The sequence below is a fragment of the Canis lupus genome, chromosome 19 (assembly GCF_003254725.2).
Source record: "Canis lupus dingo isolate Sandy chromosome 19, ASM325472v2, whole genome shotgun sequence".
Lineage (NCBI taxonomy): Eukaryota > Metazoa > Chordata > Mammalia > Carnivora > Canidae > Canis > Canis lupus.
Genome location: NC_064261.1, coordinates 42,767,325 through 42,839,413, shown reverse-complemented (window position 1 = coordinate 42,839,413; position 72,089 = coordinate 42,767,325).

The window sequence follows — 72,089 nt, the reverse complement described above, 5'->3', positions numbered from 1 at the left end:
GATGGACAGAAATAAGAAAAATTATATAAAATCCTAAAAAGTTAAGAAAAATCATCAACAGTCTTGTGTTAGAGGATACTTATTTTTATTTCTTTTCCTACTCTAATATTTTTTTTTCCTAATTTAGAGCATCAATATAGGGGAGAAGGTTCTCTATGACACAAAATTTCTCAAATCCTCTTATAGCCAAGGACCATAAATATAGCCATGATCTTATAACCTTGCCTCATTATATATCCATTTGCTCTTTTCCTTGAACGAGGTCTAAGAATTTATGTAAGACATTGAATTTGAAATGAGAGGATTCTGTTATTTTATATTGTATTCACAGAATCTTCATAATGTAACTAATTACCAGAACTTAATTTTAAAAGTTGCATGTACATGCATACACACACACACACCCAAAAGACCATCATTAGCAACTCAAATGAATAAGGTAAGATGATGATTGCATATCTCATCATGTAACATTTAAAAACAATTAAACTATAATCATTTTATGTATGTTTCAAAAGAGAAGTAACTATGAGATAGAACACTGTAGCAATATATAATGTATAAATAATTTAACAGGACCCAAAACACTCATTTTTGAGGAAAAAATGCTTCAAAAGCTTAAGACAAAAAATTAAATTATCTGAATTGTATATCGTTATTAAAAACTTAAACGTCAATAAACATGTCTGAAATGAAGAGTAATGTAATTTCTCCTTTTAAAAAGATAAGATTAGGGATGCCTGGGTGACTCAGTGGTTGAGCGTCTTTGGCTCAGGTTTTGATCCTAGGGTCTTGGGATCAAGTCCCACATCAGACTCACCACAGGGAGTCTCCTTCTCCCTCTGCCTAAATCTCTGCCTCTCTGTGCCTTTTATGAATAAATAAATAAACTCTTAAAAAAAGATAAGATTAAACAAAAATTTATTCATGTAAAAGCTAATAATTTAAGGGGAAAATCCTAGCTTACTGTAGCTTCAATTACAAGAAAGGCCCAAATGACTTTGCCTGTGGTTTCACTCTTTATTTTATATTATTATTTATTTAAGATTTATTTATTTATTTATTTATTTATTATTTATTTATTTATTTATTTGAAAGAGAGAGACAGCATGATTGGAGAGGAGGGACAGAAAGAGAAGCAGGCTCTCTGCTGAACAAGGAACCGGATCCGGGGCTCAATCCCATGAGTAAAGAGTAAAACAGATTGAGGTAGATCCTTAGCCTTAGCAAAGATCCATCCCAATAAATCAGACTTAACAACAAATTTAACATGTTATTTTCATTCTTTAGTTATTCCTTTTAAAATTAATGCTGCATGGAAATAAATTCCTAAAACACAATTGTAGTAAAGTCTTGGTTATTCAGACTGAATTTCCTACCTTATGATTTATTTGTTGGAAGCTATTAGTCCCATAATTTTCCCTAGTGCCTCAAATCATTTGAATCATTCCCTCTTTAGGTGGTAATGGCTTTGAAAATGAAAACTAATTTTGGTCTAAGTTCAATATAATTTGAAAATAATCTGAATCTAAAGAAGTCATGTTATATTCTGTAAATACCACGTATATACATGCACACACACACACACACACACACACACACATCCACACAAAAGCTCCACATATTATGGAAAGAGAAAGGAACACAAATAAATTCCCCTCCTGAAGCTTTCTTACAACACTACATCCTTGTGAACTATGTTGATTTAGACCAGAGTAGAAAAAGGATTTGGTAATGAATAATGCTAAGGTAGGAAGTGGATAATACTAAAGTAAGGATAATGCCAAAAAAAAAAAAAAAAAAAACAAGAGAGTTAAGAGAAAGAAAGATGATGGAGAAAAGTCAAGTATAAAATGTGGAGAGAAATTATGCTTCTCTCTTAATTCTCTACTCATGAAATTAAAGGATAGTATAACAACTTGAAATGGAAAACTGTGAGATTATCTTTCTTTTATAAATATACTACTCTCTTTCTTTTTTTAAAAAGATTTTATTTATTTATTCATGAGAGACACAGAGAGAGAGAGAGAGAGAGAGAGAGAGGCAGAGACACAGGCAGAGGGAAGAAGCAGATTCCATGCAGGGAGCCTGATGTGGGACTCGATCCCGGGACTCCAGATCACGCCCTGGGCCAAAGGCAGGCACCAAACCACTGAGCCACCCAGAGATCCCCTACTCTCTCTTAATCTACTCTCTTACCTACCAAAATCACAAATATTTGGAATTTACTTCCTCTTATGGCATAGGAAAGAATTTTTAAAACAAAACTACTATAGGTGACACCTCCCAAATGAATAGGCTGACTCCTTGGCCAAAAGGCAATTTCAGTCTTCAGGATACAGCTCAGGGTTAGAAAGGTCAAGATTATAACTATTGTCCATAAGTGGGGAAACAGGCAGTGGTGACTCATTCATTTATAAAATATTTGTATTTTGTCCCATATATTTTTCTGGATGCTGGAGTAAAATAAAAGTTAAAAATAAGTCCCAGGAAAGCTTGGGAAAGATGAACTTGAAAATTATAGGTAAACTCTTTGTTGCTTCAGCTCAGTGGTGACATCTGACACTGTCACTCACACGTCATTGACTAGAACTGATCACTGAGCCACATGAACCTGCAAGAGTCCTAAGAGAGCAAATGAATCACAGAACAATTATGTCACGCTGTCAGTGAACCCAAAATGTCATCTGTGTTCCAAGGACAGAATTCAGATCAACATTTTAAAAATGCACTGATTAAAATCAACCACAACCAACACAAACAAACAAATTAAAAACATAAGATTATATCCTAACACTTGATGATTTGTTATTTGTTTGGAGGAAGAGAAAGAAGATGACCTTTTCAGTTCTGTCACATTAAATGTTACTGATGTGCATTTCATTAGTAATATACATTCCTCAAGACTAGTCATTAAGGGTGTGAATAGAAATAACCCACAGAATCAAAGCAGCGGAGCATGAGAAGGATCATAAAAAACATATTTGCATTCTGAGGAGAGGAAGACACTTACAATACAATGGAAATCTGATTTGACAGGCAAGTATTCCTTAAATCACTGATAAATTGCTCATTAATCCAACAGTTTGTGTCACTACATAGGAATCTTTAGTGAATCATAGTTCTCTTAAAAGAATGCTGAAATGAAGTACATTATATCATAGAAATGTTCTAAGATCTCTCATTTTCTTATCTGTGGCCTCTTTGTGAGCAGAGATATGGACAATGCTGCAATGTCAAAGGGATTGGTCTAAGTGTATCATAATGATAATTCTGGAAAATATTCTCCATGAAACTTCCAGGGCAATCTACTGCAGATTCTTTTACATTATCAACAGTCTGATGTACACTTGTGGGATGAATAAGGCAACCTTAGGTTTATTTTTTTTTTTAATTTTTTTTTTCAAACTTAGGTTTAAATCACAGCTCTTTTGCCAAGTTACTTAACCTCCTTCAATCTTACTTTTCCCATATGTAAAATAGGGATAATTATACTTATCTTTTTTTAAATGTAATATGTTAAATTAGAAAATACGTTTAAAGTATGTAGCTAAGTACCTGACATACTACAGATCCATCATTTCTTATAAAGCAGTTTGAAAGCTCTGGAAAGCAAAATTTTTTTGTTTTTTTTTTATTTTGTTTTCTGGTGCTGACTTAGTGGCAAAACCTAACTTGGCCTGAACTCCTTTGGCAGCAAAACCTGACCTCAGTCAACGTAAGACTATTTATAGTCTCTTCATCCTACTTAATGTGAATGCTCATTTTTTATTGGAGAAATATATTTGATCTTAGGCTTCCATCTACATCCCACTGGCAGCATTATATAAAATACAATTTTTTCATGTGTTATCATTGTGAAATCCAGGGGATTCTGCTAAGGATTACAGGCCTTGATAAAGTAGCCCTAGCAATTGTAGAACTAGCAAGCAGACAACTAGGGTGTCATCCATCCTTGTTTCTGAGTCCCTATTTCACATACCCTGTGGATGCAGTGATCTAACAGGAGTGTACCGTAAGTTTGAGTAAGATCAGGAAGCCTATAACAATAGAGAAGAAAGGGACACATGGGTGGCACAGTGGTTGAGAGTCTGCTTTCGGCTCAGGCTGAGATCCTGGGGTCCTGGGATGGAGTCCCACATCGGGCTCCCTGTGTAGAGTATGCTTCTCCCTCTGCCTATGTCTCTGCCTCTCTCTGTGTGTCTCTCATGAATAAATAAACAAAATCTTAAAAAACAAAACAAAACGACAACAACAACAACAACAACAAAACAGAGAACAGAGAGGTCCCCCGGCCTGGAAGAAGAATATAATAGTGCATGCTTCATTTAATACTTTGGTAGCAAAAATAAATAAATAAATAAATAAATAAATAAATAAATAAATAATACTTTGGTAGCTTAATTCATTATTTTAAATATTTAGATATAATGGAAGGTGAGCACTTAGGTGTACTTTTGACCCAAACTCTACAAACCTTTTGAGAGTGATTCTGAACAGTGACTAAATGTATTATCTTGTACTGATTATGTTGTAAGTTACTGCTAAAACAGAGAACGTGAGTGTGGTACCAATGCTATCAAACACTCTACTGTTTGTTTCCCTTAATGCTGAACCCTGATGCCTATCAACTTTAGATTAGAGATGTATAATGCCTTTAGAGGGCATACAATAGATATTATTCTTCATATATAAATGTCTTTCAGCAGGTAATAACAAATAATGATAAGACTTTTTCTTCTTTTGGAGATGTTTCTGGGACCTGTTGCAGCCATTTGGACTATAAACATGAGAGTGAGGTCAAACATTCTGAGAATGGTAAAGTAAAACATGAAAAAAAAACAAGCTTAGATCTTTAATAAAGTCAATCACATCAAACTGTCTACCACACGATCTTATTTAAGTCATTGTTAATGGGTTACTAGCAATTGAACTCATCCTACTTGATTCAAATAGGAAGGCCGCTTTTGACTCAATACAAAGAACATATCAAAATAATGGACGTTTTCCTTTGAAAATGTTCAAGCAAGGACTGGTAGACCATATTTTATGATGTCCTGGCAGAGGTTCATGCATTCATGGACTCAAAAGAGTAGGGTTGCGTTGTTATTGTTTTGTTGTCATTGTTTTATTTAGGATTGTTTTTAAATGATGGCTATAACATCTATATCTGGGTAAGGGGAATCTATACTTGATTCTTCAAAGAGACATTTCAGAAATTATCACAGATGGGGTAGATAAAGAAATGTTTCATTTTTGAAAATGAGATTGTGCTTGGGACGCCTGGGTGGTTCAGCGGTTGAGTGTTGGCCTTCAGCTCAGGGCGTGATCCTGGAGTCCCAGGATCGAGTTCCACATTGGGCTCCTTGCATGGAGATTGCTTCTCCTGTCTCTGCCTCTCTCTCTGCCTCTGTGTCTCTCACGACTAAGTAAATAAAATCTTTTTTTAAAAAATAAAATAAATGAGATTGTGCTTTTTAAACCAAATTAAAATGACCAATTCTTTAAAGTCATCAGTCTCTATGAAGTCCATTCTAATCAAGTAGAATAGATGAGTGTTCTAATTCATTAATTTCAAAACCTCAGCACTTATCCCAAGTCTGGGTACATAGTAGATAGTCAATAAGTGTTTATTGAAGTGGTTTTTATGTCTATTGTAATCCTGCTTCAAGTACTCTGACAAGAAATTATGTTTGCTTCTTACTTTTAAATACCCAATTTCACTTACACTGATGCTCATAATATTAGCATAATATAATATGAATATGATCAAACTTTGATTATTGCTTTTAGCTTTTGTCAAAGGTCATACCAGAAACTGCCATATGAAATCGATTACTGCATTTACGGTAAAGATGTTGTCGAAGATATTGCTGATTGCATTTCTTTCATGTCCTCTATTTAATAACTTTTATGATAAATTACTTTTAGAATTTCAGGGTTAGGAAGATCTTTTCTCCTGGAGAACTGTTATCCCTTCTACTTTTTAATATTGCACATAATAGGTACTCTTTAAATATTTGTTTGTGAGTGAATAAAAGAACTATATAACTGATCACTGCTTTGTGAAGGGATATTTATGTCAATTCATAGATAATATTAAGACTATTAATCTTCATTGCCATTATATTTTTATTTGTGTTTCTCTTGATCTTGAATTTTTACTCATGTTTATATTTTGCCAAATATTTGTATGTGGGTTTTTTTTTTGTTTCAATTCACCTAATACATTTTATAGAAAGAAGTAGGGCAGAAAATTGAAATATATAAATAAGCATGAATAAAAGCAATTTTTTTTGTAATTTGTGATAATGGAGTTTCAGGCATTCTGACACACATAATTATGCATGATATAATTTATGTTGAATTTAAGGTTCAGTATATGGGTTTCTTTTATTACATATTTATCATCGTATTATTCCTTTTGCTAAGGAAATTAACTTATAATTCCTAGACTTCAGAAAAGAAAGTGATAAAAAATAATCTCAAAACAAGCAGAGAAAGTATACTTTTGTGATTAGTTCTTAAATAACAATAACTAATAAATTCTGAGTGCTTTTTATACCTTAATCACCACTTGTATGTTAATTCATTTATAAGGTAAAATATATTATTTTCATTTTCACATGAAAAGAGACCCACAAATGTTAAGTAGATCTCCTGAGATGGGAAAGCTAGAAAGTGTTAAATTGGAATTAAAAATCAGACAGTCTAAGACCAGAGTTTATGCTGCCTCAAATGAGATACTCTTATTCATTCAATATTACTTTTTTGATGGCCTACTATGTTCCATGTGTAAAAACAGGCACTAGCAACATACCACTGAACAATAATCCATGGCTGAAATTTTTAAAAATTATTACATTTTATAAATTCAAGATCATTTCTGGTCTATGGCTATGTCTATCCATGTGCAGGCTGAAAATGGAAAACAATAAAATAATGTCCATTAGATGTTCAATTGAGATTTTCAGGGTTTAGTTATGTATTTGATACAGAACAGGCATAGGCACTCACCATATACAAGTTTAAGAAATTAAGTCAACTTGTTTCACAAATAAAATTTTTCTTTTTTGGTATAATGATAAAAAGCAAGTTACATTTTTTTGTCAGCCTGCTTTGTTGGTATTACAAAAGTGCATTTCCTTTATTGTTTGTTTTTTCCCCCTCATTTAATGTATTTTTCTGCAATACTCTCCCCAGTTACATGATAAGCTATGAGAGGGCAAGGGCCCTTCATTTAAGACAAGCCCTATCCATGGCCCCAGTGGATGCTTGGATAATAAGTTTAAATGTGACTCAGCAGAGATTGAAAATGAAAAGCTTTTTTTTTTTTTTTTTTTTTCAGACTGATGGTAACCCGATGGTAACCCAATGGTAATACAAATTTAACGTTAATATAAAAAAACCAATTTCCCTTACAAAGAGACAGTCAGTGATTCAGAGCTACAGTGACAGTTTTAAAATATCAGTTACATGAGATAAAAACCTCAAAAGATAAACTTGCTTATTTTATTTTAAGGATTTTATTTATTTATTCATGAGACACACTTTCTACTTATTCTTTTTTTTTAAGATTTTATTTATTTATTCATGAAAAACACAGATTGAGAGGCAGAGACATAGACAGAGGGAGAAGCAGGCTCCCTGCAGGGAGCCCAGTGCAGGACTCAACGGATCCTGGGTGCCCAGGATCACGCCTTGAGCCGAAGGCAACTACTGAGCCACCCAGGGGTCCCTAAAGTTGCTTATTTTAAATGGAACTTAGGGGTGGGCTTGTTTCTTTTCCTGTCAGATATTCACATCATTTGAAAACTATTAATAAACAACCAGAGTACTAACAGTATGTTCAAAATGTTAAGCAAAACCAGCCAAAAGTAAAAAAAAAACAAAAAAACAAAAAAACCAGAAAACAAAACAGCCAAAAGTCCATTTTGTTCATTAAAGCACTACCTAGGGATTTTTTTTCCTATCAAATCTTGTGTAAGGAATATAACTTACTAAATTTTACATTCTTAGCTGGCAATAATTTAGGACCTCAATTTGAATAAGCTCAATGGCTGTCTTGATATACCAACCAACAGTCCTAATGATGTCTATAGGGTGGAAGATTGCATTCCCACCTCATCTGGTGTTATATTTAGTAAAGACATCATTGATTGAGCTGATTGAGAAAGAAACAGAAAGATGTATAGAAATTATATATGCTTTCCATGAGTTTTCTGTATAGAATAAACGCTTAATGATTTGGTTAAAAAAAAAAAAAACCTGTATTGTAATATTCTAACGACACTAGGACCTACTATTGCCCAACCATTAGTACATTCTTTCTACTGTGTCACATATAAGTACACACTTATACAGTTGGTTCCAAGCAGCTCAAGGATACTCTTAGAAATTTTGCCCTCAGAAGCTGCCAACTTCCTCTTCAAACAATAAACCCTGGGATACTCATCCATTTTGGAAAAAGTCCATAATTGGCAATCAAGTTGGAGAAATGTCATTCAATTCCCTCTTCCTGACATTCTTTAGTAGTAATTGCTCCTCCTGAATATTAAATAGAGATTTCTTCCATGTGAGAGCAATTATAGAACTTGTTAAAAACACGCAAGTGCCTTGTAAAAGCAATGCACACATTAAAGACAAGTTCCGAAAAGGACTTTGGAAAGGTCTTCTGAAAACATCAGGAGATGAGCAGGTAATGAAAATGCACAGGATCTTTGATGATTATGCTGTTTGCTACAGAATGGTATGAAATAGAAGGCAGAACAATGTCAGAGCGAACATTAGTTACTGAAGTCTGAAAACAACTTCACTGTAACTATGAGGAAGTTATGCTCTCAGGTCCCATAACACAACATGATCAGAGGGCCTTAGGGTATTGAGGGAATAAAAAAAATGAAGCAGAGTAATTAACAAGTCTCCTTACTAGATGAAAAATTTTGTATTACTGTTGCAAAAATTAAATTCACATCTACATATCCAAAGTATATTTTTGCAAGAGGCAGAATTGAATACTTTATTCATTTCTTTATTCAAATACTGCCTACCATGTGATCATTTTGTTTTATAGACTGAGAAGCAGTCAATGTTTAAAAAAAAAAAAAACTATAAATGTACTTTGAATTCAGATAGTTGTAGCCTCCTGCCTTAGCTCTGCTGCATGCTAACAGTTGATCTTGAGTGCACGTAGATGATTGGCCCCTTCATCTGTCTCTGTATCCATGCTCTGTACAGAGTCATATTTTCTTCCACTAGAGGTAGAATATATCATTCTGTCCCACTGCCACGAGGCTATGCCATGTGTCCTTTGGCCAATGAGATGTGAGTAGCTATAAGACAAGCCAAGATTTGACATGTGTTTGCATGGTTGGGCTTGCCCTCTTGTACTTCTTTCATCATCATGAGAACTTGCTTCTGTGAGCCCACTGGTCAAGAACAGACAATATGGGAAAAAAACTGGATTCAGTCTGTAACTAAGTCAAGCCCAAGACCAACTGACTCCCAGGTAATCCCCAGGTGATTAGCAGATAGATGCATAAGAGAAAATAAATCATTATTTTGAGGCATTTGAAATTTGAAGGTCATTATGTAGCAGTAGTAACTGATTGCCATGTAGCTCAATCATTCTTCTACTCACAGCCCACACCTGTAAGCTGATATTTTCAAGAAGTATGAAATATACAATTGCTATAAGGACTATCAATGTTTTAAACACCTAAGTGCAAACATTAAGAAATCACTTGCATTTCTATAATAACAATAAATACATGGAACTGAAACTAAAAATTAAGTACCATTTAGTGATACTTGGGTGCCTCAGTTGGTTTAGTGTCTGACTGTTGATTTCAACTTAGGTCATGATCTCAGGGTTGTAGGATTGAGCCTCCATCGGGCTCTGTGATGGTTGTAGAGCCTTGCTTAAGATTTCCTCTCTCTCTCCTACTCCCTCTGTTCTCCTCCCTTCCAAATTAAATATCTACCGAAAAATTAAACACTTAGATGTACAGTTATCAAACATGTGTAGGACTTATATGAAGAAATTATACAGTATTGATGACAGAAGTCAAAGATCTAAATAAATGGAGAGGTATATTGTATTCATGGATTGGAAGACTAAACATAGTAAAGATGTCAATTTTCCTTAAATACACATTTAACATAATTTTTACAAACCAGCAAGATTTTTTGTAGATATAGATGATTATTCCAAACTATAAATAAATAAATATGTATGTATATCTATATTTATATCTATATATTAGATATAGGTATATAAATTGAAAGAGAGAGAAAAGCTCAAAAATTTTGAAAAGGAAGACTAAAATAGTAGGAATCAGTCAATCTGATTTTGAGACACATTGTATAGCTACAACATTAAGACTAGGCAGGGATAAGGGCACCTGGGTGCTCAGCGGTTGAGCATCTGCCTTCAGTCTCTGGCGTGATCCTGGATTCCGGGGTTGAGTCCTGCATTGGGCTTCCTGTGGAGATCCTGCTTCTCCTTCTGCGTATGCCTCTGCCTGTCTCTCTCTCGGTCTCTCGTGAATACATTATTTTTTTTTTTAAAGACTGTGCAGGGATAGGTACACAGATGAATTGAACAAAACAGAGAATCCAGAAATAGACCAACACTGATGTGCCCAATACAAATATGACAAAAGTACAAAGACAATAGAAGAAAGAAAGACTTTTCAGCAAATGGTGCTAGAGCAATTAGATGTTTATCAACAATAATAAAAAAAGAAGAACCTTGACCTTGGTCTCAAACCTTATACAAAAATTAACTTAAAGTAGAGCATAGACTTAACTATAGGATGAAAAACTATAATTTTTTATAAGGCTATATTTTTAAAATAATTTTTATAAGGCTAGAAAAAGAATTCTTAGATCTGACACAAAAAGCATACTCCATATAAGTAAAAACTGATACGCTGGTTTTCATCAAAATTCAAATCTTTTACTCTGAAAAAATAAAACCTTATTAAGAGGCTATAAAAACAAGCTATATGGTATAAAAAAATTTGCGAACTGCATATCTGTTAAGATCAAAATGAGATATCTCTATATACCTATCATTAATGATTAAAATATCAAATAACAGTAGCTCCAAATGATAGGGAGGACACATAGGAACTAGATCACCCACACATTGCTGTTGGGAATGTAAAATGGAATGTTGCTCTGGAAAATAATTTGGAAGTTTCTTCAAAAAACTAAATGTGTACTTAACATAACTGAGCACACTTGGTCATTGATTCTGGAGAAATAATGATTTGTGTTCACACAAAAATCTGTATACGCATGTTTTTAACAACTTCATTCATAATAGATCAGAACTAGAAAGAACCCAGATGTCCTTCCACAGGTGAATGAGTAAACAATCCATGGTACATCTGTACCAAACTGTAGGAAGAACCACTGATAATATGCAATGACCTGGATGCATCTCCATTTATTTAGATCTCCCTGCTGAGTTAAAAAGGGCAATCCCCAAAGTCATATACCATATGATTCCATTTATGTAACATTCTGGAAGTAAAATCACATGAGTGGAGAACAGATTAGTGGTTGGGGAAGGGAACACTCAGGAAAGGAAGTTTGAATATAAGGGAAACAAAAAAAAATCTTTGTGGTGATGGTTGTGTGTCTTGAATAGATCAATGACTATATATATCCTTGTTGTGATTTTGTAAGATAGCTTTATAAGATGTTATCATTGAATATGCACTGAGTAAAAGGTGTATGGGATCTCTGCATTATTTATTATAACTGTTCCTAAGTCTACAGTTATCTTGGAATGAAAAGTCTAAACATTTATTTAAAACTTGAGAGTAAATGATATCTTTCAAGGTTTCTAAAAACCTTAGTAAATATATCATAACTATTTTTTTCTTCTTCAATTTTAAGTGATTTGTCCAGGTGCTGGAAAATATGAGATTTGTTTTGTTTTTGTTTTGGGGGGAGATGATGATGATGATGATGATGATTGCCAAAGAGAAATGCATCAGCTCATTAGGCCACTCTTAGCCTAGTGGACACACTGTGCAGAAATCAACGTGCACACCCAGCTGCAAATCCCATGTTCCAAGGCTCCAAATTGCTACCTGCATTCCCTGGGCTCACTCACTGTAGGAACATTGATTGCTTCTTTGGGCTCATTTCCAATCTGAAGGGTCACAGGTCTGCATTTGTTCCAGTGTTGCATCAAGGACTCTAATGCATTTAGAGTTTGCTAAAAAGAAAGCTGTCATTTAAAAAAATTAGTGACTTTTTCTACTCCTGATGCAATTGGAATAAAGAGATAGTAAGACACTGTCTGTGTGAGTTATATTAAAGGATAGAAATCTCTGCTTAGCATATAGTAAGTACTCAGCCGGGTTTCTTTCCCCTGAATGAATGGGATATCTTCAGGAAGTCCTTAAACAAGAACATATATTCCCAGAGGCCTGAAATGATTTATTATATCAGGTTCACCATCAAAATGAACTGATAGTATCCTTCCTAGCATTCTTAGATTAAAGTCAAATTAACAACTTCATTTTAGACTTGCACCTTTTCATTGCCCTTGAGAGAGTCCTGAGCTAGGAATCTTCATAATTGATCACAGAGTTACAAATAAACGCAAAATCTTTTCCCCTCCTTCCTTTTTTTGAAGTATACTTTTTCATCATTTTTTTCTTTAGAATATGAATTCCAGAGATTTTGCTTTATTATAATCTAATCTAGCTGGTCTCTGACCAACTACAAGGTACTCTAAAGCTCTACTATCCGAAGATAAAGCCCAAAGTTAGTTCCTGTTGAGTCCACATGATAGGTCAGATTTCTCTAATTTCTCTAGATGTGAGAATTTGAATAATTTGAATTTGAATACTTCTGTGGGCCTCACTTTCCTAAAGTGTAAAAATGGATCTTGGTGACTATGCCAGACATATTTTATTCACCATTTTTCTGTTTTCCCATATGACTCTTATTTCAGCTACCTGTTCTGTGTGAGCGCCAATTAATTTCATGCAGGTGCACCAGACAGTGCCTTTCCAAATGCCCATGATGCTAACTTCTCACTTTAATCTCAGAGCTTCCAATTTTTGTTGATCCTGTTCAGAGTCCATACAGGTGCAGTATAGAAAAGGCAGAGAGTTGATAACAAAAAACCTGGGGAAAATTCTAACCAATGGGAAATAAAATACAGTGGATAAATCTTTCCTTCCTTCTCCCCATGGGCAGATTGTGCTGAGATACAGTTCATATTGTTGCTTGAAAAACTATTAGAATAGACTAAAGAATTAACTGTATTTGGTGGTGTCAGGGCTTGATAATGCCACTCTTCCAAAGGCCTTAATTCATTTTTTCTTCTCATTTCCTGGGATTGTATGTCCTTAAAAAAAAAAGTGGTAGCATAAAATTTTAGCTCAGGTTCTGCTTTCTGAGGAATCCAGGTTAAAACAATTGGAAAGAGGAGAAGTGATTAAAAAAAAAAAAAAAGAAAACAAAATTCAGGATGTGGTTTTTGGAGAAGACTTCATCAATAGAATAGCAAAAATCTCCATCACTGGTGGCATCACAGTGACTAAGGCTTTCACCTGAGATTAATTAGAATGTGGTACATAGGGAAAGCGTGGTAAAAGGATGTCAGTGGATGCAGCATGTAAGATATATGGGAACAATGATAAGTTTGAGGATTTCTAGTAGGCTTTAAATTTTTTTTTAATTACCTTGAAAGAGTCAATTAAAAAAAAAATCTCTAGAAGTTATCTGGCAGCTAAAGGTAAACTGGAAGATAGAAAATCTTTGACAGCAACTCATAATATGCACTTATTCTTTGTAAAATCCTCACATGCCACACTTACTGACCTCAGACTAGCATTAAAGTCAGGTATCCACAGTAGTGGCATTGATGATACAGTGATGAGCATAACTGCCTTCCAAAGTCGGTATCAGCAAAGCCTACGTAGGTAGATACAATTTTTGTTAACAAAAGAAATCCCTCGCACAGTGAGGCTATTACACACACTGCCTATTTATATCACCCGGGTCCAAAAGCAGTTATAGGAGTGGTTCTAGTGGGTTAGGGAGTAGGGCTAGACTATACACATGCTATGAAATAATTTATTTACATAAGTCACTTACCCATTATTTCAAAGCTATGGCAAGCACATGTTGAGTGTTCTTCAATAGCTTCTCAAAGCACAGTTCTGAAGATGGTCAATAGTGATAAAAGACTTCCTGAAAATAATACTGAGAAAGTGATCAGTAGGCCATGTTATGTTGAATTTAAGATATTAGACTTGAGAACCCACCACCAGTCTATGTTTTCTTGTTGGCCCAGGATATTCTCATCACTAAATTAGAAAACTGTATCATCTTTGAAATCTCAATTTTGTCTGTCCTTTGTAGCACAACAATGAGAAATACTGCCTTGGAACTGGACTCCCTGGTAACAATGTGGGTGATAGATATGGGAACAGCGGAGATCTAGTGACTGTAACTGTTAGTGATAAGATAGATTACCATAATGGGCAGCAAAGCTAAGTGGTGATGAGGGTCCCTTGAGCCACAGGAATCTGTGGCAATAAATAGTAGAACATGGCATTTCTTTTTTTTTTTTAATTTTATTTTTTTTTAAATTTATTTATTTATGATAGTCACAGACAGAGAGAGAGAGAGAGAGGCAGAGACACAGGCAGAGGGAGAAGCAGGCTCCATGCACCTGGAGCCCGATGTGGGATTCGATCCTGTGTCTCCAGCTTCGCACTCTGGGCCAAAGGTAGGCGCCAAACCGCTGCGCCACCCAGGGATCCCAGAACATGGAATTTTTAAGAGTGAGAGAAATGGACTTGGGTGTTGTTAAGCTCAAGTGTTGTTAGACTTGTGTAATAATAATATTAAAAATGTTGGTAAGCAAAAACTGGTGTCAACTGCCAGAATAGAAACTGAAGTGTTCCATCCAGACTCCAATTTATCTGGATTCTAGATCCAAGTTTTCCTGATGCAGAATCTGTCGATGTAAGGTATCACAGGCTCTTCCGTCTAGGGGAAAGAATAAGTTGTTGCCCCTCACACCACCTACCATAATGAAATAGGACTTCTTGGTGTTTTTTGTTAATTTTTTTTTTTTTTTAATTTGGGAGGTAGCATATACCACTCTTAATAGTTTGGATCCATTTATCTATTTATGGGGTGACATGGGAGACTTCTAGATTGGAGTAGAGCTCAGAGAAAGTGAGAGCTCTATAGCAATATCAGGCCCTATTATAAGCTGTTCTACCACTCGGGCCAGGTACTGCAGCCAAGCTCATGTTTCTAGATGTGGTCTCTGTCAAGTCTTAGTAGAAGAGTCACGGTGAAGACCCCTTAAGGTTCTGGAGCAAGGCTAAGTATTGAGACAAGGAACTATGCTATATTTAAAGATGGGTCCTAATATACTATTAGGTCCCGGGTAAAGCTGATCCTCTCACCTTGGGACCTCAGGTGATAGGTCAATTGGGGCTGCCCACATTTGGCTGAGTAACATCAGTTTTATTGTGTCTTCATTGGGTTACTTTAACAAAATATCATAGATTGAGTGGCTTAAACAACAGACATTTATTTCTCACAGTTCTCGAGGCTAGGATGTCCCAAACCAAGGTGCTGGCAGATTCAGTTCCTAGTGAAAGAGTTCTCTTTTTGGCTTGAAGATGGACACTTTCTTTTTGCATGCCCGTGTGACCTTTCCTCAGTGCCAAAAGAGATCTCTTCCATCTCCTGTTCTTATAGTGACACTAATCTCTTCTGAGGGCACCACCCTCATGAGCTTTTCTAAACCTAACTACCTCCCAAAAGCCCCACCTCCAAATCCCATCACATTGGGTTTTAGGGTTTTAACATATGAATTTGGAGGAAGTACAAACATTCAGTCCACACTAATCAGGCCATAAAATGGAGGAAATGCAATATTTTGGATTGGGTGTATGCACTTGCAGAAATAGGAATAAATTACATGAAGTAATTCAGAATCCCATGTTGCCTACCCCCACTACATCAACGCCTCTCTTCAGTTTATTGTTATAAACTCTTTGGGGATTAACAAGAACTAGCTGTTGAAGGAGGAAATAACTTCCAATGGTCATTGATGTAGGAGCACCCCTCAATAGACTGCTAGTACATTTGAGTCCCTCTTATGGGGATAAGAAGTGTGGTGAAGAGAAATTCTCCCAGTGGATAAAGCTATGAGGAATGTACTTAGTCATCTGCTTTATATAAGGGCAAAGTGGTCTGAATTGCACATACACATGAACTCTTGGGAAGAAACAAATAATTTAACTGGTTACTCAGGGGCCTAGAGGTAATAAGATTCAGAGACTAGAGAACAGAAAGCCTAGAAAATAGGTATGAAGATGGATGAGTGGTGGTGAAACTAAAGCATGCAAATGTCTGTATCTCCTTAAGAGAATGCCTAGTGTAGAAGAATCTCTTAGCAATACGAAGATAAGGGATTTATCATGTGGAGGTTAAGAAGTCTTTCCTCTTGGCCATTTAGTGATAGTGCAATGGTGCCATGAATAGAGTGACCCCAGTTTGTATGATTGGAGACTATAAATTAGCCCAATAGCATGGTCTTCCATGACCAATGTAGTTCCTGCCATTGAGGAATATCCAAGCTTCCAACAGCATAGATCAACAGTGAGCTCCCTGTGTTGTAACTATTCCTGAAGGAGACTAGCCAGCCACTTTGTAATTAGGTTGAATGTACTAGACTCTCACCATTCTGGGGGGGAAAATACAGTTATTTTCCATATCCAAACTGGCATCTAGTCTGATTGCAATATTTTCCCTCTCCAGTACTGGCATAAGAACAAACTTCAGAGGACTTACAGAATTGTTGATCTATTCGCATGGCATCATTTGTAATACTGACTCAGACTCACAGACTCCTTTTGTAACAAAGGAGATGTGATAGAAGATATATGACTAAAGGATTCATTGGTGTTGCCATGTGGATCCCACCCCACAAAAATCCATACAAATCTGGTTTGTTCAAAGCATGGAATGACTTATTAAAGGCTCAGTTATGGTACTATTTCAGGGACAACAGCCTGGAGCATTGGGATGCTGGCCTAAGGATGCACTAAACATACTACTGATATAGGGTGCCGGATTAAATGGATCCAAAAACCAAGGGAGAAATAAAATTCAAATTCCCTACCATTACACCCAATGATCCAATTTTCTTTTTGGCTTTGGCAATTTAAAAGTTTATTTTCTATTTTAGGGGGCTATATCTTCACTATGCTGGCAAGGTTATTTAAGTTGAACTTTAAGCTGTAACTCCTTGGTCTGTTTGGGTTCGTCTTTTCCTATATAGCAACAAAGAAAAGAGTGAGAGAACTGACAGGGGTAATTGGCCTCAACTACCACGTGGAGCTAGGGCTGCTGGTACAAAATGTGACAGGGAGGATTAAGAGTAGAACCCAAGGAATTACCAGAAATTAGTTAGTTCTTCTCTCACTAAGGGGGATAAAAACAGTGCATGGGCAATTATAGCAAACATGGTCCAGTAAGAACAAAGTGACCCCGTGGAGTGGAAACTCTGGATCACCCCACTTGGACCAGCTACAGTGTTGACTGAGAGTAGGAAAACCTCGAATGGTTGTTGTGGAATATTGTAAATAGCATAATGCGTCTTGTGATAAGTTACAGCAAGGGTGTACTATAGCTTGTTTCACTAAGCTCTTCTTAAGTCTTTTTAGAGATTACATTGAAGAAAACTCTTGCTAATTGTACTTGAATCTCCACTTTCAGGAAGGAAGTGAGGCCATCTTTTCTCAAGTAAGTGGAAGTCTTATATTGAGGTATGGAAGACAGATAAAAAGGAAAATTTGAGCATATCCAATTGGTACAGAGTATGTTCAGACACATATCAGAGATCATTTCCTTACTCTTACCCTCACCCATCTCTGTTTTGTTGGTTACAGAGCTCTGTATGGACTCTAACTGACATCATATAAACCTACCTGTTAGGTTCTCACCTCTCCTCTGACCTTGCCCGTGACCTCCAAATATGGTAAGTCCAAGATTCCCCTATTCACCTTTCACACATGACAACAAGGGACCACAGGGGATCTAATCTTTTAGGATAAGCTGTAGAGTAATGGGTGGTGGATAGGATCCTGAGGATAGATGGTTCTGAGGTTCAGTTTTAACCATTTCTTTGAGAATAGCTTTGGAGAATTGATCAGTCAGCTGTGTCATGATTTCTTTTAACAGCTATCGCCTCATCCCTCTCTCACTCCTCCTGCCTTTCTCTCTCCCTGGGATTGCACTCCCTAGAAAGGGCTCACAAAGGTTCTACTTTCTAGGAGATAAAGGCCAACACAGTAGATCAGATCAGTGACCTTCAATTTCTTTTTTCCATGTGTCCTAAAAGAAACTGAAAATGAATTATCCTTTGCATATTTAAAAATTGATATTTAAAGATTTTCATCATGATAGTTGAAAAGATCTAATTTCTCCTATATTACCAAACAGATTTTATCACTACATAAAATAGTCTTATACTTTAGAGTCATTTATTGATTAACCTACTACATTTATTTTTTATTTTTTAAGATTTTAATGTAATCTTTATACCCAGCATGGGGCTCAAACCCACAACCCTGAGATCAAGAGTAGCATGCTCCATGGGCTGAGCCAGCCAGGCACTCCTAACCTATAACATTTAGATAGATAGATAGGTGTCTGTACATATGGATTTAGATACACACACAGACACACACACACATTGACATTTTGAATTATTTCATTTTTTTTGTTACCAAAGGGTCCAGTTGTTAATTTTTTTCTAATTTATCATTAAAGTTATTAGTTTATAAATTTAAAAAATTTAGTTTACAGCTAAACTATAAATTATGATAAAACATAAGAAATGACAATAAAATCTACTGGGATTGCATATTCTAATGAGAAAATTATAATCAAGCATTTTTATACATTTAATATAAGATAAATAAGTATAAATGTTGCTAAAATCTAAAGTCTAATTATCACAAGAGATAGCATTTTTAACAGGTGTTAAAAATGTTAAACATTGTAAATATAAATAAAATGAGTATTGCTCTAATTAATTAAATAAATTCTAACTACTTTAATGAATAAAACACAACAAATCTAAAAAAAATATATCAAAGCAGTTTTCTCCATGGGTTTGTGCTCAGTATATTTGAAATGTTGGTAGTCTTAGAAAATAGGACAGTGATATTTAAAGGATTCTGTGCTGCTGACTCATTCTACAATTCAAAGATACTTTTCTTTCCAATTGCTTTCCCTTTCTAAAGATACTTATTAAGAATAGTTGAAAAATAATTTCTTATAGTCATATATAAAAAAATTTAGTGCACATTATTTCCTACAAATTTATTTGCTTTGTCTTCACAAAGTTGTTCCTCAAAAGCAGTTCACCCATTAACAAACGTCAAGAAATGAAAAAGACAAAGGTTTTAAAGGAAATTATCTTTTCTATTCTAAATTAGTTTTCTATTTCTGCTGTAACAAATACCACAAAATTAGTGGCTTAAAACAATACCCATCTATTATTTCACAGTTTCTATAGGCCAGACATCCAGCAGGCTCTCCTGGGTCTCTGCTTGAAATCTCACAAGGCTGAAATCGAGATTTCAACTAGATTCTCTTCTGGACGCTATAAGGGAGAGTCCACTTCCTTGCTCATTTAAGTTTATTGTCAGAATTTATTTTTAGGCAGTTGTAGGACTGAGGGCTACTTTGTCAGCTGTCAGCTGGGGATGATTCTAGAAACCCCCTGCATTGACTGGCTGGTGAGGCTCCCTTCATCTAAGAACCAGTAATGGCTGGTTGAGTCTCTATCACTCTTTGAAACTACCTACCTATTTTTCAGTCACTGCATCTCTGATAGATTCTTCTGCCCTAAACAAGCAACTGCAAAAAAGGAACCTATGATCCAAAACATTTGGTGCTCTTCCATTTTTAGAGGCACTTGAGATTACATTGGATCCACCCAAATAATCCAGGGTAAACTTATCTCCAAATCCTTAACTATTAGTTTCACTTGAGAAGTTGTTTTTTGTCATGCAATATAACATACATGTGCTTAACAGCAGGAGACAAAAAAAATCAAGGAGGCTAAAATTCTGTCTACCACATGCACCACATCATTCTATCATCCAAATTCTAGTACCTCATGTCATTCTTAAAAAAAAAAAAATACATACTGTAAAATAGGAAAATAGAAGTCCTATGTGATTCTGAAAGGAGGATTCCCCTCTTTTTAGTGGCCTGGAGATTATATACACTAAACTAATCTTATTATGCATTATAGTAAGATTAACAATCAGTGTATAATATCTTTTTTTCTGGTAAAAGAAAAAATCAAATAATTTACCACATAAATGTGTTGGATGTATCTATTATTGAGGATTGCAAATTAAATTTCTTAAAACTGTGTTCTGAAAAATCTTTGAGTACCTTTCAATACTTTGATTCTCTCTACAACTCACCCCTCCCTTTCGAAAACCACTGAATGATGACATTTTTAGGAACCATTCCACTTCCAAGTATTCTAGAATTTTGCAATTCTGTCCCTGAATGAATGAAGCATTATTCTTTTTCAAGGCGGTTGTTCAAACCAGAGGGGAAATAATCTGTCAAGTCAAATATTTTGAAGTGGACAGATCTAAAGCCCTTGTTATATGGGAATCTCGTAGTTATAAATCATAACTGAAAAGGCTATCAGTTAAAAACTATCAGTTGAATTCTCTGGTTAGGTAATGAAATCACTAATATGACTAAAAGTTTTATCACTGAATAGACGGTTTAATTGAGCTGATTAGAGTTGAATTGGATTAAATTAATCCACTGGAGGGTTTTACATTTAATGTTATAACAGCATACTGTGATATTACATGTAGGCAAAGCCCATGTGAGCTTTTGAGATATACATTTTTCAGACACTCAAGTTAGCTAAAAGAATTAGTTCTGGAGGCACTGTTTGTTCCTGATTTCTCTAACCTAATCACATGGTCAAGGAAATTAAAGCTTCATAGTACAGGCATTATAAGGCTAGAAAAGTAATTATTTATTGAGCTTATTGTAAAACAAAGATGGAGCATTAACTACTTTCCCAAATCATGATAGCTAAATGATCTGTTCATTTATTATTAGAATAGATACAGCCAGCACTGGGTATTCTTCTTGGGCCTAACTGGGCTCTTTCTTCAGCTGCTTGTTCAACAGAGAAATCTATGACATCTAGACCTGTGCTGCCCAACAGGGAGGCACTAGACATGTGTGCTATTAAGCACTTGAATGATGATTATTCTGAACTAAGATGTGCTATAAGTTTAAAATGTACACTGGATTTCTAAAGCTTAGCTCAAATAAAATAATTGAAAATATTTCATTAAAAACTTTTTACATTGGTCATATAGCAAATCATAATTTTATCTATATTTGGTTAAATAAGATATATTACTGAAATTAACTTCATCAGTTTCTTTATAAATCTTGGTGTGGCCATAAGAACATTTACAATTACATATGTGGCTTATATTAGAGTTCTCTAGGATGATGCTAGTTTAGACCACAGCCGGTCTCAAAAATCTCTTAATTGTGCTACATATGTGCCTGGCAGTCTAGCTTTGTGAAAAATGCTTGGTCTTCATAAACTTATTTTTCCTTCACCTGTCATGTCTGAAGGAAGCAGAGCCACACTGGTCCATTCCCACAAAGCTAGTAGCTCAGAAGAGATTTCTGGTCTTCCATTACCTTCCTTTTTCCCAAGGCTCACTTAGAGAATCAGGGACTCAATTATTAGAGATAACAAAGCTTTCCTGGGGAGATAAATAAAGTTTAGCAATACTAGAAACAAAGACATTCTTGTGATCAGATCTTCCTGACCAGTATGAGGTATTTGATCTTGATTTTTAATCATAGTACTGCTCTTCATAAACAAGCTGACACTTGCTCTCATTTCTTCATTTCCCAAGGCAAGACAACGATAAGCTGAAGTGTTTTTTTCTGTATGAGGACAAGTTAGATGTGATTTTAAAAATAATAATAATTACTACAGAACTGTCTCTACTTTCATCACTAAGTAGAGCAAAATTCATCTTTGATTATCATCTGCAGCTTCAGAATAACTACTTCATAGACAGGAGTTCAGCCTGGAGCTTTGGGTCTAGCCAGGCACATGGACAGCAACAGCTATGTTGTATGCAACAGCGACCATTGGGCTCCTGAGATCTGTCAGGCAAAGAGAGGAAGAATTGCAGCCAAAATCATAGCCAGATTTGGTTCACTAACCTTTTTGGCAATCGGTCAAAATTAGTCTATAAAGAAGAAATGAGTGGTGACACAATATCAAATAAAAAGGACTCGAACCAAAATCAAAAAAGCGTCTGCACATAGTAAGATACTTTGAAGACTAGGATTTCTGTGTGGATACAGAAATGTTAACAGGTCAAAAATTTCCCAACTTGAGAGGAAACCCCAGAAAAATACATAATGGAACAAGGTAGCTTTGATGACACTGGAATCTGCTGAATGATATAACATTGGTCTTCATCCGTATGTCCAAGATCAAAGCAAGGCTAGAGTGAGAACCAGGCAAACAGGAGAATAGGCACATGCAAGGAAGGTGAGGTGAGGCAGGGTGATTATTTGTCAGGTAATAAGTGAGAAGATGAGTAGGTACGATAATGCAAGCAGAAGGGAAAACAGGAAGGCAACCCAATTGATCTCCAGAACAAAAAAGTAAACTATCAGCCAATTGAAGAAATCCAAAAAAGTTATATAGAAACTGACATGACAATTAAGGGCGGAATATTTAATTTAAATTCCCAAGAAATTTTCAAGTCACTAAAACTGAAGTGGATGATAAAGCCAATTACCAAATAGGTGTGAGGCCCTGTTATGATGGAGGATTCTTAATAAAAAAGAAATTCTTGCAGGTGGAGTGAAGTGTAATGAGTGTGAAGAGAGGGATTGTGGGAGCATGTGGCTGGAACAGCAGGTGGGGCCAAGATGGGCAGATTCTGACACTTGGAGCCCAGCTAGCCTGTCACCTGTAGGGTTTTCTCAGTGCCCCACAACTCTGCAGCAGTTTTGAATTTTACTGGATCATTAAAACATTTGGGATTTGGGGGTGGTGTGGGAATGGAGGTGATAGCCTAGCTTGCATTTCTTTTCTCCATTAATGCAAAATATTCCAGGTGCTCATGCATTTACTGACACCATCTCCTGAGATGATTGAGCTCAGGGAGTGGGTTATGGTCTTGTTCAGCTGCTCAGTGCCTGGTGATCGTCATGGAGAATATCAACAAGCAGGAAACACATCAGGCCAGTATAAAGCCGGAATAGATAGCAAAACCACAATTTAAAGACTGATCATCATTACATCATAGATTCTTGGCTTGGGCTGTACAAAAATGAATGAAATATATTCTTTTTAAAATTTGGACTTTTTAAGGAAGCAATAATATCAAAGGAAAATATAATAACTGACCCATCAAATGGTATTTTATGCTATAACCTAATGTATCAATATATGATAAAACTGATGATAAGTTAATGGTTACCTCTTTTTATTTTTTTAACCATTTTATTTTAAAATTTTAAAAAATATCAATTTTATTTTTTTATGGCTATCTCTTATATACTAAAGAAATAGCTCAGGTGGTTTAAGAAAATAAGCTAAAGATACACAATATAGTTACTGCTTTGCAAAGATTACTCTGGCATAAGATTCTCCTAGACGTCTTAAAACACAGCTTCCCGGGCCCATTCCCAGAATTTCTGATTCAGTAGCCCTGGTATGGAGCCCAGAGATGTGCATTTCTAACAAGTTTCAGATGATGCCAATACTATTGGTCTAGGAACCCAACTTTGAGAATTCTGATCTAATTACTGGGCCCATCAAGACTATGATCCTGGCTCTGTCTAAATCTAAATATTTATGTATTCTAAGAGAAATTTTTCATTTTTCCAGATTTGAGAAAAATATTACTTAGTAGTTAAATAAAGTTTGTTTCACTGGGGGACATTCTGGGTCAGGTGGGGGGTTTTGTTGTTTTGTTTTTTTGTTTTTATTTCTTTTTTAAACAAAACTCAAGACCGTGATGTCCAAAGGAACAATAGGAGAATACTGGCTGTCAGGATCTCTCCGTGCGCTCTCGGCCTCTTCTCTTGGTGATACAACACTTATTGTGCTCCTCTCCCACAATTTCAGGGACTGCCATTAGGATAATGTGGATTACACCTTGGCAAGCCCCTGTCTAGATATTACATTCAAATGTGTCACTAACAGGAAATAGAACCTGCTGTAAGAAATGATGGGAAATGCTGGCCAGAGTCTGTAGAAAATAGATATCTGCCTTAGCCAGACATAAAGAAAGATAACCCTGAATGTAGATTAAGTCTGCAATACACAGAAATTCTTGATTCTGTCAGGCTCATTAAAGACAGTAAATCCAGAGAGATTTGAAGCAGAACTGATTATGAACATTTACCTTCTATTGAATTCCATGGTGCCTGTGAATATTTACCCTTTGCTCTATGTTAAAGCTTCAGGCAGGGCAATATAAACCTATGCTCCTGAATGTTACTTGGAAATACCTGGCCAAGGCTTCCTAACACGGAGTCTGGTGGCTTTATTATTATTATTATCATTAAAAATGCATGTGCCTATCTTCATGTGGTAGGATGACTGGTGATATACAAAAGATGAGTTCATTATCCATGCCCTTGAAGACCTTTAATACAAAGACGAGCATTAATTTGTAGACAATAAGCTAATAGAGTAGATTAAAATAAATTTTTTACATGGAATCTAAATGAAGAATAGCTGTTTTTGTGAAGCAACGTTTGGAGGAGTTGATTTCTCCCTTGGATAGAGTTGTTGATATTTGATTCATGTGTAATACACAGGTGTGGTCTATTCTTCATTGCTTCCTCCAACTAGCCTGCCCAGTTTCCTTGTCCTGGGTGAAGGTATGAAGAAAGGAGGGAAATTTTAGCAGTTTTAAGTATATATATATATATATATATATATATATATATATATAAAGGGCTTTATTATGAGAAATTGGTTCACATGAATACAGAGGCTGAGAAGTCCCATGATCTGCTATCTGCAAGCTGGACATCCAGAAGAGTCAGTGGTATAGTTTCAGTCTGAATTCGAAGGCCTGAGACCCAGGGCAAATTCCTCCTTCTTCCTTTTTTTCTACTCAGGCCCTCAACAGATGGGTTGATGCCCATACAAATTATGGAGAACAATCTACCTAGGCCACTGATTAACTTCATCCAGATATACCCTCACAGACACACGCAGAAATATTACCTAATCTGGGCATCCATTGTCCAGTCAAGTTGACACATAAAAATAACCATCATACCTAAATAGATCCTTCTTCAATCTCCATATACAAAATGCTGGACTCTACTCAGGAATTTATGCTCTTTTAAGGAAGTCATTTAAAAAAAAAAAAAGATTTTATTCATTTATTTTAGAGAGAGAGCAAGCACGAGAGGGAGGGAGAGACAGAGGGAGAAGCAGACTCTCCGCTGAGCAGGGAGCCGAACATGGGGCTTGATCCCAGGTCCCCAGGATCATGACCCCAGCAGAAGGCAAACACTCAACTAACCAGCCACACAGGTGACCCTGGGAAGTCATTTCTTGAACAGAATACCTACCATTGTTTTCTTCATATGTACAGGGTAGAACTATTAAAAGATAGTTCTAAATAAATTGAGAGAAAGAAATGTAAACTCTAGAACTAAAAGATATCTTGGAGTTATCCATTTCTAAGGCTTCATTTTTACAAGGCCAGAGAGAGGAAGTCCTATGGCCAGAATCCGAGAAGCTAGCCAGTGAAGAAATGATAATAGATTTCCAGACACATACCTACTTCAGCCAATTTCAATTCCAGGGGCTGGATCAGTCACAACTAATCTCTATAAAGGCATAAATTGAGCAACTTCTATTTCTAAGACAAAGACAATCAAGACACATTAGAAAGAAAGTTCACTCTTCTTTATAATTAGAATTTGTAATGGTTTGTCCTCTAAACCAGCAGACATAACTGACATAAGAGATAATAAGCTAAAACTACTACAGTCAAATTTTCTCAGGTTTTATTATTAAGAGTATTCAAAGTATTTCTTAATGATGCAAGTGTTTTTCAGACATGAAGGCATTTTTTTACAGCAGTAGAAAATTCTGTTTGTTCCATCCCTGTCTTTTTTCTTGAAGCATTAGAGTTATTAAGTACAACATCTGCACAGAACAGGTTGTTTGCTTTTCAAATAACTTTAGCAGAAAGAGATATTTGATGAATTAGTAATGTGTTTGACCTTGAGAAACTGATAAAAATATCTGGTTCTTTGGTCCTTTTCTTTGATGCCTCAGTACCTTTTTAAAGCTGGATTTTACAAGCCCCTTAGCAAATTGGTTTTGCAACAGTGTTTTTCCTTGTATGTAATATATTACTTGGATGCTGAAAAACCTGCTGGTAAAGGGGGGGAATGAAGGTCTGAGTAGCCAGTAGCCTCTGTGGTCATTATAGATGCCCAATGGGTATTTCAGGGTCCTTTAATTGAAAACAAATTATGTAAATCCATTTATGTGCTACGACATTTTACAAGAATAACTTTAAAGACTGAAGAACCAGACACATCAGCACAGTTGAAAGTTAAAAGATGTTCTTAAGTCTATAACTTCTTGTTCTATGTCCAGAAAATTTATTTTCTAGGCAATTACCTCTATGGGGAACACCCAGGGCTGGAGGGAACAATTTTACAGAATCTTACTGTTATTGAGTTAGCCCTGCTAGCTATTAAATAACAGGTGGCAGGCTGTGATTTATATGCGGCAGTCACACGGTACAGTCATCCTATGGAGGTCCTGGCCCTCAGAGAAGAAAGGCCAAGATGGTATATCAACCACCATAAAATGAAAGCATTTTGCTTCTTAGTCCCAATGTGCTTATCTATTCAGCTATAAAAAATATAATCCATGAGCCAACATACAAAATCACAAGTGTACATCCACTCTATATACATATAATATTCTTCAGTTCTAACATCACCTTTTCCATGCTCATCACACACCTGACAAGCAAAAGGATAACCCGTAAGAGGCTCTTGGCACTCCTACATGATTCCAGTGGCATTGAGCCATGAGCCACAAGACAGTTGGATCAAGTGTTTTGATTGAGTGGAAGGGATGCAAAAGGTTATTCAAGAATGAATTTGACCATTTTGAGACTGTTTTCTTTTGATTTTGGTTTTTATTTGGTATTGTTTGATTTAGCATTTGGCCTTTTTTTACCTTTGGGCATATAGGATATATTGCACTGTCTGTGCAAATTTTCAGTTCACCAGTGCTTTGAGTATCACAAACAGTTACTCTGTGGATTCATTTTCTAGCCAGTTGGATACTGCTCCCAAGCAGGAGGCATTTGGAATCATGTAGGAGTGTTTAGGTTTTTGGAGCTGACACTAGAATTCGTGGAATGAAGGTCAAGAGCACAATACATAGGACAGTTCTGCAGATTGAAGGGGTGCTTCCCAGGGATGCCACTACAGTACAACTATTGAGAACAATGCCTGAGGAACCAGCCCTCTAAAGAGAGAAGAAGCAATTTGTTCTGGGCTCCTACCTCACTAATGGTCCCTATCCTATCATTATGGCATAAGGGTCCATCCTGTCCTGTAGCTGGGAACACACTGTCCCAGGTCAAAGTGAAAAAAACAAAGCAAAAAGCACAAAAAAAAAAAAAGCCAATTAGTGAGCAGACTCCCAAGAGATTTTATTGGCCACCAGATATACTCCATGCCATAGGAGTCAAAACTTAGAGAGGGTTTTCTAAAACTTATAGAAGATTCAAATGTATAACTTCCTGAGTCTCCTTCCTACAGTCCACATTGCCTTTCTCTATATGGTGTGACAAGGATGGGGAATGAAGCATTATAATGAAAAGTTGCAGTCTTCATCTTTTGTTCTGAGAAGCTCCCTCCTCCTTTGTGTGGTTAGCTCTTGGCATTGAAAACTTCCAGTACCCAGTCATGAATACGGAAGTAGTATCAGGATGTTATTAGATATTTTATACATTGGGATAATGCAATAACACATTCCCTATAAAACAATAAATGAAGGGCAGCAAATGGTAAAGTGCTATTCAGATTGGTTTTTTTCATCAAAATGCAATAAATATAAGTGATTATTAATATTGAAATCAACATGCATAATTGCTTTACCACCAAGGTCTAGCAGGTATGGCCGCCTCATCCCTTGCCTCTCCCTCTGCATTCTTTGTCTTTGGATTCTAGGTCCAGATCTTCTGGCCTTAGTATGCACAAATCTTTCATTTTGCTTTTTACTTTTAGTCCAGGAGACTCAATTCAGAAATTTTGGATGAAATTTACCAAGAAACCAAAGGTGTAGATTTCTGAGTCTGGGAAGCCAAATATCATCTCTTTTTTTCATCCAATTTACTAGGCACAGAGAACACTGCCCAGTTTCTCAAATATATCTAAGGAAACCCACATCTGAAACAATTGTTGTAGGATTTCGTGTTTAGAGCTCATGTTCTCTTAGTCTCTCAAATATCATTTGTGGTGATATGTTCTACTGTAAGGAGTAGAGTTGTTGCAATACCAAATCCTTGAGAATGTTCTTGCCTTTTGAATGTTTCTTGTCTGCCTAACATTTGAATAAGAATGGTCTATCTGAAGTAAACTCACTTTATGCAGATATTTAATTCATCCTAATCTATAAGCATCTCAATTTCCACCTCTGAAATGTCTAAGTGCTAGAAAATGTTACCTCAATCTTTAATATGTTGTTGTTTTTGCAAAGGAGTCAGAGATTCTCAATTCTGGGAGAAATATATTTCAAAAAAAATTTATAGCAACCTTCTTGGCAAATTGTCAAATTTCATGTTAAAATACATCTGTTACATAAGAATTCTACTTCCTGTTTGATGTTCTTAGGGATGATGAAGTCAGTACCATCTAGCTATTTCTTCAATACTTTTGTCCTTCATGATGTCATACCCAAACTATTATAACCCTTTATAGAATAGGCATGTGGTCAATAGAACCTTAAGTTTTTATTTTTTCTTTGCAATGCTTCCAATTTGCAGATGATCGATGGAATATAAGTGATGTATGCATATGAAGTCTAACACAAATGCTGACTCTTCTGACATTAAAAGTTAAATCAAAATGCTTGGTGAAAGCCTTCTACAGCTTCCTTGTGACAGTTCATAGTGGGATATTTGGGTTTCCTAAGAATGCTCTCCTGGAACTGCCCTACACATTCTAGATCCACTTGTGCCTTTGATACTTTTTTGGTTTTGCTTTAATTTCAAATTTCTAACTTTTCACCAAAAAAGGGTAAGATTTTGGGGGATTCTAAAAGGGAAAGCTAATTTTGTAGATCATCGATAAAAGTCAAGATGGACTAGTCGATGCTACAGTAAGAGCCCCCAATGCATAAAATGACAAAATACAAAAGACATTTTCTCATTCTCACTGTATATTCCAATGTGAGTTAATGGGTCCCTGTTCATCGCAGATCCAGGTTGACACAGACTTCATCTCAATATAGGCTTCTATCATCTGGAAAGAGAGAACAAAGCATGCATCGCTTCACAGGGTCAATTAAATGACACATTTTAGAGAATGTAGACTCCCTGTGGTATTTCTACTCCTATTTCATTGGCCAAAGTAAGGCCATATCTAATTTCAAAGGGGGTTGACAAGTACAAGCTACAGGAGAAGAACAAGAATGTTTGTAGAAAGCCTTAATGGTTAACTCCTCACTGAGTCTCCTGCCTCTCAAATCTGGGTCTTAGCAGCCTGATACCACAAGATACCCCGGACAACACTTACCTGGTTTCTGTTTCTGTCAAGTCCTATCACATTGAGAGAACAATAATATCCATAAAACATATTTTAAGCCTCTTTTACAGACAAAATTTAAGTTTTAAGTATATTAGCTCAATCAAAGAGTAAATGTTAAGTTTCTATCTCACTCTGGGTTCAATTTTTCATTAGTTCTCATTTATAGGCCTGGGGCAATAAGAAAGTATATTTAGAAACCTAGTCAAAATATTGTGGTAACTAGAAAAATAATCCCTTCTTTTTGGGTTCTCTTTATAATCTTCCAGGAATCTTTTATATCTCAAACTCTTTATAATTATCTCTGATCCTGCAGTTGGCAATTTCTTCATGATCCCTTCTACCCCCCACTTCCAAACTCATTGGGCACTGGTTTTTCTTAGCATTTTTTACATTACCTACATTCAGTGCATCCCTCAAGCTCAATGCTATCAGTCCTATTATCCAAGTTGTCTCCTCTCAGCTACTTCAACATAGTGCCACTTCTTTTCTGTGCTAAATACGGCTTGTCTGAGAAAAAAGAAACTAATTGTTGTAACTCCCATATGGAAGCTGCATAGATTGTTAGAAACTGCTCTCTTCTGCTCCAGGCTACAAGCACTGCACTAGGTCTTACATGTTTGTTTGACAATCTCACAGCAGGAATAGCAGTAGGGAGAGGAGAAAAGTGAAATAACAAGGAGATTGGATGTCAAACTCTTTTTTATACAAGATCTCCTAATAAGAGTATTACTTCATTGTCTAATGTTGAAAAATTTAAAATGTGTCTGACCCACACCTTTGACAGCCTTGGAATATGGCCTTCTCTCCCAGTTAGCGTATCTCATTAATTTATTTCACAGTCACCTCTTCTCCTGGGCCGGGCCCTCAGCAATCACCTGTGGATTACTGCCACAGCCTTTAAACTATCTTCCTAGTTTTTAGGTTGCCCCTCATCTAGTGTATCCTGCTGACAATAATTAACTTGCTTAAACACCTGTGACAGAGTAATTATTGAGATGTTAATTTTACTTTATTCTCTCTAATCCTGGAGATGGGAAATAATTAGAGGTAGATCTTATGTCCAATCCCAAAAGCCTTTTGTGTTGAGCCTGGGCTGTTTAGGCTAGAAAGACTTTCTGTGAAGTGGGGCTATTGACAGAACTTTGGAGAAATCCAGAGCACATTCCCCCATACCCAGGCTTTTGTGAAAATAAGCTAACTGAGGGAGGAGCTAATACTTAGGGTGAAGAAAGCAGAACAGGCTCAGTGATGAAGCAGGTATAGTTCATTCCAGCAAGATGGTGGAGCGGTCAGATTTGGCAGGTTTTTAGAGTGATATGGAACGAATGTCCCACTCCCACACAGTGCCCCAAATGTCAAAAGGATTCGTGATAGAATAACCAAGGTGACAGGAACCCAAAAGGTCATGGTGTTGGAGGCATGGACAAAGTGCATGTCTTTATACTTGAAAAAAAGGGAAGGTAGCAGGTTGCTTTGAAAAGATCACAAGGGCTTGACCAAAAGCATGTCAGGAACCACCACTCTGGACTAAAGACTAGAAGCCTTCTTCTCATCCTAGAATTTTTATATGACTCTTAGGGAGGCTCTCCCTGGAAAGAAAAGAAAAAAGAAAAAAAAATCATAAATTGGACTGAGCTAGTATTTCTTAACACCGCTAGTAGATAGAGGTGAAGTCTGATTTACCTGGCTTAGAAAGTACAATTAGGTGAAGCTTTCCTCATTTGGATGATGTAACCTAAATTTACAGCCACTATTTGCCACTCTTGGCATCACACCGTCCTACCCAGAAACCTTCACAGGCTCAGAGTACTTGCTGTATTCAACCTAAGCCCTGTAGGTCAGTGCTCATACACCTCGATAGCTGGTTCCCACCTTGACAACGAAAATTAATTTCCTCCTTCTTCCAAATATTCATTCTCTGCTCTAGACTGCCTTGCTTCTTTGTTAGCCCCGTGACCACTATTGACTCATTCCTTGAACTCTGACAGTTCTTTACCCCTGTGCCACCCTAGCATGTAAAATAAACCACTTATTTTTGCAGCCTGGAATTATTTATGATTACTTCATTAGGGTTAGTGCTTTTAATGAGATTAAAAGTTCCTTTGGGGCAAGAACCATGTCTCATATTTCTGTCACCCTCCTCATGTCTAACGAGGGGCTAAGCACAAACTAAAGACTTGTTAATTGATTACACTGTCAGTGCCTCTCATAGGGAGTCAGGTCTGGGTCGAGTGTCTTATTCAGGAAGAAACCATGCCATTCAGGATAGTAAACTGACACAAGGTAAGTTATCCTAGCCAGAGGCATAAAAGGCAGTTGATTGGTAATTTCATCAGCGGAGCACATTTTAATTGGTTCAGCTCTGAAAAGTGCAAGTTGCTTGCCCGGCTAGTGAACGCTATTATTCCTGCTCTGAGACAAGAACTGAAGCTCAGAGAAAGAGGCCGGATGTTCAAACCCCCTAACAGTAAGAATGAAAAAGCCTCAGACCCTGAGCCTGGATTTTTCTCTCAGTGCTACCTTAGCAATTAGTAAATCTGGGAAAGTAGAGACTTAGGGATATAACCAGAGGTATGATAGAAGGGAGACCAGAGATAACTCTGATAACTCATTGGGTCACCTGTTTCATTTGGAAAAAGACAATAGGTACAGAAGTCTCCTTTGCATTGCAGAGGCTAAACCAAAGAATTACGATTGTTTACTGATGTCATTTTTGTGCAGGATAATACTAAGAACACTTGTGGATTAGTAGACTCCTAAGCCGTGACTGTGGCTTGAATAATCACTTTCAAATATGCCCTAAAAAGCAGAACCAGAAATCTGACTTGACATTTCCAAAAATAGAAGCATTTAAAATATGAAACCGTATAACTTGCCATTGTCTTCATGTTGTAATTCAGTCTTTACAAAAACGCAGACAGGGGCACCTGGGTGGCTCAGTGGCTGGGCGTCTGCCTTTGGCTCGGGTCATGATCCCGGGGTCCTGGGATCAAGTCCCACATCAGGCTACATGCCCGGAGCCTGCTTCTCCCTCTGCCTATGTCTCTGCCCTTCTCTGTGTGTCTCTCATGAAAAACAAGACAAAACAAAGCAAAAAGCAAAGAAAGATCATCTAAAATGCAGACAATAAAAATCAGTAATGTCTTTGAATCTGCTTTTGCTTTACCCACCGTATCGCAGGAATGCTGTGAAACCAACGGGCTCTCCTAGGCCTTCTTTTCTGCTAACCTTTCTTGTTATGAAAGGCATAAGACAAGAACAGTCATTGATTGGGGAATTGAAGCTCTCCCATAAAAGATGAGTATGTCGACAGAAATACCATCAGCTCCCCAGCATGCAGGTCAAATATTCCTTAATCTCACGTGTGTCAAGGGATTGCATGACCACCCTCAGACAAGGACAGCCAATATTACCTGTGCTGAGAGTCAGATATGTTGAAATGTGCGGTAAAGGGACAGACTGAACGAAAGAACAGCAGTGCCTCCCACAGACACACAGAATCAGGTCTGGCTGTATTTCAAATACCAAACTATATTTTCAATTTTCCTGCTTGACATTTACCAGAGGGGAAAAGATACATAAGTAATGAGGCAAAAGGGCATGACAAGCTGGGTGTGTATTTTCCCATTACATTAAGAAATAAGCTTAGCAAAAATTGCACTTAGAATTCAAAATTAAAAATAAATAAGTATTTTTCACATTTGTCAGAGCATCCTTAACAAATTCAATGACTCTGAATGTATATAAATGCGGTTGATAGTTTTTTATGCTTTTGCTCTAGCAATATTAGCCGCTTGTTTTCATTGTACTATGCTGCACATTATTTTAGGTTGGTATGTAAACACTGGCATCTGTGTCTGTCTCCTTCAACCATGTTATTTTCTTAATAACAACAGCTGTCGTCATTATCAACTGCTTAATATCTGCTAGGCACAGTATTAGTACTGTACATGCCTTCTATTGCTTAATCCTTAGCAAAAACTCTGCACAGTAAGTGTCCTTGCCATCAGTTTATTAAGGTAAAGAAGTTCAGCAAGGTAACAAATGGCACGTTAAGTGGCGGAGCTAGACTTTGGGGTGCAAAATCAAATCTTTCTTCCTTTCAGCCTCCCCTTCAGACCCCAGCACAAATCCTGCCCTCTCTGAGTTCTTAGTAAATACTGGCAACTGCCTGAGTTTACTTTCACACATGAACAAAACAACAGGTTGAAGCATCATCAATGAGGCATCATTAAAGTGGCGGTGAGTGTGAAGGTAAACTATAGGGTCAGCCACTTTGCTCTTCACTGATTGATACACACACACACACACACACACACATTTGAGCTATACATTTTGGTCTTAAGCATCTTGCAGAGGCTGATCCCTGACCATGCAGAAGGACTTAAACCAGAATTTCTTTCTTTCCTTTTTTTTTTTTTTTTTTGATGCTGTTGGACAGTCACCCGTTCATGATATCCAAGAGGGAATATGGAACCAAAAGGGTATCAGACTGTGATCCAACATCTATAAATGTTTCTTGGTATTAAATGGATGTTTAATTTTCTAGCTTTTAAAGTCCAAAACACTAACCCTCCTCTCAGGATTTTCTGGTCCTGGGGTGGTTGATGTGACAAAGAGTAGTGCAGGTGGTCAGGGTTGTAATTATGCTCTAATGAAAACTGCTATTTACAGTTGAAAGGCACCTCTGTAGTCTGGCATAGCTCCAAGAACTTAGACTTTCTTAATGCTGTTTCACATAAAAAAAAAATAATAAACCTCTCCCAGCACCTGTATAAGGTGCTTAAAATGTCATTACCACCTGTAATTACATGGCGAATCCAATTACCACAGCTAAGGAATCAGATTGGTATGTACAATCTGTACATGTTGACCATGTTGGCTATAAAATTGTAACTGGGGAAGCACGCGTAGTGGGAGATTGTGTGCATCTTGTATAAAGCTCTGAAGAGCAATTAGAATATAAAAAGTAATGAGGAATAATAAGAATAAATGAGTTCACTGAAGTAATGGCATTTTATAAGCTTTAGTTGAGAGGTTCTTCAACTTCAAGAAAGTAGGTAAAATTATCCTTGAATGAAAAAGAAATCGTATAACATATTAGGATAAACAACAAAGAAATATAATAATTTTCTAATAGAGATATATTATAGTTTTCATGTTCACTGTGCAGACTTGACTTATGTTATATAATAAAATTTGAAAATCCTCTGCCTACACTGAGAGGTTTCTGGGAAAAGACAGGCTGGTTGGACCTGTGTGAATGTTGGAATCAGTGAGACAGAGCCTTGCAAACCCCTTGTGACATTCATCATAGCAGTTACATGAGTTACACTAAATTATGATCTTTTTTCTTATAGATGGAGGAGTGATAAATGCAGAACTGTCTGCCAGCTTATTATACGGTCAGTAGCAGTGAAAGGAATGGAAAATGACAGGAATAAATAACATAATCTGATCAGTTAGTGGCACACAAAGACTTCCAGGGCTCTGTCTTGTATAACAATCTCTAGTCTCCTGGGAGCCACCTGAGAAAGATTGACTGTTGCCACAGATAAGTTCAATTGTGTGAAGGACAGAAAGCATCAGGTTTTAGATATGCTAGTTGGGTTTTTTCTGTCCTGCTTGCCATATGAAGTCAGCAGGACTCCATGTCATGGATCCTTGACACAAACTAAATGATCATGCCACATGGGAAGAAATAGAAGAGTTTCCTAACTAATTTATAACTTCTTTATGGGTAGTTTGTGACTATTAACTTCTTTTTAAAATGTCTACAGACATTCATAATTCTATAGGAAAGAGACACGTGATGAAATGTTCTTTGCTTGATTTTTATGTATACATTGTATGAGACTATAAGTAAGATATATGAGACAAGAGTTCCTGGTCCAGACACTGATACAGGACATAATCTGACTTCAAAATTGAATAAGTGGTAGATACTGAAATTACATTGCCCAGTTTAAATGCCAATTGGGTTATTATAGTGAGCTTCTGGAAGCCCTTCTTTGATTCTTCCTGTGTATCCTTCAGATCATCATGCACTGGTGAGACTCTACCTCTAAAACTCTGTCCTCCAAATACCTACCATTTGCTTTGACATGGATGGAACTGGAGGGTGTTATACTGAGTGAAATAAGTCAATTGGAGAAAGACAATTATCATATGGTTTCATTCATATGGGGAATATAAGAAATAGTGAAAGGGATTATAAGGGAAAGGAGGGGAACTGAGTGGGAAAAATTAGAGAGGGAGATAAACCATGAGAGACTCCTAATTCTGGGAAAAAAACAAAGGGTTGTGGAAGGGTCGGTGGAAGGACGGGATGACTAGGTGACAGGCACTGAGGAGGGCACTTGATGGGATGAGCCCTGAATGTTATATTATGTTGACAAATCGAACTTCAATAAGAAAATTTAAAAATTAAAAATTAAATTAAATTAAAAATATAAGTACCCAATGACAAGTGTTTTAAATGGGTAATTAGAAATGCATCCTTATGAGGCATAGAGAGACATCACTGAAAATATTGAAGTAAATTTATTGACATTCATGCTGCGTAGTTGAAGGAAAAGCATTTGCAAGAGAGCAATTTGTGAAACTAATCCGAGTCTAAAAGTAAGATATTTGTGAGTGACTTCTGTACCATAAAAAAAAAAAAGTGAGCCTGAAAGTAGTGAATATCTTAATTTATTTATCAACATTCTATAAATCTGATCATGGTGTTTTCCTGCCTAAAACCCTTTAGTGGCTCTCCGTCTCATAGTAGGTAAAATATAAGCAGGAAAATAATGCCAGAAACTTATCTTTTAGAACAATTAATATACTAGTTGTTCATAATATATTTTAAATGCAATTAAAAACTATTACATTAGTCCAGTATTTAACTTTAAAAATATTTGGTTTCTTAGGTATGAAAGTGAGTAAATTTAAATTTATTCAACATAGACCAAAACAATTAGTTTAAAAGAAAAATACTTGCATAAAATTTAAGAAATATGAGTAAGTTAAATTCTCTCTTTGTATCTTGTCACAGAGTAAGAATTAAATAGATGATAACTCTCTGAAATTTATTTAAACTACAAATAGTGCAATTTCTACTGCGCCCTGTTCTACATTTTTTGGATAATCAATTACTACAGAGTGACATGCCTAGAGCGAGCAAGTCCCTATCACAGGATAGTGACTAATACAAAATTTTCTATAAATAAAACTGACTTTAATTAGCAGTTTGATTAAGTCTAACTTTTTTTTTTCTTTTAACCAATTTTCCTCATTGGTGAAATGTTGTTCTTTATGTTTATAGGTAACAGAGAAACATGGAGCATATGATCAATAGCTTGGAATTAGGGAGTTCTAATATATTCCAGTTTTGTGACCTTGGATGAGACAGTTACACTGATGTCTGGTGTATATCAGTTTCTCAACCAACTTTAACACCATTTCTCTTCCTCTAGTTAGGCATTTTACTGTGCGCTGTGTGAAAAATTTTAACACTTGATAAGCATGTATGTCTAGAGGGAATATAAATTTAATTCTTCAGCCTTTCATCAATGTACCCACTTCATTGTCTACAATTGAAAAATGACTAAAAAAATCGTGAATTATAAAACTTCCTATTTTCCTCAAGGTATTGTTAAACTGAGAAAGGGTTTGCCATATATTAAATATAAGCCACAGCATATTTAAATTTCCTTTTCCTGTAATCTCTTAACAATGCAAAAGTTAATGTTGCATTTCTCAAGAATAGGAACTTTGAATTTCACAAGAGGATTAAAAGAATGAATGCCTGTAAAGTACTTAGTATAGTGACTGGCACATAGAAAACACTAGAGAAAAATTTGCTATTATCATCATCATTACTAATATGGAACAATTCATATTCCTTGATAAACCTTAGAGAAATCACCTGTTAGATTGTGTTTACACATAGGTTAAAATGTTCCAGAAATAGATTCTGGGTCAGATGCCAGATTTTAAAAGCTACTGTGAAGAGACATGGTATGTTAGTCACATTTAAGTTACACTAGCCTTAATATAAGCTCTAGGCTTCAAAAAGAACAGGTTTCCTGAGGTGAAATAAAAGCAAATGTAGGGTAACAGCCTCATGGTCTTCACTGAAAAGACAAAGGAAGCCAATCCAGAAAAAAAAAAAAATTCAGATTTAGACTAGTGGTCATTCTCCCTTTTTTGCTCTCTTTATTCTTGATATTTTATTTTATTTCATTTCTCTCCAATGAAAGAGAAATCTTGAATTCATGAATTTCAGAAATGCTAACTTTAATGGACTGTTTTCTGTTCTCCCAAATGTTCATATATTGGAATTCTAATCCCCAGTACTTCAGAATATGACTATTTAGGAATAGGATCTTGAAAGAGAGAGTTCAGGCTAAATGAAGTCATTGGGGTGAGTCCATCCAATATGACTTGTCTCTTTAAATGAAGAGAGGATTAGAATAGTTATACACAAAGGAAAGATAACGTGAAGACACTAGGAGAAGATGGCCAACTACAAACCCGAGAAAGGCCTTAGAAGAAATCAGCCTCGTTGACACCTTGACATCTGACCTCACACCTCCAGAACAGTGAAAAAATAAAATTTCCTTGTTCAAGCCACCTAATCTGTGGTACTTTGTTATGGTGGCCCTAGCAAGCTAGTACACTGATCTAATAATGTTTTGAATTAAGATATAAATTAGTTTTTATTAGAATAATTAAACTCTCAGTAGAAATTAGATAAAAGAGTAAAATTGTTAAAAGACTTCGGAACTATGTTGAGTCAAAGTGAAAACAACAATAGTATCTCTATGGTAAATGTATGTATCAACAAGCTCAGAGAAGCTCAGAGAGGTTAAGTAACTTGCCCAATGTCACACACACACCAATTAAATGAAGGTGGTTTAATTCCAGAGTCCATGATGTTAACTGAGACAAACAGAAATATTTAAATCAGTTTTGAGTTTGGAGTGAATCAGAGATTGCTGCAAAGGTGAAGTACACAGTTGAATATCTCAAGATCCGAAAGAGGAAATAAAGGACAGGTAATCACGAGGAAACAAAATAATACAGACAGGTCATTTTTATGCCAATTTATGACTACAAGTTAGAATGCTGATTATATATCTTTGCATTATTTGAATTAAGAAGCATAATACATACAACTTGGAAGAAAATCATATAACTTGACAGAAAAGGATGGCATGGGCACTAAACATGGGACACAGGAAAACAAAACCTCACCTTATTGTTATGGTGACGTGAAGACGCAGGCAATGTTGGAAGGAAGTTCTTGTGATTCTCATCAAGTAGAGCAAGGTACTGGATAAGAACTTGGACAGAGTCAAAAAGGGAAACAAAGAAAGTGGGTTTTGAGGGCTTTATAAGAACATGTAAACTCAACCATGCATGTTAGAGAACTTCTGAGCAATGTAGACTTACTGCTTTGGTCGATTGTGACCAAATCAGTGATACTGTTTTCTGTATATGCGGCAGGGTCACCGCCCTCCAAAATGGTGGCAGTGACAAAATGCCCAATTCAAATAGTGGCATCTTAGGTCTCTGTAGTCCCAATCTTAAACTTTCTTTTTATTTTTTATTTTTTTATTTTTTTATTTATTGTCTTAAACTTTCTTATACAGAGAGCTGGAAGAGATCTTTCCAGTGTGTTGGTGTCTCTGTGCAGCAATATGGAGTAGGGTTGGAGCAAATGGAGTCACATGGAATCATCTGGGTGTATTTCCAAGTGGATTATATGGAATTCAATAAGAATGATTTCTAATAAGTAATATATATGAGTGATTTGTAGAAGCTGGAGAGGGAGAAAAAGTAGAGCTAATTCATTGCAATACTTCTTATGTACAAAACAAATGTAGTTGTTGTGTGCATATAATTTATATATATTTCATGTATATAATTTTATTTAGTATATTTTTAGTATATACTTTAGTATATAATTTATATGTATATATTATGAGCAATTTATATATATAAATGTATATATATGAATGTATTTTGCATATATTTAATTGAAACCATTTTATATGATCACACAGACAACTTTTTATTATTCAATGAATATGTTTATTTCAGGTGGGTTTTTTTCCTTGAAGATTTTAACTAATTTATTTTAAAATCTTGATCCAGTTGTATCCTTAAAATATTGTCTTTCTTTATGAATCCTGTTTGTGGTAACAAGAAAATGTATACCTAAAAATAAATGTTGCTCCTTCATTGTACCCAACGCTATTGAGCCCTAAAGAGAATTTGCCCATCACTCTCCCCTTAGACTTGAACATCATTAATAACCTTTCAACACACCATTTCTGTCCTACACTGCTTTTTATCTCCTAATCTCAAACACACAGCAAACATTCATTTTCCGCACCAGCTTGATGAAAGCAAGCATTTTCTCTCCAGTATTATAAATGAGCAAGGTGAGCTGGAATGACCACCCAAGGGGATGCACAGAGAAGGGCAAAGCACAGAACAAACCTCTATTGTCAAAAGCTAGCCTGGGTAAGAACTACCATCCACATGCTATATTAAATCATGCTCCATTTCCAAATATTAGCTTCAGGGATGCCTGGGTGGCTCAGCGATTGAGCATCTGCCTTTGTCTCAGGGCATGATCCTCGGGTCTGGGATCGAGTTCCGTATCGGGCTCCTTGTGGGGAGCCTGCTTCTCTCCCTGCCTATATCTCTGCCTCTCTGTGCCTCTCATGGATAAATAAATAAAATCTCAAAAAATATATTAGCTTCAAATTTTGGGAGGCATCTTCATCTTTTTTTTTTCCTTAGAGAAGCTTCTCTCTTTTCAATTCACCTTGTCCAGCAAAGTTCTAGGTGTTGGGTATACTTGAGTAAAGAAAATGCATAAAATTTACGGGGCCTATAACTACTATCTAGGCTTCTTTCCCATCCATTCCCTCTTTGTGCTGGGATCTATGATTCTACATCAATATTCTTCTGATAACATTTTCATCTCCTAATCACAGAGCACAATAGTTTTTTTGTTTTTTTTTTTTAACAATAGTTTTTTTCAATTATCATTATGAGCAGTGTGAGAGGTACTGGAAATGGAAAACTGGGATATATCCTTTTGGGCTTATAAACTGTGTAAGGAATTTTGAACTTGACCTTAAAGGCAGTGCACAAAACACTGAAGGATTATACACAGGAGATCTCCAATATAGGGTTTAATTTTTTTTTTTTTTTAATTCTCCCCAGCTATATGGAGAACTGGCTGGCATGGATGTGAAGAAACCACTTCAGAGGCAATTGTGGAGGCTCTAGGGATGGAGTTCATGTGGAAAAGCAGAGAACTTTTGTCATAGGGGATGTAGAGAAGTATTTAAGGAACAGCCTTTTCATAACTTAGAGATTTATTGAACATGGGGCATCAGGAAGAGGAGATAGAAAGGAGATGCCCTGGTTTCTGAAAACAAAACAAAAAACTATGTAAGCTTTGATACTGTGGTTCTAAATAAATAAAACCTCCATGAGCCACATGTATGGGATGTTGCTATCTAGCAAAATCATTGGCTTTTGTATTCTTCTTCCATCAATTTTCTTTCAATTTCCTACTTTGAGCCTTTGTTCAGAATGCCTTTATGCAATAGACAGAGTATCACCTCACTACATTTTTTCCTGCCACAAAAAAAATTACAGCTGAAGGAAATTAGACAGTTTTGAGCCAGTGATATAGAGAGGTACCAATGAGTGAAGGGGAAAATAATTCTTGGTACCTCTAATACACATGTGGGACACCGAGTTGACCAATGGCAACCTAATGTTATTTCTGGCACTGCACAGACTCAGGATACGTTCACTTACAATTTTTGGTGGCAGTAAAAGTGCTATAATAGGATTCAATCGAATATATTCTACAGCATTTGTAAATTCCTACTCTCATGCTCACTCTTTAATATAGTTGAGGTATTTTTAGCTACCCAATCATACTTTCAACCAGCAACCAGAAGGGTGAGCCCTATGATTTTCCAGAGTAGATAAACAAACATAAGAAACCCCAAATCCATTGGATGTATATGAAAACTCTATCATCCTTAGTAAATTATGAATTTGATTTCCTTATCTTGCTTTCATTCATCCATTCAACATCCTCACGATAACTCAGCATTGTTCTCAGCTTTCAGTATGTTCATGTTGCCACAAAATTCCCCAAAGTTTGCTATAAAACACCACCAGGTAGCAGCCCCTTGAGGCCTATTACAGACTTGAGGAGCCATATAATTTCCCTCAATCAAAAGCAGACCTTCCCACGTCTTTTTTGCTCAAGGTCCTTCTCTCTCATTTTACAATGTGTGATAATTAAAAAAAAAAAAAAAAGTAAATCTTAAGATTAGAAAAAAATTCTTAATGCAATTTAAAACTTCAACCCTAATGGCTCTTTGATGGGTGCCTCTCGTGCTAAGAACTGAAAATATGAGAGAAGGGTGACAGTGAAGATATCGTGGAAAGGATAGTTTGTTTTTCTTTTGGTTTAAAACAGATAACTTGGATACTTGTGTGCGTGTGTGTGTGTGTGTGTGTGCATTTTGTTGTGTTTTGTGTTTGTTTTATGGATGTTATGGGAATTGGCATGGTTAAGTTATCTCTAACCTAATAAGAATTTAAAGAATCAAGTCACACCCTTGATAGAGGGAATGAGTGGAATGACTATCGCTAAGGGCTCAGCAATCAAGTCCTACCGATCGTTTGGGAAATAGGTGTATCCTTAGAACAGAAATCACCCTCATTCTTCATCTTATGCAGAGGATATATGTTTACACCCAGATATTAAACAGGAAGAAATTTCTGTGAAATGCCTGTAAAATATGACTAACTCATGGCAGCTATCTCCCTTTCCTAAAAATCAGAAAGTAGAATGTCAGAGGCTCCCAACCCCTAGTAAAACCATCTGTGAGCCTTATCAGCTAGGTTGTTAATTAACTTCTTAAATTCACTTTACTTCCCTCTTAATATTTTGCAAAGTGCTTATATTTGATGTCTGCCATCTTTTACATGTTCCAAAGCAAATGAGTATTTTGGTTAGTTAGTGGAGAGTGTTATAAGCAGAACAGTAGACCTATGAGACAACTATAATTGTAACAGCAATGTTTCAACTCAGAAACACTCAAGTACAGATAAAATGTAAGCACTTAGACATAAATGCAGTTGGTATACCTCCCCCGTTTATGAGGATATTTCTGTACCAGAAATATCCATTTTACCAGAGCTAAAATGGTAATTTCTGAGGCTTGCATTATAAGCGTGGGTTACAGGAGCTTTGGTGTCCCACCCAGATTTGGTTCCTGTCATAAGTACCCAAGAAGCTTTCTGCCCTGATTGTCTGAGAAGGGCTCTTCGCTGAGCTGTAGTTACCTAGTTAATTATTTTCTGGGAGTTGTGATCTAGGAACTCAGTTGGGTTTGCTTTCAATTTGCTCAATTTCAGAGCAACCACAGTACCTACTGATTTCACTGTCACCTCCTGCATTGTTCTTTTCTGAAAGAGCTGGAGACTGAGCTCTAAAACAATCAACAAGCAGTGAATTTTTTTGTATTTCTCGTTGGTGTGGGAAACTGCCTGTGATTGTTTTTGTTGTATTGATATTGCCTTAGTGTGTAAAGGATAAAGCCTAACTTCCAGCATGCTGGTCAGGAGGAAAAACACAACAAAACAAGAACAAAAAACCAGTTTGTTACAGAACCGTCAGGATCTGCTTTCCCGAAGTTCTCTCACAACCTCAGAAGTTGGCATTATCGCTTCTCACTTCTTGGGCTTAGCAAACGCCTCTCTCCCCACCACCTGCCTTCCTACCCTCCTTTCTCAGATACCTTCTGCTCATCCTCCGAGTTCTGTGAACAATTAAATTAGCCTGAAAATGACATGCATCTTCACTTAATGCTGATAGCACCCCTTTTAATCTTCAAAAGTAGATGTTATCTGTATTCATTTCCTAGGGCTACCATAACAAATCATCAGAAACCTGGTGGCTTAAAGTAACAGGAAATTGTTCTTTCACAGTTCTGGAGGCCGTAAGTCCAAAATCAAGGTATCAACAGGGCCACATCCCCTGCAAAGCTCTGCAAGAGAATCTCTGTTCGTTGTCTCCCCACTTCTAATAGCTGTCCCTACTCCTTGGCTTGTGCTGCATTTCCTCATGTTGCCTTCTCCTCTGTGTGTCTCCCAACACTCCCTCTGCTTCTCACAATGATTGCAGATAGGATTCACACAGATAAACCAGGCAACACTCTTCCCCATAAGATCTTCCATTTGATCACATTTTCTTGCCATAAGGCGATATCCACTCTTTTACCATGTAAGGTAATATTCACAGGTTGGAGGAACTAAGAACAAACATATCCTTTGGGGGGCCACCACAAGTAGGTCCACTAAACTGCTATCTCAGTTTTAAAGACTAACTAAATGTTAGAATGCTGAGCTAACATGTCTGGGACATCACAACTAGTAAAATAGTACACCCAGAATTTGAACCAATATCTGTCTAATTCCAAGTCCAACTCCATAACTGCTAGATACAATTTCTCCTCACCTCAAGGATGACATAGATGCCATCCTCAGTGTGCCTGTGCCTACCTATTCTGATCCTTACACACTGAAACGTGTGTGCCTGGTTAGTGGTATGGCTTCTATACCATATCGTCCATTCATGAGCCACGTCTGCCATGGTCTGCAGTGGCTCCCTGGTGCCATCACAATGCCTGGCACTTAACAGATACTCAACAAACATCAGATGCACCTCTTCATTGAAACCAAGGAACCCTGAAAGAAAGAGTTTAAACATAACTTACTCTTTTAAGTCACCACCTTTTTGTTATTGAATTAATTTCATTTTACTATCTTATCTTTACGTGGCCTTCTTGTATTCATTATGGCAGTAATATTAAAATGTAACCATATTAAACACATTAAAACTAAGCTAATCTGTAGATAGTAATGTATCTGATATTATTTTCTGAAAACAATATAGATTACTGAGTATGTAATCTTCTCTCAATCTTAAGATAAATATTTGATATTCTTTTAAATTCAATTTCTATCGACTGTACAATTGTCAGACTAATAACTTCACTATAACAGAATCAGTTTCGTGCTTTTAAATAGAAAATAAATACATGCTTAAACTGACAGATTTTAAAGTCTTTATTTTGGTGTCATTAAAAGCCTGTGTGAAAAAAAAAAGGCTGTGTGTTAAACAGACTTTATTATTATTTAATATCTACAGGATGAAGAAGAAGGGAAAAAACAACATTTTAATAAGATAAAATACAGATGAATTTCACCACTGACATTTGTTTGAAAAGATTGGTCATTTGATTTAAGTCATTTTGTTCCATGATCTGGAAATGGCATCCAGATTTCTTAGACACATCAAAATATGAGATGAATGAAATGATTAGACAGTGGGCAGTCTTGGAACACATTCACACTCCATGCCTTATTTTTAGAAGACATACCCAAGTAACTAAGAAAATTCAAAAGAGGGGATCCCTGTGGCTCAGTGGTTTAGCACCTGCCTTCAGCCCAGGGCATGATCCTGGAGTCTTGGGATTGAGTCCCACATCAGGCTCCCTTCATGGAACCTGCTTCTCCCTCTGCCTGTGTCTCTGCCTCTCTCTCTCTCTCCTGTCTCTCATGAAGAAAATTCAAAAGAATATAAACTCAAATTAAAAAAAAATGAAGAGGGGATCCCTGGGTGGCGCAGCGGTTTGGCGCCTGCCTTTGGCCCAGGGCGCGATCCTGGAGACCCGGGATCGAATCCCACGTCGGGCTCCCGGTGCATGGAGCCTGCTTCTCCCTCTGCCTGTGTCTCTGCCTCTCTCTCTCTCTCTCTGTGACTATCATAAATAAATAAATAATTTAAAAAAAAAAATGAAGAAAGGGCTATAAAAGCATTCATGTATAAAAATGATTCATAACATAATTGATAAGAAGGAACCCTAGCTGGTTCAGCATGTGAGTAGAGCATGTAACACTTGATCTTCAGGTTGTGAGTTCAAGCCCCATGTTAGGAGAAGAACTTATTAAAAGAAAAAAAAAAAAAAAAAGGGAGTGGTTAGAAGTCTCAAACTACAGAGAAAATAAGCTTCAGGAAAAAGTCCAGATGGCAATACAAGAACATGCTAGTACATAGAATTTACATCAACAAAACACATTTTGTTCATAAGTTTTCATCTGTTAGAGATATTTTCCACAATATGACTGTCCAAAACCCACATGCATAATATGCATTTTTAAAATAGTCCTGCCTAGATGCCAACATGTTCTCAAAGTAAAAACGTTAACTGTTTATCAAGACATTTGATCTACTTGATGCAAAATAATCTAAAAATTTTAATATTTTCAATATTTTAAAAAATCAAATGTAAGATCTCCAATTTTGGTATACATCTTTACAAACTCTAATATGTGAAGAACCATGGGGGTAAAAGGTCAGATATTGCAAAAAGCATTTTACTTAGAATGAAAGACTGTTAAATTCCCATCTTTGAATCAAGCCAGTTATGTAAATTTGAGGGACTTCTTTAATCTCTTTGTGCCTCATTATGCTAGAATCATAAAGTTGAAGGAGGCCTCCAAGCTAATCTTGTCATCTACCAATGTAATGTCTGGCAATCAACCAGGGTTCAAAACTCAAATGTCTTCAATGATTAAGCAAGGGACATTACTGCACACAAATGTGTGTAATTACTTTGTATAATAAAATAACAACTGATGGGAACATTGACTAATTGAAATTTGCATATTTGGCCTAATTGTCCTTCAATATGAAATTTTAAACATGGTTGGCCAAATAATTGCACTGCTCTATAACATTTTGATTGGTCATTTTCCAGCCTCTGTGCTATGTACAAAGAAACAAAATACTCAAATCCTGTTCATTCACCAATACTTAAAAAAAAAAAAAAGAAAAATCAAATGAATACATAAAACGAAGAAAACTAGAGAACTATCACTCAAAGTGACAGAAATCTTTTAATAAGCAAAAGTGTCAGACTGAATGGGCTGTAAGAGGACTTCTAGGTCTGAATTTCTATGTCTTCTGGACTGGTGCTATTGTTCTAGGTGTGGTTGTTGAAAGGCAGCATCAATATCACTGAGAACTTGTTACAAATTAAAGACCTGAGGCTCCTCCACAGATCAACTCAATCAGAAACTGCATTTTTAACACGGTCCCCAGGTGATCTGCCATGTACTTTAAAATTTGAGGAGCCTTTCACTGAAAGATGTAATACAAAAAATTAGACTCAACCAGCTGAGAAATAAGTCATCCGTTAGTATCTGCATAAAGAGGGATCCCTGGGTGGCGCAGCGGTTTGGCGCCTGCCTTTGGCCCAGGGCGCGATCCTGGAGACCCAGGATCGAATCCCACATCAGGCTCCCGGTGCATGGAGCCTGCTTCTCCCTCTGCCTGTGTCTCTGCCTCTCTCTCTCTCTCTCTCTGTGACTATCATAAATAAATAAAAAAAAAAAAAAAAAGAATTGAGAAGTGATGTTCTTCGTAGGACTCATGAAATCTGTTACTTGTAGATTTGGAAATTATCCCATGGAGTGTTACCATTTTGGCACGAATCAAATGCATTCTTTCTGAAAGTAAGGGGAATAGACTACCTGACCTCTTAGTTTTGGTCCAGTCTTGAATTCTTAGAATTATGAGTGTTTGCTTGAATTTCAGGGTTGTTTTAACTGAATGCATTCATAGAATAGATTTCAATTTCTTCCTTTCCTTGAGTAAGTGAAGAAAGGTTGAAAGTTCAGCTTTCATTTACACATACAATTTAAGCTGAACATACCATAGGACTATTGGTTTTAAGGAGAAATATTTTGCAAGCAATGTAGATAAAATTGAATATTCTTGGTAAATATGAATTTAGGCCCCTGATGAAACGAGTGCCTTTTTGTCCATTAGTCAGTTATAAGCCTAAAATAGCCATGCTAGCATACTTTCTCAATTCTGAATTTTTTAGGGTAATTTTGTGAATATAATCTTCAGATCCTCTGCAGAGAAATCTTTTCAGGCAGTTCTGAAACACATTCTTTCAACATTAAGTACAAGATAAGGTTTTAATATTCCTTAGAAAAACCAAGCACATTGTCTATTTCAAACATTCACTGAGGAAGTACTCAATTCAAGATAAATAATGATCTCTTCAGTTAATTGTTGAGGACTAAATTTTCAAATGTATTATTATATGACATTAAACAGCTTAGGGGGCACCTGGTTGGCTGGGTGGTTGAGTCTGCCTTCAGCTGTGATCCCGGGGTCTTGGGATCGAGTTCCACATCAGGCTCCCTATGGGGCGCCTGCTTCTCCCTCTGCCTATGTCTCTGCCTCTTTCTGTGTCTCTCACATATCAATAAATAAAATCTTTTTTTAAAAAAGAGAAGAACAGTCTAGGCATGTTGTTTTCATCTATGAACCCCATTTCCCAGCATAGTGCTTGAGGTTACATGCATAAGATATGCCTTAAAGTGAATAAAAACGGCCCATGAACCCACCTCTTCTCTCTTTTATAGGAATATGTTTTATGCATAGGGGTAGGAGAAATGGTTGGAGGTGATGAAAAGGTACAAACTTACAGTTATAAGTTCTGGGGGTTCGATGCACAGCATGATTACTATAGTTGACGATATTCTATTGCATATTTGAAAGTTGCTAAGACAGTAAATCTTACAAGTTCTCAACACAAGAAAAAATTGCAATTTTGAGAGGTGATGGTGCTAAACTTGGGCTAATCATTTCACAACGTGTGTATATATTAAATAACTATGTTGCATACCTTAAATTCATATGTTATATGCCAATTATATCTCAATAAAGCTAAGAGGAACAAAAAAGAACATATCTTATTGTTGGTATGTAATATACTGGAAAGGAAGCCTCACCCTTTTAGTCAAACTGAGTAGTAACTAACTACCAAATAAGTAATTCAAGCAAGATATTCAACCATTATTTATGTAAATGTAACTTTTAGAAAAATCTAGGTAGCCAAAGAGGACAGTTGCATATGAATGCCATCCGCACTAGGAATTGTCTAGGAGCCAACTGCGAAGGCAGCAGTTTGACCTTACAGGCACATTAACCTTCTCCTCTCTTTTATCATCTGCTCATACCTGCAGAAAGAATACTACTTATCACTCCCCAATTTTCCCTGTTTTAAATGTTCTTAATCAACAGTTTTTGGGTATTGGAGAAGCTATACAAAGACAAGTATTACTTTTGTTTTTTTTTTTGTTGTTGTTGTTGTTTTTTTTTTAATTTTTATTTATTTTTGATAGTCACAGAGAGAGAGAGAGGCAGAGACATAGGCAGTGGGAAAAGCAGGCTCCATGCATATGTTATATATCGGGAGCCCGATGTGGGATTCGATCCCGGGTCTCCAGGATCGCGCCCTGGGCCAAAGGCAGGCGCCAAACCGCTGCGCCACCCAGGGATCCCCAAGTATTACTTTTGAAAATGATAATGAAATTGTAGGCTGGCATTATCTTTTATGGAAAGGTTGCTATTGTTCAGAAAACTGATTCTGAAGAGGAAAAAATTTTGTGTTAAGCCAGAGTAAGGCAATTTGACATTGCCAGTCTCTCAAAGAATGCATGTATATATTTATTTGTTCTTATTCAAATATGAAGATAAAGTAAAATGGTCACGTCTCCATCTGAACATAAGGTGGCCAGGAAATGCAATCCTGCATGCACACACACACACACACACACATACTTTATACTGAGAATTGTGAGGATCCTGGTCATCTCTCTAATTTTCTCTATGCCTATCTGTCAGATACTTCAGTCAAGTGAGGAAGAAAAGGAGGTTCGTGCCATGGGTGACAATCCACACAAGGTTCATAATCTAGGGTTACCTCTAATAATAATTTGGTTTAAAAAAATTCAGATAGCCCTGTGTGTTGCCATGTCCATAACGAACTATTCAGTTATTCCTGCAAGAAATCCCAATTAGTTTGAATTAATGATAGTGTTAGGAGTTGAATTCTTTTTTCCAAGAGACAGGTCCCAAACCCTAGTTCCTCAGAATGTGACCTTCTTTGGAAATAGGGTCTTTACAGAGGTAATTAAGTTAAAATGAAGCATTAAGCTGGGTTCCAATCTGCCATGACTGGTAATTTTTAAAAAGGGGCCATTTAGGACGCCTGGAAGGTTCAGTGGTTGAGCCTCTGCCTTCAGCTCAAGGCACGATCCCGGAGTTCTGGGATCCAGTCCCACATTGAGCTCCCCACAGGGAGCCTGCTTCTCCCCCCTGCCTGTGTCTCTGCCTCTCTCTGTGTGTCTCTCATGAATAAATAAATATAATATTTTTTAAAACAAGGGGCGGGTCATTTGGATACAGAGACAGACATACAAGAAGGGAAGATGATGTAAAGACACACAGGGAGAATGTGATGTGAAGATGAGGGAAGAGGTTGGAGTGATGCACCTATGAACAAAGGTTCACCAAAGATTACCAGCAAATCCTCAGAAGCTGGGAGAGAGGCATGGACCCGATGCTCCTTCATAATCCTCAGAAGAAAATCCTGCTGACCCCTTGATTTCTAACATCATCTCCAGAACTGTCAGACGATAATTTTCTATTACTTAAGCCACCTAGTTTGTGGAACTTTGTTAAGGCAGATCTTGGAATATCATGCAGATTGTGATTCATGTGACTGTGTTATAGCATTAAATTGGATCTCTTGACAAATAGAAAGATAATGAATATAAACGTACGAATGAATAAGTAGTACTTTTTGAAAACCAAAAATAAATATAAGGATTTTTGAAACTGTTTATCAGTCTTGACCAAGTATAGATGACTGTATTTGACTCAAAAAGATTTGTTACTCCATAAAATCCCCTGAGCGTGGCATGAGCATATACATTCTATTCTATTCTATTCTATTCTATTCTATTCTATTCTATTCTATTCTATTCTATTCTCTTGAAATGTATCCAGACTTTTTTTTTAAAAAGATTTATTTATTTATGATAGACATAGAGAGAGAGAGAGGCAGAGACACAGGAGGAGGGAGAGGCAGGCTCCATGCCGGGAGCCCGATGTGGGACTCGATCCCGGGACTCCAGGATCGCGCCCTGGGCCAAAGGCAGGCGCCAAACCGCTGAGCCACCCAGGGATCCCCCAGACCTTTTTTAAATGTTGCATACAATTGGTAATTATAAAGATTAAATGTTCATAGATCTTAAACAAGTCTGTTATAGTCCTACAAGCTTTTTTTATGTTGCATACATTTTAAAAATTTATGAAAATGATACTTCTTAGAGACATTCTTTCAATATTACATTTACTAGGCTCTTGTTATTGATGAAACACAATTGGTAGACTGGATTATGCTTCAGTAAAGACAGCTTCCAAACCTAAATGGTATACCATACCGGAGGGTCATTTCTCTTCATGCAACATGCTCATCACAGATCAAATGAAATACTGCCCCAGGTCTCCTCATTCCTAGATTATGGCCCACAGAGAAGCCGTGAACTACATTTACCTTAAGAGAGGGAAGGGTACTCAGGAGAGTGTCCTGAGACCATTAAGTGCTGTAGCCTGAGATTGATGCATGTCACATTCGTGCATAAGCCATCAGCCAGAGATAGCCATTTGTCTTCACCGAAACATGAAGGAGCAAATAAATGCAACCCTATCCTATGGTTTGGTAAATATCACTAATAACTAACACAATGATATAATTTAATTTTCATGCATTTCTGAATTACAGAATTCTAACAGTAAGCCAAGATTATATAGTTGGTAAGTGGCGGTTCTGGGCTTTGGACCCTGATCTGCTTAACTCAAGAGCTTCTAACAAAGATGCACAATGTGTTTTTAAAGTTTTTTTTTTCCTCCAGATCTGAGCTTTTGTATGAAAATCTAATTAAAGTTGAAGTAGAGACAGAAAGAAAATGAATGAAGATAAACAATGGAAAATCGGATGAGCAAACTTGTGAAAAAATATACTTCTACATTTATTAGTGATTGACTTCTTCCTTGAAATCTCATTTGGTTTAAATTTCACAATGTGAATATTTTCATTCATACAATCTATTTCATCTTTTTCCATTTCTACGAAGGAAAGAATGCTTTTCTTTCCCCTCTAAAATCACAGTATTCCATGATGATATGGCTTATTTCTGTAAAACAAATGGCTCCCTGCAGTATTACTTTCAGATGAGATCATATCAGCTCTTATAAGCTGAGCCAAGCAGGGGTTGTGCACAAATGAGATCTCCAAGGAAAATCTAAATACTGTAAGAAAATATTTTCAGGGACTCAATAAATAACATTTGGAGGTGATTAAATAACAAAACAAAAAGAATGCCTCACCCTTAGCAAGCTGTTAAAATTTAACATCACAGCATTTATATTAAATGAAGTTAACCAAAACCATGGATTATAACAATCTTTGTGTTCATTTTCATTTCTGTAAGTTATGAGAGCTTTAGGACCTATCTAGATTTAAAAATAACAACAGAATGTCATTATTTGGTTTACACTAATTTCTTAGTTTTTCCTTCCCTTTGTGTTTGCTGATAGAGTACAACAATATCTCTTTATCTGCAGGGAGTATGTTCCAAGACCCCCAGTGGATGCCTAAAACTGCAGATAGAACTATATATATATATATATATATATATATATATAGTTATATATATATATATAGTTATATATATATAAAGTTATATATATATTATTTTCCCTATACACACGTTTATGATAAAGTTTCATTTATAAATTAACCACAGAAAGAGTTTAACAATAACTCATAATAAAATAGAGCAGTTATACCAATATGCTGTAGTAAAAGGGATGTGAATATGTTCTCTTTCTCAAAGTTATCTTGTACTTTACTCACGCTTCTTTTTGTTATGCTGTGAGATACAAAATGCCTATATGATGAGGTGAAATGTGGAGAATGATGTAGGTGCTGTGACCTACAATTAAGATCCAGTGATAGGAGGACCATCCTCTTCCAGACTACAGTTGACATAACTGAAACTGTAGAAAGCAAAACTATAGGAAAAGGTATTACTGTGTTTCTCTCTTTCCCATTATCTGTATACAAGTGAATTAAGAACTAGTTTACATAAGTTTACATACAGGTACCTAATAGACATGCCAAATGTTCCTACTATTAAACTATATAAATGCATTGATTAATGAAACATTATGTGAGGGCAGTCTTATTATCTTACAGAGGCATTTAGATTTTATTTTAATTGCCTGAATACAGAAATGGGAAAATATACTTCTTGATTCTCCTGCTCCATATAAGAAGATCTTTATAAACTTAACAATCCTCCAACAATGTAAATGACTTCCACAGATACTAGTGAGCCTCACGATATTAGACAGGCCTTAAAAAGAGATTAAACACCTCCAAAGAGTGATTGGAGAAGAGATCATGACATGATACTGACCAGGTGACATGTAAGTGGTTTCCATTTTAAGATTCTTTGATTTAGCTAATAAATACACAGCCTAATATTCAATAAACACTCTTCAGCACTTCTCATGACTGAGCAGCTGACCATCCAAGGAAAGACCTAATCAATTTCAGGAAATTCTTCCAGGTAAAAGGACAGATATGGTTCCCACATGAGTTGATGTCTGTTTACTTACTTAGCTGTAACAACACTTGGAAAGACACTGATGTTGGAGATGGGGTTTGGAACACTCTGAGCCTCCACACTAGAAGAGAAAAAAAGTGATCAAATTAAAGTAGATGGGGATTGGGAAAGAAAAAGTCACATTAAATGAGAAAAAGCAGGAAGTGGAGAAAGCAGATTTCTGAAGTTGAGAAAAGGGACATCCTACTGTCAGGTTGTACCCTATTATCAGGCAAGGGCTTTCTGAAGAATAATGAATAAAAGATTAAAATCCCCTTTCAAAGACTGAGCTCATAGCTGCTCCCTAGGGAGGGGAGAAAGGGACTTAGCTATTATGATGGCAACTTTGAACATCTGGGCACTTAGCTAGCACCCTCCTGGGCCTTAAACACCAAATCAAGTCCATTAAATACTTAAGTTTTTAAAGCTCCCTAAATTTTATCCTCTGAATGCATGGATTTTAGTAAAGGCTTGACAAAGTTCAATAAATAGTTCCTAGGGGTAGTCAGATATACAAAGTACGTAAATGTATTGTTATTATTCACGATTTAAAGTAGTACCTAAGTACCTCTAAAATAAATGCACTTGCACTCTGGCATTTTAAAACAGCTTGTTTAGAAAAAAGACATTTATATTATTTTAAGTCAAGAAGAAGGAGATTTATGAGAACCGTAAATCTAGGGGAAAAAATATGCTAGTAAAGAACCAAAGAAAATCCCAGGAAATTATTAATAAATTACATCGTGCCTTTCATTTCAAAGGTAAAGTCCTCAGCACAAAGGACAGAATGTATATAGAAAGAGATCAATTTACACATGATTTTAATCGATCCACTTCCTCAACATTTATCAGTGGCAGTGATAGAGTGTTAGGTTAATAGAGGAAGCAGAAGAAAACTTACCTGGTAAATCTACTGGACGATGTATAGGTAATAAATAAAAAATATCTCTGGTAAATCACTTCTTTTTCTTTTTTCTCTCTCTCTTCCTCCCTAAGTGACTAAACCTTGAGAACAAATAACATGCCGAAGGAAATGAGGATGGGGGTAGGATCCAATGTGAGATTATTCTTCACAGGTGTTGTGCATTTCTCTGGGTGGTATACAAGGCTCTAGCACCTAAGGACCACAGCAGAGGGCTACAGAGCCCATTACCTCCATCTTCATCACCACAATCCCAAACCTTTCATTACTACCTAATATATATCAGGCAAACCTGCTTCTGTGTCATTCATTGTCCCACTTTCCGACACAGAAGCACTAGACCCAAGTGGGAAATCAAGCCCCCAAAGTCATCACCCAGTAAGCTGGCTCCAAATACACAGCCTATGATTCATAACATTATCTAATAGGTTCAGCAACATCATAATTGTCATTGCCAGTTTGTCTCCATACGTCATTGCAACTACTCCTCAGTCTTGTTCATATTCCCTCATAGACTTCTAATCATTCAAGATTTATTAGTGTTTGGGAATCACAGTATCCTTATAAGATCAAAATGATGATCAAATTGTACATTCTACATATTGGCACATAGGTGTTGATTGGTTAGTAGTTTGGGTCTCTGAGGTGTCCTCAATACAATCCTTATGTTAAGTGGAGTGTAGCTCAGTCATAGTGAATTTTGATTCTTGAATTAGGATTTAGAACACAGAAAAACAATTGAAATGATCATTGTTGGACTTGTCTGGTTCTACACTGAGCGATCTCCATTCTTTTGCATCACCTTCCTGAATTCACACATCTAGGAATCAGGCAAGATCTGGGCAATTAAGAAATGCCCCTGGTACCAGCTGTAGCATATTCAAACAGAGAACCTATTGATTCCCTTGTTTCTAAGTCAGAGGGTGGCTAAAGCAAGTGTTATATTAATTAAAATATGAGGACCACACTATACAGAACTGCACATTTCCATTTGTTCTTTCTAAGATAAAAGAGTGAGTTAAAACAATAGGCATTTATCTGGCAAGCATTTAACAGTTGTTTAGTTCAGGAGTTCTATACTGTAATTCAGTGAAGCTTGAAATCACAGTATTATTTCTCATTTTGCTCATATGTTATCCGTATGCTTGAATGTACTGCTAAATAGATTTGAATGTGAACTCTCAGTACTAAGTAGAAAGTTTCTTTTGCATGATTAGAGCATCTTTCATGTAAATATCCTGGGTTGTGCCAGAGCATTTTATAATGTGTGTTAGACTATTGTGTCATACAACCTTCTTTAGGATTTTTGAGAATTAAAGAGGACTCTACAGTAACAATTTATATAATGCCACGGGGAAATGTATTTTCACTGACAATTTGTGTTACATTAATTAATGAATAAAAAGTGACATATGTTTAACAAGGTTGAAATATTGCCTTGCAAGTAACACCTCCTTTCAGAAAGGTCACGTGTCGGATAAAATTAAACTTCAAATTATTAACACGTACCGAGGTCTCACTCTTGTCTGCTCCTTCACAACATTGGTAGTCCCGAAGTCACTGGAAAGCTGCAGGAGCTCAAAGGAGCATCACTGTAATTTGGGATGTTATCCTTTCCTTCTACTGGGATAGGGATCATCCAGTGTATCACTCTATCAGGGGTAACCGCTGAGGCATACTCAAAGACAAAGAAGCAAATCCATTAAGTTGGAAGAGCAGATTAAGAGTAGTAGTTACATGTTGAGGCACCTAAGTAAACTCCCACTGCCCAATAGATTGTGAGCTAAATAAATAGGAAGCCCTACTATGGCAAAAGCTCGCTGATACAGCAGGCTCACTGATGCCGAGGACAAATGTGTTGCTCTAGTTTCCTCACTTAGCTACCAAGAAGATGATGTTATCTGGGATATACTGAGGATAAATATGGGCTAGAAGCTCAGCCTCTCAGGTATAGGAAGTTTCTGAGACAAACTTGGAGATACAGGTAGGCCTAAGAAGATTGCGTGATCAACCAGTTAATGGCTCCTGTCATCATAGTATAATACAACTAGATTTATGTAATTCCAGGCTAAAACAAAGCATGAAGAAATTATTTTTTAAATAATATAATTCTAGTAAGTCTGGCAGGAAATATAGAGATATTGTTTGGCAGAAGATTGTTGCTTAACACCACATAGATATTTTTATGTGTTTTTCTTAATCCATGGGGCACATCAATGTCATTATGGATTCTCTGCCCTCGCTTCTGTTTGGGAAGGGAATAGAACAGCTCTAGCTTTATATATCCCTGCCTTTTGAAAATCTTTATTAGTTTAATAAACCCTCAATGGGAAGGGTATCATAAATTAACGATCCTTTTGTTAGAAAGATAACAAAGGCTAAAAAAAAAAAAAAGAAAGAAAGATAACAAAGGCTATCATCTGATTTGTTTGCCAATATATAGTAAGCATGTACAACAGTAATATATTACATTAAATATTTGTGGCATTCATTATTTAATTAATTTTGTATTGGACATATGATCATATGTATTTAGGAAGACATCTTACCTCTTACATACCCACATCTTGGAACTTTGGGAAAGTATCAGCTGCGTAATGTTTTTACAATGTAAGGATTTTTTTTGATGTTTAATAAAACTATTTCTGTTTAACTTCCAACTGCATGTAATTCATTCACAAGACAACTACCTGAAGGACCATGGATGACAATGTGTCTGAAACTAATGTCATCAAGGTTCTGAGGCATGAAAGAAGTGCCATATCTAAGGATACCTTGGGGGCAGGTACCCAAAACAAATATTGAAAGCTAACTTCAGTCTATGGCACATCTCTCATGCCTCAGGGCCTTTTGGCATTCTCCTCAATTTGTCTAATTTATCACTTGCCCAGTTTCCCTTGGTCCTCTCACATTAAATCACAAAGGGTCTGGATATTGGTTATATTCATGCAGACGTCCTCAGATTTGGGTGCATCTATACTATATTCAAGGTCAGCCCAGTGCTGGCAATATGGACGCGAAGACTCTTCTCTTCTCGCCATGTTTCTTCTTCAAGAAGAGCAACGACTCCAGGACCTCAGTCATCTCCATTGGAAACTTGCAGAGAATAGAGATGTCTCTTTCCTCAAAAAAGACACAAGACCAGCTTGGCCTTGTACTTGACTCTGAAATTGCCAGCAGCCACATATGTACTGTCAATCTGTAAAGACAGTATGAGCACTGTCCAGAGTAGATATCTGAGTCTACAGCTCTTAGCTATGTTAGAAATTATGTCCCAGTCTCTGCTCTGGGGTCTTTTTTTCTGTTTTATTTGTCTTTTCCTTTTTTTTTTTTTGTTTTTTTTTTTTTGTTATTTCCCATCTTGTTTACAGTTATCAATCTCATTGGTTTTCCCGAGTCCAGAAAGGGACTGTTTTTCAGATATTCCAGGTCTCCTTCATGTCTTGGACACCCTCTGCTGTCTGGCCACCTTCTAGTCTACCTAGAGTAGAGTCCACTCTACTCTTATTGGGCCAGAGTCTGCTATACTGGAAAGCCCAAGATCCCAGTCTCAACACAGATTCTGGCTATGAAGGTGTAGCAAGGGCCCAGCAACCTGTACCTGGTGAAGAAGGTGGTTGAATAGTTGGGAAAACCTGCTAGGAGGAAGGAAAGAAGCAAGGGACACACTGGCTTAGGCCACTGAGTGTTTAATCACAACTATTGTTGAGGTCTGTTGCAATAGAGACAATAAGAAAAATGTTTTGTTTTATTTTTTTTAAGATTTTATTTATTCATTCATGAGAGACACAGAAAGAGAGAAGCAGAGACATAGGCAAAAGGAGAAGCAGGCTCCATGCAGGAAGCCCGATGTGGGACTCGATCCCAGGACTCCAGGATTACACCCTGAGCCAAAGGCAGATGCTTAACTGTTGAGCCACCCAAGTGTCCCAAGAAAAATGTTTATAAATACACATGCATAAATTTATATTCATGCATACACATTGAACTTAAATCAATTGTATAAACTATTTAAAATATCAACAGGGTCAAATAAAAAATCCTAAAGTAATGAACATAATTGCTTCATCAATTATATGTTACACAAATGTTAGATAATATCTTATAGCTCTTTCTATGTTCTGAAATGTTGTTGTTTTCCATTTCTACTGTAGTGCTGAAAGCAGAAAGGACATGAGCTTTGGAGTGAGAATACCTAGTAAATAGTGTGAACCTGTATAATCACATCTGTAAAATGGATATAACATTGTAGAGTTGTACAAATAAAAAATATTATAAAGTGCCTGAAAATTAGTAAATTCCCCAAATTGTGTTATTGTTGTTATTTTATTTTTTTCAAAAATATATTTTAATATATTCTGTGTAACAGATTTGGCTATGTTTTCAGGAATTTTTAAAAGATAATTAAAATATTTGACTTCAAGTATTATTTTATTTATTTATTTATTTTGAGAAAGAGAGAGAGAGCATGTGTACAAGTGGCAAGGGTTAGGAGCAGAGGGAGAGAGAACCTTAAGCAGGCTCCACTCACAGTGTGCAGGGCCCACATGAGGCTCCATGTCATGACCCTAAGATCATGACCTGAGCCAAAATCAAGAGTCGGGAGCTGAGCTAACTGAGTCACCCAGGTGCCCCACAGTGTATTATTTTTTAGATGAACTAATATTCTGTCTCTCAGTCTATACTCACTGGATCACTATCTTCCTTCTTTATGCACATATATTTTTTTTTATAAAATTACACAGTTGTCTTTTTATCTAGGCACATGAAGATAAGCAGCCTTTGATACAGACCTCGAATTTAATAATCATTTGATCTTAATGATCATATGAATAACAATGTGTAATCTCCCAAATTATCTAAAATCTAATATGTTGTTTGAATCACACAAAATCTTTGTGTAGCATGCAGATGTAATATTTCATAGGTAAATAATAACCAGACCTCAAGGAGTTAACCAACTTGTCCAAGGTCACACACTGTTATGAACAGAAACTAGACAAAATTGTCCCACTGTTAGTGTCCTGCTCTCTCATGGAATGTCCCGACAACTCAAAGTATTTTTTCCCTTAAAAATTAAAAAGAAAGAGTCAAAACCAGAATACCAAATCTCATCCTTTGGGAAATTAGTCCAGTCTTATAGTTTGTTTGGAGAAAGGACTATCATTTGAAGTAATTATACATAGCTGTATGCTGAGCATTCACTCTAAAAGATCTCTTTCTACTGTGAAAAAATAAGATGACCAGGGAATGGGTTCCTTATAATAACTAAAATGAGCCCCCGGATCAGGTATTTTTTAATCAGGAATTTAATTCTAGGGATATCTGGGTGGGTCAGTTGTTGAGCGTCTGCCTTCATCTCAGGGCATGATCCTGGAGACCTGGGATGGAGTCCCACGTTGGGCTCCCTGCATGGAGCCAGCTTCTCCCTCTACCTCTGTCTCTGCCTCTCTCTTTTTCTCATGAATAAATAATATTTTTAAAAAAAATCTTTTAAAAAATATTTTATTTATTTATTCATCAGAGACACAGAGAGAGAGGCAGAGACACAGGCAGAGGGAGAAGCAGGCTCCATGTAGGGAGCGTGATGTGGGACTCGATCCCAGGTCTCCAGGATCACTCCCTGGGCTGAAGGCGTTGCTAAACCGCTGGCCCACCGGGGCTGCCCTTCATTAAAGTTTTTAAACCCATATATAGAGTCTCTGCACCATGAACTACATTATTTTAACTAGTCCCTTGATTTCACTAACTAAACTATTCAAAATCTACTCAACTTAGTATCTTAACTCTTTACTATATACAAAACACTTTTCTAAGTGCTGAAATTAGATGAATGAACAACCTTGTCTTATAGTTTACAGTTTTACGCATGATTTGGTCCTGATACAGGTGATTTGAAAAAAATTAGCCCCAATATTATCATCTCTTGTTCATTCAATAAATTATTTTGACTTTCACAGCAATAGATCTATGGCAGAAGAATGGATAGAATTAATAAAATTTTCCCCAACTGCAACTCTCATTTTCAAGGCAGATTTTGTGTTTATCATTACGCAAAATATCTCAAATCTACTTAATCATCTGTCACTTAAAATTGTTGCTACCAAAACTAACATAGGGTATAAATATTCTCAAACTTCCTCCTTATAGTTGGGATCCGAAGCTCTGTTTTCCTGTTACTTATTCATGTCTTAGGGGTATGTGTATCCTAAATGATCAATACACACATCAATAGGCTATCATTTATGCTTTGACTCTTGCCAGCAGCAACAATTAATATAGATTTTCTACATAGTCCTCAGAACTGTCTTTAATAAGATTTCTTAAATGTCTTATTATTCTGACTTCCAGCTGTTATCTCTTCTATCTGCATAAATTCTGTAAAATACTCACATCTCTGTCTTTTTTCAGTTCATTTCAAATACAATAGTATTTGAACCCTTTCCCTAGGAAAAAAAAGTGTGAAATAAATATACCCTACCAAATGTGTGTGTGTGTGTATAATTTATATATGTATACATATAAATGTACAAGAATATCTAATTATATATGCATATATATTATACTATATATTAAACTATACATTATATTATATTTATTATATTATATTATATTATATTATATTATATTATATTATATTATATTATATTATATTATATATAGTAGGTTTGACACCCAATTAGATATTCTCTATCAGACAATTAATGACCTGGCAAACTGCTTTCAAAGCAAACCATAAGGGCAGTCATTCCTTATACATTTCCATATTGAAGGATATAACATAAATACAAATTTGAAAACAATCATACAGGCAGCAGAGTGATTATTTAGTAATCATTTATGTGACCTGCGGCTCTGTGAGCTTTCTATAATGCTAAAGCAGCAATATATTTTATTTCAACTGTGTTTGATCTGTTTCAAGGAAATAAAGCCAATTCTATCTACCCAACCAAAAAGATACTTTTTTTCTGAAAATCTCAGGAGTCCTGGAGGACAACATTGTGCAGAATTTTGAACATGGGGTATGTCTGTAAAGGATATCTCTGGAGATTTTGAGATAAATAAAGATGAGCCCTGGGGAATTTCTCAGCTCCCATGAGTAATTCCACAGTCTCAAGCATTCATGGGTCTAAAGGTAAACCCTTCTTGGTCTCATTACCCTCTAAAAACACAGACAGGGAGTATAAAACAAAGTGCATGCCATCAGCAAAGTTATTTCATGGATAGAAAATGATACTTTTATTTTCTACCTCAAGCACCCCTAAATCTGAGGCCCTCAAAATAGATATGGCTAGAAAAGGAAAGGTAGTTTCCTGATTTCAAAATACCACCACAAAGTTAGGCTAGGAATAGCAGGATATGGAGGATCCCAAAGGAAATACGAACTCTCCTTTGTTTTGGAGAGACATGTTGTATAGATGCCTACATAGATTCATATGCACTGAATATTTGGGTCAAGAGGAAGGAGAAATGACCCTCACAGAGAAAGCTATTTGCTCAATCTCCAAGCTGCATGCCCTTATAAAAGTAATCATCGACCTTATCTAATTGGGATAGATGGAGCTTTTTATGTGTTTGGTATTTTAGAATCTGTGTCTGGTCAACAGCAAGCATTAAGCAAAGGGGCAGAAATAATTTTCAGATTCCTTAATCACAAAACCTATGCCTTAGTCCTCTTTGAATTAATTTAATGAGTATTAATTGGGCACATGCGAGGAGCCAGATACAGTTTTAGGTTCTAAAAATACAGTTGAATACAAAATAGACAAAATTTTGTCCTCATGTATATTGGAATCTAATTGGATTCTAATGAAGATGATTCTAATAAAAATAAGCAAATAAAAAAAATCATTCCAGATGGTGATAGGTACTATGAAGAACATTAAATAGGATCGTATAATAAAGAGTCCTTATGGTTGGGGAAGGTGGCAGTATGTAGGCTAATTAGGGAAAGACTCATCTGGCATCCACAAGAGCAAACTATGTGGAGACATGGGGATTGCAGTGGCCTAATTGAAAAGATGTTCGAAACGGTCAAGGGGCTAAAAGAAGCCTCATGTTGCTGGAGCACGGGCATCAAGTGGGGGAGTGTTAAGGGCCAAAGTCAGAAAGGCGGGAAGAGGCCAGATTTTATAAGACCTTGTAGGTTATAATAAAGGGTTGGGCTTTTATTATAAGTGCAATGTACCATGAGTCTCAGAATGAGTGTAGACGCAGAGCAGGCAATTAAGCATTGCTTAACACTGACAGTGTTGGGAACCTGCTTCCATGTGCACTTGCTTTCTCCAGCCTAGTTATTTCTCCATCAAAGTAAGACCTTATGCCTGAGTTCCACCACTCTTGATAGTAGTCTACTTAACCAGCAACCCTGCTTAATTTCTGTCAACACAATTTAATCAACCAAAAATCATAAACACCTTCATCCTAAAATGAAGGTTATTTGTTGTTAAAGAAGGGAAAATCTGTGCATATTTTTCAACCATCTTACTTACTATGCATGTTTGCTACAATTTAGTTGTACATAATCACAGCTTATATATAGCTCTAGACAAAAAGGCTGGATTCCAACTACCTTTTTTGTTTTATGTCTACTGATGTGTACATCAGTTATGGTACATAAACTTTGTAATAGTTTTCTGATTTTTCCCAGAGGCCAGCTCCTTGTTCTTCTGCCCTTCTTATAGACTCTAGATACTATGACTACAGCTAGACCTTTTTCTTAAAAGGCCATATCAACTTTCTAAGCAAAGTACCTGTAAAGAAATAAAAGGGTAGTCCTAAAATGATGTTCTTATGAACCATGATTAACGGACTCTTCTTAGCTTTTAGTCTTTCATTTTTGAGACTTTATATTCATTTATTTAGCAGATATTCTATGTAGTCTATGGACTACACGCTTTACAAATATGAACACATTAAATAAAACAGAACAATAACATTGAGGTGATGTTCACTGTGCACGCAGAGCAAGTTCATGAAACACAGGTATGATGTTGAACAGATCATTCTAAAAATTCTTATTCATTACTAGCTAACACTATCATTAGCTTTCTTGGAGAGATTTTATTTTTTAAAACAAATATAACTTGCTAACAAGATAGAGCATTTTAGAGAGAATAGAATAATTGCTTAGTGTTTATTTATTGAAAGATACAAATTTACTGAAGAAATGCTAGTTGAAGAAATAATTAGTTTTGGAGAAAATAAGCTTTTAAAGTTGTTAAGTTTGAAATGGTAGCAGGATATGAAGGTTAAGATGAGCTTCCATCCTTTAAATGATCTTAAAAACCACCAATGCCTCCAACAATGTCTTCATCAGGATATGCAGCTATTGTTATCTTCTTGTGTCAGCCAAAATTCAATCATAAACATGCCAAAAATGGATTGACTGACAGACTAGCACATAACTGTAAGTGTCAACACAGTGGCTAATGTCAACAGAAGGGAGAAAATTTTCAAGTAAAAAAAAAAATGTTTCTGCTTAATGAAGGTTAAGATAACCATTTCTTAAACTGAGAGTTTCTGCTTTGAATAGATCGATCAAAATAATGTATATTCAGATTTCTCAGTGTTGCTGGGGTTGCATATTACATGAGAGTGAAACTTAGAAAATCTATTTCTATATACAATCAGGAAAGAAGCTCTGATTGAAAGCAAAGAGTTATGATAATAGAAGACTAATAGGAAACACAAATTTTAACTGGCTAATAATTAAATTGTGAGCCATTGTTTGCAATATTTTCTACTTAAACAGATAGAGCTCTGTCTCATCATGGACATTCTTTTTTTTTTTTTTTTTTTTTTTCTTTCTTTTTGTTCTTTAGGATATCCCAGGACTCCATGGATATGTTTGACATTAAGGAAAACTGTGCCAGTGATGCTATAATAGCAAAGAATATCGAGTCCCACATCGGGCTCCCCGCATGAAGCCTGTTTCTCCCTCTGCCTGTGTCTCTGCCTCTACTCTCTCAGTCTGTGTCTCTCGTGAATAGATAAATAAATCTTTAAAAAAAAGGAAAAAAAAAAGAATAAGATCCAACACACTTTAATTGAAAATGCTAGTGATATTTGCATAATTAATTACTCCATTTGTACCATATTTTAAAAATATGTTTGCACCTTATTGGTATTATGAAAGAGTTACTATGCTATATATTATACTATCTTATTTAATTTCCTAGTCCAACAGTGCTAAAGATGTTTCTGGGAGGCCCTCTTTCTAGGGAATTTCTAGAACTTCCATTTCCCCCTCTTCCCAAACCTACTACCAAAGCTGGAATATGCACCAGATCCAAGCTGGATTAATTGGCCTCATGAATTAGAATTGGATCATGAAAAATAAGCTAGGTAACGATGGAGACCTAAGCTTCAAAAGGAATATTGCATTCAGGGGTTGAGGGAAAGTGAGTCACTTTTATCTTTTACCTTCCTATTTTTTGTGCGGTTATTTTTAAATATATGTTTTTTTTATACCTTCAGACCTTAAGTGCTTTGAAATATATCTAGGTCAATTCATTATCCCCAACTCCTACCTGCCTTTTATGTTTGCAATCAAATGATCCTTAACTGAGACCTGTTACTATGTTGCATTATTCTCCATGGATAATAAATTAAGTGTATGTATGCAGGTATTAGAGAGGAATAAGAGAAAAGTAGGATGTGTGAGTAGATTCAAGGAATGTGAAAATCTTTTAAAATCTGAAATCAGTCCCCCTCTCAAGGAGGTGATTCTAATTCCAAATAAAACCATCACACTGCAAAATGTTCCTCCTTTTACATATTTAAGGTTGGAACAAGGCAGATTTTCTGGTTTGACAGAGGTCTCAAATTCTTACTATTGGTGTAGACCCATCCATAAAAGGCATATTCAAAGACTATAAAGTTGCTTCAGACAACTTTAACCTATCACCTACCACGAGATCATTTAAGAGAAGACTAAGGATTCATGAGATAGGATGGCAAGGGTTTCTTTGAAGAGAGTGGAATAAATCCTAAACAACTCATTTAGGCCAAATTTTAGGAGGAACACTATGTCAGTAGTTCTCAGGGGTGGAAAATACAGAAGCCAGTGATTATCTCTGACCTAAAAGTATTAATTAAAAAAATAAATTAGATGAAATTGCTAGAGATAGCAGAGCAAGGAAATATGAGCATCATGCCTGAAATGTACCCATGCCACAAATCTGTGAATGTCTTATTGGTAGAGAGAATCCCTAAAAATGTAGCTGGACTTAAAACTCTAGGAAAAACCCTCACTACGATTCTGCTTACCAGAGATGGGTGACCTTAACAGAAAGAGCCTGTATGGATGTACTATAAGCAACTGGGGCTAAAGAAGAAGTAGTCAATAGCCTTCTTTTTTTTAAGATTTTATTTATTTATTCATGAGAGACACACACACAGAGGCAAAGACATAGGCAGAGGGAGAAGCAGGCTCCTTTTGGGGACCCCAACGTGGGGCTCAATCCCCAGACCAGGATCACACCCTGAGCCGAAGGCAGATGCTCAACCGCTGAGCCACCCAGGCATCCCAGTCAATAACCTTCTAAAAGGCAAGTCACCCACTGCACACAGTGAAGAGAAAAGCTCTCGAAGAAGTGGAGTAGTGGCCATGGAGGACCCCACAAAAGCAACCCAAGAAAGAAAAAGGAACGCTTCAGCATCGGACACACCAGGAGGATACCACCCTAAACAAACAAGAAATTTTCATTACTTTACCTTTTCTACTCCCATCTTGGTTGAGTGAGAGACAATAGGGTAAGTAAGAGAGGAGGAACAGAAGAACAAGACAGATCAAGAATAAAGGATCTCATTCCCCACTATAGGTTTCTTAGTCCAAGTCAAGCCTTTAAAACATTTTATGTTTTGACTTTAAATTGAAGGAGAAATTAAAATTTTGACTTACAGTAGACTTATCCATTCTACCTAGCAATGTGACAGTCATTGACTGAAAATAATTAAGATGCTATCATTCTGCCAGAATAGCACTCAGGGACAATGAAGACACACTCAGAATAGCCTGTTTGTAAATCAATAATGTGAGAAAAGTAAAGCTATTTCTAGAGTGCATCTTAAAAAGTCCATATTGTTTAATAAATTAATTATAGAATTCTGAAGACCTGTTTTAAATATAAGCTTTCGGGAAGATTCCCTGCTAAAAAAAATAGATAGATGATAGATAGATAGATAGATAATTACCCAGGGTTCCATGAAACCCTTATGTATATCTTCTAAAATTTCACTACAATGGAGGGCAGATATGATGGATATGTTATTTTTAGGTTATTCTTCCCCATAAGCTATACTTACATTCCATGTATTTCTCATTGAATGTTTACTAATTGCTCTCCTTTATTGGAATCTTTTAATCAACCAAAGATTGCATGGAGACTGAACTGTCTTCTGATTTATTTCATTAACAGCTTGTTTTAGAAATATAAGTTTAGACAGACTGGCAAACAGGACAACTGATCGCAAAATCCAGATTCATCTGTGATGGCTGTGCCGTATCTTTCAAGTAGCTATTTTTTAGTTACCTAATAAAACCAAAGGAATCTGCTCCCTAACATCACAGCCCATGCCATTACCCTTAAGGGATAATGTGTCAATGTGAAGATCTATCATTTCCTCTTTGACTACCAGACACTGCAATGGGATGGGGTATGAATGGAAGGAACAATTAGTTCAAATCACTCTAATAAATTCAGAGCTAAATGGAAAAGCAAAAATATCTTTTCTTCTTAGAGTTTTATTTTCTATCACCTGTGAATAGAAAAATTAGTAATGTATCAGACAGCCTTTTCAAATTCCCCCTAGTCCTATTATTCCATGATTTTTTCCACTTGTGTAGCAGAATAGCAGATATTTTGGTCTGCCATTTTTATTTCTAAATTAGATTGCATGTTGTTTTCCAGCATTTCCTCTCAGAATAAGGTTAGCCAGGGTTGCAAAGGATTATACCTGTCAGATTAAACCCACTTACATCCATTTTTATTCATTGCCACTGCTAATGTTTATTACTACTTGCATGCAAAATCTAACATCTTAAAGCTCTTGGAAAAAAGAAGACCATTAAAAAGAGAGCTTTGGTAAATGTAGGTATTTTTCCTCTTCAGAGAAAATTTGATTTGCAAATACACAACATTTTTAGAAATAAAATTAATGGGGTTATCTAGTCTTGTGCGTGAAGTTCTTTGTTCCTAATTTGAAACACAAGGTCATTTATCTCTCAAGATATAAACATTTATACCCTATCTCATGAAATTCAATGCTTGAAGAGTGCTTGAAGTTTTAATAAAAATGATAGTTATAAGCATTCTTTTCAATTACAGTTCTTTGGAATGTTTTTTTTTTTCTTCACTTCTAAATTCAGGTTTCAAATCCTCTATGAATATAATTACTAGGAAAAAAATGCTTGCTGTTCTCAAATGAATAGAATCAGAATGGAATGTATACTGTTGAACTTAAGACAATTGAATGTCACATTCTGAAAATGCTTACTTCATTGTAAATCATGTGACTTTCCTATTTCCCAAGATGATTAATGGTCTTTGGCCAACTTGTCAAATTTACTTATGTATTTTTCATGCTTCTCTTATTTGTTGTTTGGTTTTATGTCCTTGAAGGTAAATTGAGTATTTGACTGAGAGTACACATATAAGTAATTTTATCTTGTTAACTAGATTGACTGGCCTATCCAGATTACACACACACACACACTCACACACACCTCAACAACATCAAAAAAAAAAAAAAAGAAAAGAAAAACGGTTTTTATACCAAATATTAAGGATTTGAAGCCTTCATCAATGTTCTTTATGATGTTGCTAAAGTTCATGGAAATTAATGCTATTATCTAGACAAAATGTAATAGTGATGTATCATCTCGGTTTTACCTCAATATAACTGGTAATTTCAAATAAAAACTATAATTGTCTGGATGTGGCCTGTGATAGACTACTATGATGACAAAACTAAATATTTGGGGAGAAGCATGAAAAAAGTTCTACTGTCCCAGGGAAACACTAGAAGACAAACACAGTGATCATCACACTGAAATCATGCAACAGATGGTAGAAGAAAATTAAGTTGAATTTATTTTCTTAAGAACTTTACTTTAGACAAGAGATTAACAAAAACAAACACCAAAGAGCATGGATATTTCTAACTTTGAAATAACACATATGTTTATGTAGTGAGAGGACTTGAGGATTTGCTATTAATCAATGATCTCCATCTTGTATGATGTTGTACATCTGCTTATTGGCAAAAAAGTGACACAGAAGTGGTTGTATTTTTTGTTTTGTTCTTCGGTTTTCTTTTGCTGCTGTCACTGGTGCTGCTGTTTTGTAAAGCTCACTCAAGAGCATATAAAGACAGTACTCAGGAGAAGTGGGCAATACCCATTTAGAGGATTATTTCTCCAAGGAAATTGGAGGAATATGGGTTTCAATATTGTTCAGATATAGGATTTCTTGAAAAGCCATTCCACAGTCAGAGCCTTGGGGCACCCACAAATTCCATCCCACTCCATTCTGTGAATGAAAATAAGGGGAAAGTTTGAAGGTTTAAAACAGAATTGGGCATTATCAAATCCTGTCAAAAGTCCTTCATATCCACAACCTTGTATTTTTTTTTCCAAGTCAGTCTGAATTGAAATGACTTATGTGGTCTCGAAACCTTATTGATAAGTGCAGAACTTCTTAGTCTTTGGTTTGTATGTGCTTCCAGTTTACACTTGAGACAATAGCATTCTAATCAGAAATTTTGTAAGGGAAAATCTTCTCCCTTGTAGGAATCTTCAAACACCTGTTGCTAATTATCTGTGATCAGGAATGTTGCCTCTGTATTTGAATGACACTGCAGCTTTCTGATTGTATCTGACGATTCTTTGTAATATCTCAATGTGCATTTCTTTCATAATAGAAAGCAACCTGTATGCTTTTTTTTTTTTTTCTGATAAGAAGCAAACAGAAAATAGATTTGGGACAAAAGATGAATCCTATATCAGGCAAATAGCACCTAGAAGCATGTATGGATTAACAGCATAAAACCTCAGTTATTGTTGCTTGGGTTGCCTTAGCAAAATGCCACAGACCAAGTAGTTTATAAACAAGATAAATTTCTTTCTTTTTTTTTTTTTTAAGGATTTTATTTAGATAAATTTATTTCTTATAGTTCTGGAGGTTGGAAAGCCAAGACTGAGGTATCTTCTGGTGTGGAAAGTGATTCAGGACCAGAGCTTTCTCACTGTGTCCTCACATGGTGAGAGAGTTGAGGGATCTCTGAGGTCTCGTTTATAAGAACACTAATTTCATTCATGAGGACTCTATCCTCATAAGGTGAGCACCTGCCAGAGGAAAGGAGATGCTTTCGATAGCATTTCAATATGTGAAACTGGGGAGAAACATTCATATCACAGTACTGTTTAATAATCTCACTTCCTTTTTCATACCTCCTACACTAGTTGTTTAAAGAGAAAAGCAAAGATTAGAAGATCCAGCTTTTACTTTTAATGTAACTTTAGATTGCACTAGAAGGGGTAGAAGACCTTTACCTCCTCCACCTTTATCTTTACTCTCTTTTATAAAATAAGTTTATTTATTAATTAATTTAGTTGCATGCTTCCTGTCTATGTTTACTCAGTGGACTGTATGCCGCAACAGAATAGGGACCTTACCCAGGCTTGTTCACTACTCTTTCTTACATGATCTCTGCCTTGAAAGGAGTTTGTAATACTGTGAGGAAAGCTACACCATTTCATACTTGGTAGTCAGTATTACATACTATTTTGTGAAGCTGTGGAAAATAAACTATGTATGTTTAGCTTGTTTAGAAGAGTCAGAAATCAGTGCTCTGAGAGCTGTTGAAGTGTATGGGAAGTAAAAAAGCATCCTTTATCTCCACAAACTATTTTATTTGGAGTACTTGTTGAAAAAAACCTAATAGGCCTTCGTAGGAGTTAGGTCATTCCTATTCACCAATGATTCATTCCTTTTTTATTTCCTGAAAATCAATCTTTGACCTAGAAATTATTAGCTGTGTGTGTGGTTTTTGTTTTATTTCCCCCCCCACCTTCCCACATAAAACAATGTTGTTGAACTTGCTACCACTACATAATAAGAATTCTCTCTATCTTCAATAATATTCTCTCACTTTCCCCTAAGCCCTCAGGGATAGCCACCTCCAGGCCCTTTTGGTTTCTAACATGCAACTCTAAACCTTGTACATGTAACAGTGTCCTTAATGGTCTTCCAAAATCTACCCTCTGCCCAGTCTCAACCCCAAAGCCAATGGGACATTTGTTAAGTTTCTGTTACATCTTTGGAAGTAGCATCCTACCTCCAAGAAACCAAATGTGTTCCAATTATCTACTACCACATAACAAGCTGACTTTACAAACTTGGGGCTTAAAGCAATCATTTAATTTAGTCACAATATGCAGGTTTGTCAGGGCTCAATATGGACAGCTTGTTACTTTATATGGACATATCTATTGTGTATACATCTATCTCTATAACTTTAGTGAAATGGTAGATAAACAGTAGATGGATGCATAGAAAATGTGTGGAGGGATAAAATACTCATTTTTCTGCATAATTTTTATAATAAATATGCATTATCTTTATCAGGAGAACTTAATATAGAAGACAAATGCCATTACTTCATGATAATGATTATCAGATCATAGAAAGTATGAATACTAGTAAAGGGAAACGTCACTGAAATAGTCAGGAAGTTTGGCACGGGGAGCTCTCATGACCTACTAATCTTAGCCAATTGCAGAGAGAGACCATGCTTGTGCATGTTATTATCCTAGCAGGAGGAGGGAGGGCTTCCCCAGCCCAGCAACAGCCCAGCCAATGAGAGACAGTAATAGCTCAGCCAATGAAAACCCATTAGGCTTAGAATGTCCAATTTACTCCAATGGATTTTTAGTGTTTTTTTTTTTTTTTTTTTTTAATGATAGTCACACAGAGAGAGAGAGAGAGAGAGAGGCAGAGACATAGGCAGAGGGAGAAGCAGGCTCGACGTGGGATTCGATCCTGGGTCTCCAGGATCGCGCCCTGGGCCAAAGACAGGCGCTAAACTGCTGCACCACCCAGGGATCCCGGATTTTTAGTTTTTAATATTCCCTCCCACCTTCCTGCTTTCCTCTATAAAAGAGCAGTCTTTTCCTTTGTTTTATGAACTTCCTTATGGTTTCGCCATAGCTTGCTTATTCCGGGTTACAATTCTTTGCTCTTCCCAAATAAACAAATCTTTTGCTGGTAAAACAATGCCCAGTTTTATTTTTCTTAAGGTTGACTAAAGCAATAATCTCTGTGATCAGGAATGACCAGAATCCCAGAAGCCTATCAGGATGCTTCTAACAAGTGACCCAAAGACACTAATTTTGTCACCTATGGGGGACAGAGGGAATGCCTATGGTCATGTATAAGGTTTTTCATACCCACATCTTTTAATTGCTTTCAGTAATTACTCAGTTTTCTAGACAGAATAAAGTGCACAGATTAATTCATAAATTTTGCCAAATAGCTTATACTATCCACTGTTAAATGTGAAATATAATCTCTTCCCAGTTATGTTGTAAACTTATAGAAAACAT